The 72,089-nt window shown below is 36.7% G+C and overlaps 2 pseudogenes; one reads left to right on the top strand and one right to left on the bottom strand.

Moving 5' to 3' along the window:
• Positions 1 to 37,498: 37,498 nt before the first annotated feature.
• On the bottom strand, positions 37,499 to 38,305 carry LOC150040218 (nucleophosmin-like; annotated as a pseudogene).
• A 3,268-nt stretch (positions 38,306 to 41,573) lies between these two features.
• LOC150040217 (R-spondin-3 pseudogene) lies at positions 41,574 to 45,177 on the top strand (annotated as a pseudogene).
• Positions 45,178 to 72,089: the final 26,912 nt, after the last annotated feature.

Here is a 72,089-nt window from a genome sequence, read left to right as displayed (position 1 = left end):
AAATTTAGAAATGAAATAAAAACAAAACTCACATAACTTCTACATAAAATTTGATATTTATCTAAGAATATATTTAATTGAACTTTTTCTTCTATACTCATTGTAAGAGGCTCAGGCATTCTTGTGGAAATTAATTCATGTTGGAAAAACTTTTCCAATGCAATTGGTAGAAAATTTCAACCTAACGTTTCTTTTGCTCATGAACCAGAGCAGAGTACAATACCAGTGTGTTTGTTGTGTCCCACATAATCAGGACAGAGAGAGTTATATATTTTCTGTCAATGGGGATGTAAACTGGTACTTTCTGAAGTTTGAAGAATTAATGGATAGTGGTTCTTTGCCCATTGTACATGAGCGATTACTTTCAGAAAACCCTGGGTACTACCTGGTGGGTTCAGGGGAGAAATATCTAATAATATCCATGTGTCAAGCGTAGAAAGGGAAGAAGGCAAAGAAGGGAAGGGGCTGTTAGATGTCTCTGAGAGCTCAATGGACTCACCAAGGAAGTAGTGGCCCCTTCTTCACCGCCTAGGCCGAAGAACCAAAAGGAGGCTTTTCCCTAGTAACCTTTCCGTCTCTGTCCTGCCGCCTGTGCATGGGGTCACCGTGATTGTGACACAGCTCATCATCATCATTTCCGGTGCGCCCAGCCGAGAAGTTCTGACCACTCCTGCATAAGGCGTGGACAGACTTATTTCCGCTTGGAAGGCAGAAGACAAGGTCCTTCTTCATTTGACTCTCCATTATCGGGAAAAATTTAGTAGACCTGTGCCAGAACTCAGTGGAGGAATGCTGTGAACGGTTTTCACACAATGTGAAATTCCATTGCATCCCTAAAACACCCATTATTTCTAATTGCTCAAGTGGTGGAACTGTAGCCTTGAGAAAGCCCAAGGACAGTGCTCAGGACCTGAGCTCAACCCCAGAATTGTCCAAAAAGATAAAGAAGATTATGAGAAATATAACCTCACACAATGATTAAATTCACACCTCAATTCAGACGTCATAGATATTCATATATATTTATATATATAGTCGTAGCCTGTTATTTAAACCATTAATTTCCTTTGTGTTATTCAGAATGGAAAACTGTATGGAGAGGTTTATCTAGTATCTTTTCAATTGTGGAAGATAATTTGAACGATGAAATTGATTACTCAAAATATTCTCCAAATATCAAACAACTGCTAAGAAATATGTATGAGGAGCTGCCTCATATAAGTTGATTTTGTAGTGTTAATTATGCTTTCTAAAATAATATTTTTTTCAAAAATAAGATCAATAATGTGATAAAATACAATAAAGTGATAAATTTCTTTCAAGTCCTTTTAGTTAAAGAAAAGGAAATGGGAATTTTGCAATGCAATTTTAGGTATTGGTTCTAGGTTTTGTCTGCTTTCAAATTTTGACATTTACATGTTTCCTGTATACAAAATAATGTGGAACACTGTGGGAAAAATATATGCTTGGTCCCCCAATAAGCTGAAATAGATTTAGGATTTTAAATCTGTGCTGGCTGACCACTGCATTTGTTGTATTAACTGAAGCATCAAGACATTTCAGTATAAATATTCATAGTTGCAAAGAATATATTTTGCAGCAATTCTACAAAACTCCTATTGGAATGAGGATTAAGGATGCCATGTGGTACCAAGGAATCGAACCCAGGTCTTTGTGCATGCTAGGCAAGCACTTTAACCACTAGGCCAAACTCCTGGCCCCTTACTTCATATTTCAAATGATGTGTTTAACAAACAAGTATTCAAGAAGAGAATCTCTATATACAATCACTGGTACTTCGATACTATTACATAACCAAAATTAGGCTGTGGATTGATGAATGGATGAAGAAAATGTGAGATATGTATATATGTATATATATATATCTGAATTTGACATAGCCAACAGACAAGATAAAATAATGGTAATTGAAGATTATTTTTTTAAAATTTTATTCATTCATTTCCCCTTTCTCTTATTTTAGTTCAAAGATATCTTCACTCTTTTCCTTTCTATCCCTACATAACTCTACTCTTATTTCCCACTCTTCCCTTTCTATCTCTAGTCCTTTGCTTCTTCTTGGCTTGCCTTGGTTCATGATTATTGCTGAAATGTACTTTTTATATATTTGTAGAATTATACTGTACTTCCACAGTGATTTAAATCTCATATGATTAGATTTTCTTTGCCATAAAACTGTGTTTGTGGCCATATTGGATTTCTTTGTAAGTGCACAAAATAAGAGAGAATAAGGGTAAATTCAAGCAGTCTAAGATTGTGAACCTTGGTTGTCTGGGCAAATATATGGCACTAGGCTGTTTCTTATCTTACAATCCAAATCTTGTGCAGTGTTAGTTTTGCTCCCATTTCTAAATAGGTAGAACTAGAAGCTCAAGAATAATGTTAAACCAAGGAATCACATTTCCCATTCAAACTAACACAGCAGAGTAGTCAATGGAAAACTTAGAAAACTGTCTTCTAAAAGCTCTAAACTCTACCGGTAAACATGATCAAGGAAATGTTTGCAAACATGAAGAAGGATATACATAAAGGTGAAGATGCCAGTCAAAGAGTAATAGAGGTATTCATAGTGTCCACAAACAGAAAGCTGAATGAATTCCAACAAAAGTCCAATGAGAGTACAGCCTATGAGCCAAAGAAATTCAAAGTGATCATTCAAATCAAGAAGGTAAAAATGGCCAAACAAGACCTGTAATGAGAGATGCAAGGCTTCAAATGACCAAATAGAAGTAAAAGAGGTGAATAATAAAGTAGAAAGTATTGAAAGCAGGGTAGACAATACAGGAGAGAAAATCTCTGGGGTTGAGGAAGACTAGAATTTACAGAGAAAGGCTAATATACAATTAGGAAGCATAATATAAAAATGAGGAAGCCTGGAGGAGGTAAAAGGATAGAAAATATATCCATGGGAATCTTCTCAGAGATCATTCTAACTATCCAGAAGGACAGGCCCATACCAATACAGTAAGTGTTTTGAAACCTAAACAGACCTGACCAGAAAAGGACATCACACTGGGTCATTATATTCTCTACAGGATCAACAGAGACAAAGCTTCCAGAGACCAAGATTCTTAAAGCAGCCAGGGAGAAGTGGACAATCACCTACAAAGGAAAGTCCACAGCCAGAATACCCACAGCTTTCTTAGGAGAGGTCATGCAAGCATGAAGAATTTGGAATGATTTATGCCATGACCTAAGGACAAATAAATACTAACCAAGAATACTGTACCCAGCTAAACTGTCATTCAAAGCAGAGGAGAAAAGAAAAACTTCCCCAGCCATGAAAAATGGAAACTATATACCAAACCAGCATACAGAAAATTTTAAAACATGTTCCATACATTGAAAATTAACACAGACATGTAATTGACAGAAATGGCATCTAAACAGTTTACTAGGTAATTACAACAACAATTGACATGTCACAGGACCTAATGAAATGGAAATAGTGGCAGGAACTAGTACATATATTTTAATCCCAACCCTCAATATCCATATACTCAACTCCACAATTAAACCACATAGAGTCATTGCTTCAAGAAGCAAAATCCATATTTCTGCAGTCTTCAAGAGAAACACCCTGCATCCAAAACAAACATTCTTAGAATGAGAGGCTGGAATATTCCATCAAGCAAGGAGCCCACATAACAACTCTGGAGTTCACAGACTCATATCAGATAAAACTCAAAATAAAATTAGTGAGAAGGGACAAAGAAACTTTATATATCCTACAAAAGGGATCTCTCCTTCAGGAGCATATACGCATTCTAAAAATGCACACACCAAATGCCAACACCTAACTTCATCAACCAAATTTACTTACATCGAATAACAATGGTTATTGGTGACTTTAACACACCACTCTTTTGTGGACAAATCAACAAGGTAAAAACAGAAACCTCAGAACTCAATAGTTTCATAGACCAATTAGAACTAACTGACATCTGCAGATTATTCCACCAACAATACCTGAATATACGTTTTTATCATCATCACATGGAACCTTATCAAGATAGACCACATTATAGGACATAAACTTGTGCAAAAGCAGAAACACTAAAATTATTACCTGCATTCTGTCAGGCCACAATGATATAAAATTGGAACTCAATATCAATCTCCACCAAGAAAAATCATCTACCACATGTAGCAAACAATGTTAAATCAATAGTGCGTCATTGAAGAGATCAGAACAGGAATTCAATAGGTTATGGTATTTTTACTAACATTAATTTTTTTCTTTTTTAATTGTAATTAGTAAAAGGGTTACACGATATTTCCCAGCTAGAAGGTGCATTAATTCACATACATTGATACCCTTTCACATGTCTTGGTACCCATTTCCCTTCCCCCTCACACCCCCCACCCGTCTTGGTTTTCCCCCCTTCCCTATCAAATTTCAAATATCCAAATACAAATAAATTCAATATATCAGATAACAAAGTGAGATACTATAACAAGATGAGATAACCAAGGGACAGCAAAGGAGAAGAGACAACATAGTACATTAAGGACAACAATCATTAATTATATGGATTTTGTTTCACTATCCTGGAGGTACTTTCAATTAGCTTCACATTGTATGGCCTTATGTATCAAGATTTTGCTCTATTGCACATCTCTGCTACTAGAGCCCAAGGTTTCTACTGATTATGACGAATGAGGGAAACCATTGAGCCTAAGTTCCCTTGAGTCTGGCTTACTTCACTTAATATGATTTTTTCTAAGTCTTTCCATTTCCTAACAAATGGGGCGATGTCATTCTTTCTGACAGCAGCATAGAATTCCATTGTGTACAAATACCACAACTTGTTGATCCACTCATCAACTGAGGGACATCTAGGTTGGTTCCATATCTTTGCTATGGTGAATAGTGCTGCAATGAACATTGTTGTGCTGGTGGATTTAGTATGTCCTTGTTTCTGGATGGTTGGGTAAATGTCAAGTAGTGGAATTGCTGGGTCATAGGGGAGTTCTATGTTTAGCCTTTGGAGGCACTGCCACACTGCTTTCCATAGTGGTTGAACGAGTTTGCACTCCCACCAATAGTGTACTAGTGATCCCTCCTGGCCACATCCCCTCCAGCATCTGTTATTATTCGTTTTCCTGATCCTGGCCATTCTAACTAGAGTGAGGTGGAATCTTAGAGTTGTTTTGATTTGCATTTCTTTTATGACCAGAGATGTTGAGCATTTCTTCATGTGTCTAGAGGCCATTTTGGTTTCTTCTTCAGAGAAGACTCTAAGTCTTTGGCCCATTTTTAATGGGATGGTTGTTACTTTGGAGATTAGTTTTGGAGTGATTCAATTTTTTGAGTTGTTGACATATTTTAGATATGAGGCCTTTGTCCGTTGTTTGGTTGGTGAAGATTTTCTCCCACTCTGTAGGCTTCCTAATTAATTTACTAGCTATGTCCTTTGCCATACAAAAGCTCTGCAGTTTAATGCAGACACACTTATCCAGCCTTTCTCTGATTTGTTGTGATTCTTGGTCCTTATTAAGAAAGTTTCGACCTGTGCCAAGGAGGCCTAGTGTATCTCCTATTCCTTCCTGTAACATTTTCAGTGTGTCAGCTTTTACCTCCCGGTCTTTGATCCATTTGGAGTTAATTCTAGTGCAAGGTGACAAAGAAGGATCCAACTTTAGTTTTCTGCAGGTGCTTAATCAGTTCTGCCAGCACAACTTGTTGAAGAGGCTGTCTTTCTTCCATTCCATTTTTTTGGCTCCCTTGTCAAAGATTAGGTGGCCATAGGTCTATGGTTTAATATCTGGGTCCTCAGTTCTATTCCATTGGTCTTCAGGCCTGTTCCTGTGCCAGTACCAAGCTGTTTTGATAATTATAGCTCTGCAATAGAGTCTAAAGTTTGGAATTGAAATTCCTCCGGCGCTGTTCTTTCTGCTAAGAAGTGTTTTTGCTATATGGGGTCTTTTATTATTCCATATGAAATTTTGGATTGCCCCTTCTATTTCTTTAAAGAATGACATTGAGATATTGATGGGTATTGCGTTGAATTTGTAGATAGCTCTTGGCAAGATTGTCATTTTCACAATGTTGATTCTTCCAATTCAGGAGCATGGGAGGTTTTTCCATTTCCTTAGTTCTGCTTTAATTTCCTTTTTTTTAGGGTTTTAAAGTTTTCGTCAAAAAGGTCCTTTACATTCTTAGTTAAGGTAATAGGTACTTTAATTTCTTTGAGGCTATTGTGAAAGGAGTTTCTTTCCTGATTATTGCCTCGTTCCTCTCACTGTTGGCGTAAAGGAAGGCGGTTGATTTTTGAGGGTTGATTTTATAGCCTGCTACTCTTCCAAAGTTTTGAATCAGATCAAAGAGCATGGGAGTAGACTCTATAGGATTCTTTAAATACAGAATCATGTCATCTGCAAAGAGGGATAGTTTTATTTCCTCTTTCTCTACTTGCATCCCCTTTATGCTTTCTTCTTGCCTTATTGCACTGGCTAGGAATTCTAGTACTATGTTAAAGAGTAGTGGAGAGAGTGGGCATCCTTGTCTCCTTCCTGATTTTAGAGGGAATGGCTTTAGATTTTCACCATCAAGTGTAATACTTGCAGTGGGTTTCTCATACACAGCCTTTATTACATTGAGGAATGTTCCATGGATTCCTAATTTCTCCAGAGCTTTTAAAATAAAGGGGTGTTGGATCTTGTGGAATGCCTTTTCTGCGTCTATTGAGACAATCATGTGATTTTTGTCCTTGCTCCTGTTGATGTGTTGAATTATATTAATTGATTTGCATATGTTGAACCAGCTTTGCCTCCCCATGATGAATCCAGTTTGATCATAGTGTATAATTTTTTTGATGAGTTAATGTAGGCAGTTGGCCAGTATTTTGTTGAGAAGTTTTGCATCGATGTTCATCAAAGATATAGGTCTATAGTTCTCTTTCTTTGATGAATCTCTGTCTGGTTTGGGGATGAGGCCCAGTTTGTGTTATTTTTATTAACATTTATTAACATTGATTTTTACATCTTATTTCAAAGGACATGTTTAACAAACAAGTGTTCAAGAAGGGAATCTATATACAATCACTGGTCCTTAGTTTTTAGAACATAATAAAAATTAGGCTAAGGGTTTGTATATCATAGATACATACTAATTTATTAAATAAAATATTGTATCTATAGAGTCATAGGTTTTTATGTCTATGTATTTGTGTTTATATTTCCAATACCATATCCATAGCATTGGGTTTGCAAATATTGATTCCTTAATTTCATATTGTTTGGATCTCATAACCGTAGGTTATGGTATTTTAAGAACAAAAAAGATCACACAGAAAAGCAGCTTCTTGGAACAGAGTGAAGACATTACTCAGAGGAAAATTTATGTCACTGAGTGCATATATTAACAAAACAGAAAACTCTCAAATCAACAATTGAATGTTACACCTTAACCTCATAGAAAAGGAAAGAAAAACCAAACACAATTCCACTCAAAGGAAGCAAATTATTAAAATTAAAGTAAAATTTAATAAATTACAGTCCCAAATGTCATTCAAAGAATGAAGAAATCAAAGAGTTGGTTCTTTGAAAATACTAACAACATTGACAGACCTTTAGCAAAGCTTACCAATAAAAGAAGATAGCACACCCAAATAAACAAAATCATGGGTAAGAATAGAAATATCAACACATAAATTACCAAGGTTCAGCGCATCATAAGGAAATACTCGTTAAAACTGTATGCCACAATATTTGAGAATTTAGAAGAGTTGGACAAAATTCTCAACATTATTGAAATACACAAACTGGATTAATAATTTCAAAAACTACTAAAGTAATAAAATAGATATAACAAGAACCCCCATTCAAAAAAGACCAGGACTAAGAGCTGACCATGGATTAACAGCTGAATTCCGTAAGGCCTTCAAAGGAGAGTTCACACCAATACTCCTCAAAATCGTGAATGAAATAGAAAGTGAAAAGGCTTAACAAAACTCATTCTATGAAAGCAGCATAAATCTAATGCCAAAACCAGACAGAAAAGAGAGCTATAGACCCATTTCCTTGATGAACATTGATGAAAAACTTCTGAACACAAAATTGGCCAACCATTTTCAATAACTCATTAAAAATTATACACTCTGCTCAAACAAGGTACATCACAGTGATGCAATGCTCATTCAATATATGAAAGTCAATCTAATTTATCACATCAAGAGCAGTAAGGAAAAGAAGCACCTGACTGTCTCAATTCAGAAAATGAATTTGACAAGATCCAATACCAATTTATGCTAAGTGTTCTGGAAAAACTAAAAATCCTCATTTTAATAAAAGCTCTGAATGTTCTAATCAATATTGACATAACCAAACTGAATGAGGATTTAAACACTTAAACAGATCTACTTAAAGAAAAAGAAATGGCAATTAGAGATTTCCCCAACCCTGGAGAGTCCAGGATTTGATGGATTCACAGTTGAATTCTATAAGGTCTTCACAAGATAATTTTTCCTCAATCACTTCAATGAAATTGAAAGTGAAGGCTCTATATTATACTCATTTCATGAAGCCACTATAATTCTTATTCCCAACCAGACAGGAACTCATCAAAAAATAACTATTAACCCATTTTTTTGAGTAATTTTGATGCAAAACTTCTAAACAATATCTTCAACAACCTATCAGAAGAAATATATAATATAATCAAACAGGATGCATTACAGGGATATATCTTATTAAATATATGCATGTTAATTAATATAACTCATCACATCAACAGGAGCAATTATAAGTCTCACATAATCATGTCAATGGATGCAAAAAAAACATTTGAACAGACCCAACATCCCTTGATGTTAAAAGGTCTTAAGAAAGTAGTAATTTTGGAACATTTCTCAATATATTAAATGCTGTGTATGACAAACCTACATCTAAGATAATGCTTAAAGTTAGATCCATTTCCTCTTCAATCAGGAATGAGACAACGATACCCACTCTCTCTATTCCTTTTTAATACAGTATTAGAATTCCTAGCCAGAACAATAAGGAAAAAGCAAATATAAGAGGAGTGCAAAAAGTGGAAGTGAAACTATCCTTCTTTGTAGATGGCATGATTCTGTATTCAAAGAACCCTATACTTGGGGCCAGGAGTTTGGCCTAGTGGTTAAAGTGCTTGCCTAGCATGCACAAAGACCCAGGTTTGATTCCTTGGTACCACATACATAGAAAAAAGCCAGAAGTGGTGCTGAGGCTCAAGTGGTAGAGCTCTAGCCTTGAGAAAGTCCAAGGACAGTGCTCAGGCCCTGAGCTCAAGCCCAGGACTGGCAAAAAAAAAGAACCCTATACACTCCATTGCCAAGTTGTTTAGCTGATTACAAATATCGGCAAAGTAGCAGGTTATAAATATGAATGGCTTTACTGTATGCCAAGAAAGAGAGGATGGAGGCATAAATCATGAAAACAACTCATTTTGCATTAGCCACAGAATATTAATATGTATTAATTAACTAAGAATGTTAAGCCTTTTTTGCTAAAAATGTTAAAAATCAGTAAAAGAAAATTAAAAGGGAACTTAAGTGGAAAAATTCCAATGTCCCTGGACTGGAAGAATTAACAGCCTGAAAATGGCAGTCTTGTCAACAGCCATCTACAAATACCATGCAATACTCATAATTATTCCAATTCCATTCCTTAATGAAATAGAAGAAGCAATCCAAAATTCATATGGAGTATTAAAAGACCCCTTATAGAAAAAGCAAACCTGGGCAGAAAGTACAGCTCTGAAGAATATCAATATCAAACTACCAATTCTAAGTCAGAGCTGTAGTAATCAGAATATGTTAGAACTGGAATAAGAGTAGGCCTGAGGATGAATGGAATAAAACTGAAGACCCAGAAATAAACTCACAGACCTGTGGATATTTAATGTTGGATAAGGAAGCCAAAAAAATAGGATGGAGTAAAGTCAGCGGGTTTTACAAAGATGCTGATTGAAATGGCTAGGCACCTGCCTAAAGTTGGGTCCTTATATGTAAACCTGTAACAGAATTAATTCTAAATGAATCAAACACGTTGAGGTAAATTCAGTTATCCTGAAATTAGGAATTAACTTATCTAAGCATGTAAAGGAATTCTATGATGAAAATTTAAAAACCAGAAGAAGTAAATCAAAGGAAACTGGGGAAATAAGAAAAAATTTCCCCTTCTCTTAGATTGGAAGAGTTCCAATTGTGTATATAAATTTTTTCCCAATTGAAATATTTACATTGTGAAAATGGAGATTCTGAGGATTAGAGGAACATGGTTGCAATTCAGTGTGAATATTGCTAAGCTCTTGGCAAGATACCAGCTTTAGCACTATATCAGAAAGTTAATAGATAAAGAATGATTGTAAAGAGGCTATAATAGCACAGAGATCTCAGTAAGAGGGAAAAGTAAGCCTGCCTGTACATCTTTAATGGTGGCAGAGATTGCCATTCCCCAAAGCAGCTGAGAAGACAAAGACATCAGAGCCTGAGTGATCATTGTATCACTTATAAGCAGCACAAACTTACCAGCTACTGATAGACTCAGAAAACCAGGGAGAATTGTTATTATCTCACTAAAGACTTCTTAATTCCTGCTTGCAGAATGTCATAGGGAAGGTAGCCTCTCCCTGACCAGACTACAGTAGCATCATCTTGGCTTCTGGAAAGACCATCCAGACTAACTAGTAGGCAATTGGAGCCTGAGAAGTGTTGTGGGAAGCACCATCTCTCAAAAGGGCAAATGTTTTTTCCCAGAGTCAGCTTAACCAAGTACCCTGGAAGAAGATAGTCCTCCTTGGGCTGGGCGGCTCTCCACTCACAGTAAACAAAGCTAGAGGTGACTCCACCATGAAGCTCCCAGCTGAACTGGCTAAAACAACTGTGGCCCAAGGCTAGATCAGAGTAAATTCTAAACCTCATCACTGCCTCTAGATAGAATTGTATCTATCTAGAATGGAATTGTATTCCATTCTCATTAAAAATAAGAAAGAGGTAGAGAACAAAATAGAAAGCACTGATAGCAGGTTAGACAATGCAGCAGAGAGAATCTCCAGTGTTGACGAATACCTAGGTATTACAGAAAAAGACCAGAAATCATTCAATACAAGTCTAAGAAATATGAGAAGTCTTTTCAATTAAGAAGCCTAATTTATAACTAATCAGTTTTGAGGAGGACCTAGAAAAGGATTAATGGAATTGGCAATATACTTCAATGAATCATCTCAGAGAACTTTACAAATATCCAGAAAGACAAGCCCATCCAGATACATGAAAGTTAGAGAACCTCAAACAGACCTGACCAGAAAAAGCTATTCCACTGCCACATTATAATCCATGAAGAATCAATAGATAACAAAGAAAGGATCTAAAAGCAGCCAGGGAGATAAAAATGATCACCTACAAAGGAAAATCCATCAGAATAAGTAGAGATTTCTCAGCAGATTCCATGCAAACAAGAAGAGCTTACATAAATAATTACCAACCAAGAAGCTAAGTTCTCATTCATAACTGAGGGAACAGTGAAAATCTTCTATTCCACGGAAAAGTTGCAACATTAGGTAACGACCAAACCAGCATTATGGAAAATTCTCCAAGAGTTTTACACATTGAAAATCAACACAAATATGTTACAGAGAGAGAGTGGCAAGTATAAATCATACCAGCTACTTACAACAAGAATTGACAAGTCACAGGCCCTAGCAGAAAAAAAAAACATGTCAGGAAGCAGTAAATATTTTTCAATTCTACTCCTCAATATAACTGGATTTAATTCTCTAATTAGTTGGATCAAAATGCAAGATCATTTTTCTGCTGTCTTTAAGAGACACACCTTTCCCCCCCAAAACAAACGTATTTTAAGAGTGACAGGCTAGTTTAAAGTCTATTAAGCTAAAATCCCCATAAACAGGCTGGAGTTGCCATCTTCTTATCATATAAAATATATTTTAAACTGAAATAGTGAGAAAAAAAGGTTATTACATACTAATAAAGGGATCTCTCTTCCAGGAAGATGTAACCATCATAAATACGTACACACCTAATGACAGATGACACAATATCATCAGCAAACTTTGCTTTCACTAAAACTACAAATAAGTTTGAACACAGTCACTCGTGGTGACTTTAACACACAGATGTCATCTGTGTATGGAAAAATCAGGCAAAAACTCAATAGAGAAACCTCAAAATTGAATAATTGCATAAACCCAGTAGACATAACTAACAGATATTTGCAGATTAATCCACCAAGGAACACCAGAATATACTATTTTTCAGCAGTACATGGAACATTTTCTAAAGTAGACAACATGTCAGGGCATAAAGCAAACCTGTGCAGATTCAAATACACTGATATTATTCCCTTCATTCCCTCAGACCACAACAGCATCAAATTGAAACTGAACACCAATCTCCACCAAGGACATTGCTGTAACTCTTGGAGATTGAATAACACATTGTTGAATGAAGGGCAGGTCATTGAGGAGGTGAGAACAGAAATTTAAAAATATATGTAATTTCACAAAAGAGTATCACACAAAATACCAGCTCCTTTGGGACACAGGAAAGGCAATACTCAGAGGAAAATTTATTCCTCTGATTGCCTATATTAACAAATTGGAATAATCCAAAAGCAATAAGTTAATGGTACACCGTAAACTCTTGGAAAGAGAGTGACAAACTCCTCCCATTCCAGTAGAGGGAAGCTAATTATTAAAATCAAAAAGAATTAAATTAATTGGAGTCCAAAAATTCATAGCAAGAATCAAGAAAACAAGATATTGATTCTTTGAAAAAATTAACAAAATTGACCAACGCTAAACAAATCTTATTAGAAAAAGAAGGGAACACACGAAAATTTAAAGAAAAACTCATGGATGAAAATGGAAATATCATGACAGAAATTACCAAGACTTAGAGCTTTATATGGGAAATATTTTTCAAACCTTTATGCCAACAAATTTAAGAATTTAGAAGAGATGGATAAATTTCTCTGCAATATTAACATAGCAAAACTGATCGAATAAGATCTAATCCATCTAAATAGGCCTATTTCCAGTATTGAAATAGAAATGGAAATAAGAGACCTCCCATCCACATCCTGTGGATCCACAGCTGAATTCTACACGGCCTTCAAAGCAGAGTTCACAAAAATACTCCTCAAATTCTTCAATGAATTTGAAAGCAATGGATTTTTTTCCAAATTCATACTACGAAGCCAGTATAATCTTCATTTCAAAACCAGACAGAGACTCATTGAAAGAGAAAACAATAGACCTGTTTCTTAATGAATATTGATGTAATACTTCTCAACAAAATACTGGCCAAAATTAGCAACTTGTCAAAAAATATACACTATGATCAAACAGGATTCATTAGAGATCCAAAGTTGTTTAAATATATGCAAGTCAATTTTAATGTAATTCGTCACATTCACAGGAGCAAAGAAAAGAATCACATGATTGTCTCAATAGATGCAGGAAAGACATTTGAGAAGACCCAATACCCTTTTATGCTAAGAGCTCTGGAGAAACTAGGAATCCATGAAACATTCCTCAATATAAAAAAGGCTATATATGACAAACACGGGTAGCATTATACTTAATGGCACAAAGTAAAGCCATTTCCTCTAAAATCAGAGACAAGTATGCACACCCCTATTCAATATAACATTAGAATTTCTAGCTAGAGCAATAAGGAAAGAAGGCAGCATAAAGGATCGGATCCAAATAGGAAAGAGGAAATGAATCTGCACTTAAAGAATCCTATAGACTCCACTCCCAGGTCTTTTTGAGCCAAACTGAAACATTGGCAAGGTTACAGGGTATAAAATTAATCCTCAAAAATCAACTTCATTTCTGTATAGCAATAATTGGAGGCTCTAGGCTCAAATCAGGAAAGCAAATCCTTTTGCAATACCTCAAAAAACTACTTTGGAATTAACTTAACTAAGAATGTAAAGCATCTCTATGATGAAAACATTAAAAACCTGAAAAAGGGAAAGCAGAATTGAGGAAATGGAAAAACCTCCCATGCTCCTGGATTGGAAGAAATAAAATCATGAAAATAACAATCTTGCCAAGAGCTAAGTAAAATTCAATGCAATGACCATCAATATCCCAATGTCATTCTTTAAGGAAATAGAAAAAAATCCAAACTTTCATATAGAATAATAAAAGACCTCATACAGCATAAACAAATCTTTACAGAAATAACAGCACTGCAGCTATATAAATACCAAACTTGAGCATCTATTACAGAGTTTTAGTAACCAAACAGCATTATACTGACACAAGATCAGGCCTGAGGAACAATGGAATAGAATTGAAGTTCCAGAAACCAACCTACAAAATTATGGCCACCTAATCTTTGATAAGAGAGCCACAAAAATAGATTAAAAGAAAGACAGCCTCTTCAACAAGTAGGGCTTGCAGAACTATTTAGACACCTACAGAAAACTAATATTGATTTTTTTCTATGTCATCTTACACCAGGATTAATTCCAAATGGATCAAAACCTCAAGGTAAAAGCAGAAAGAATAGGTAATACATTATTTCTCCTTGGCACAGATAGAAACTTCCTTAATAAAAACGCAGAAAAACTACAAATTAGAGGTTTGGAGACATGGGACTGCATTAACTGAAGTGCTTCTGAATGACAAAGGAAATAGCTATCAAGCTAAATAGAAAGCTCCCAGAGTAGAAGATCTTCACTGACCAAACAACACACAAGGACTTTCATATCTTTTTTATTTAAATTTTTTATTGTAATTAATATAAGGGCTACATTATATTCACCAGATTGAAGGTGCATTACTTCACAAACATTGATACCCTTTCTCATGACATGGTCCCCATTTTTCTCCCCCTCCTCCCCTAGAACCTCATACCTTAAATGTATCTATAGCTAAAAGAAATGAATCTCCAAAACACATCTTCAAAGAAATACACATCCCATTAAAAGATGGGCCAAAGAAACACTTTTCTGAAGAGGAAATAAGAATGGCCTATTGACACATGAAAAAATAATCAGCATGTCTTTCCACAAAAGAAATGTAAACCAAAAGAACTCTGAGATTCTATCTCACTCCAGTAAGAATGGCCATAATCAAGAAATCTAATAACAACAGATGCTGGAGGGGATGCAGAAAGATAGAGTGGCTACTACAGTGTAGGTGAGAGTGTACACTCATTCAGCAACTATGTAAAGCAGTGTAGTTATTTCTCAAAAGGCTAAATTTGGAATTCCCCTAAGACTCAGCAATCCCACTACTTGACATTAACCCTACACAAGGACATATTACATTCATAGGTTTAAATATCTTCATTGATTTATAATGTATCATAGGTAAGATATGGAACCAACTCAGATGCTCCTTAGTAGATGATTGGATCAAGAAGATGAGGTGCATACACAACAGAATTTTCTAAGGAAATGGAAAGTCATATTGACTGAAGTAATCCAGACTTAAAGGAATATAGGTTAAATGGTTTCCCTCATGGGTAATAATTAGTCCTTTCATTTAGCATCATTCTATATGGCCTTGAGTCTACTTTTTCTTCTATTGTAAATCTCTGCTATGAGAGCACAAGGTTTCAGCTGAGACTGAAGTGTGCAAGGCCCCACAGTGGCCATAGGATGGACTTGCACACTTCAGTCTCAGCTAGCCTGGACGATGGCTAGTTTTTCTGCCTGGTTCACGAGGGCAGGTCCCAGCTGAGGGACTGGAGTTTGGGAGTTTTTGAATGCTCTCAGCTAAACCAGCCTGATTGGTTTCAGCCCTGATCCCAGGAGAAGGGCCCAGCCAATGTTGTGGGCTCTGAAGGCAGGGTTGTGCCTTTCTTGTTCTCAGAGGGCAAGATCATACTCTGTTGGTCTTGCTCTTCAGTTGCATGCTGTTCTGACTCAGTGAGGGGCCCCTTTATGCTGTCTTGCTGGAGGCTCCCAGCAGCAGGTCGCCCCACTTAGGTTTGGGTCAGTCAGATGCTGGCTGGCAGACACAAGCACATCACCACCCACTTTTGGAAGGCAAGGACTCAACGCCCCTCAGACTACTGTTTCAGTGGCCTGGAAGAGGAGGCTGTTGGGCAGGTGGTAGCAGGGATACCTCTGGCCCATTTGGTGGGGTGCTGGGTCTTAGTGCCTAACTGCCTGTCAGTCTCATCAATGGCCTGGGGAAGGGGTTATTGGGAAAGGGACAGAATTCTGAATTCCTTGCCCCTCTGCAAGTGCTAGCCTTTTTTTGGGTGGGCTGGAGGGGTCTGGGTTAAGTTCTTTAGCTAGCCACTAGCTCTGCTTTTCCAATGGGTTTTGGGGATCCCGCTGGACTACTTAATCCTCAGATTTGGCTGTGAGCTGCTCCATGGTGTTGGAGGATTGTTCAACTCCCCTCTTGTCTCCACTGCCATCTGTGCTGTCTTTGCCTGATCTATGTGGGTTCCTGTGTCTGGATTCAGACACTTATGTCTTTACTGGAGTTCAGGGCTTCCCGAAAGAACCTTGAATATAAGCTTTATCTGGGTTTTTTCCAGTTTTTGTATTTCTCTCTTCCTTCTTGAATTTGTAGTTGTAGGTTTCTTAAGAGTTGGCTTGTGGGATTCTATGATTCTCACTTTTTGTGGGAAAGAGCTAGGCTGGGTCCCTATTGTCTTGGCACCATCTTCTCTCTGCAACCATGGAACAGAATAGAAGATACAGAAATAGAATCACATACCTATACTCACCTTGTATTTGAGAAAGGAGCCAAAGATATACAGTGGAACAAAGTCTATTCAATTATTGGTTCTGTCAAAACTGGGCAGCCACATGCAGAAAACGAAAAATTGACCCCAGCCTTTCACCATACATGAGCATTAACTCAAAGTGGATCAAAGACCTCAGTAGCAGACCAGAAACCATGAAACTGTCACATAATATATTTAGAGAGTCACTAGAACTCATAGGCACAGGCAAAGGTTTCAGGAACTGAATCCCAGGGTCACAACACATTGGAGAGAGACTCAATAAATGGGATTATGTAAAAATAAAAAGTTTCTGCACAGATAAAAGCATAATCACAAAAGTAGATAGACAGCCAACCAACTGGGAAAATATATTTACTAATAATACATCTGTGAAATGCTTAATATCCAGTATCTACAGGGAACACAAGAAACTAATCCCCCCCAAACCTAACAAACCATTTAATAAATGGGCAAGGGATCTAAAGAGAGCCTTATGAAAAGAAGAGATTAAAATGGCAGAAAAACATATGAGAAAATGTTCATCATCCATGGTCATAAAGAAATGCAAATAAAACCAACCCTAAGATACCACCTTACCCCCAAAAGAATGCCAAGATTTTGAACTCAGATAGTGACAGATGCTGGTGGGGTTGTGGAGACAAAGGAACCCTACTACACTTTTGGTGGGACTTTAAACTAGTTCAGCAAGTCTGGAAAGCAGTGTGGAGATTTCTTAAATAACTGAAAATTGACTTTCCCTACGATCCCGCCATACCGCTTCTGGGCATCTACCCCGACATCATAACCCAAGATATGATAAGGATACCTGCTCAGGTATGTTTATCTCTGCAGTATTCACAATAGCCAGGTTATGGAAACAATCCAGATGCCCTACTGCAGATGAATGGATAAAGAAAATTTGTTTGCTAACACATCATTTGAAATATAATGTAAAAATTAATGTTACTAAATTCTCTAAAAAATATGTCTACAGAATATATATCCTATCTTGGACGTAAAGGTCTATGTAATTATATTTATATCTCCAAATTTATGTCTTTGAACCTGAGTACCTGCATATTAAGTCATGTTTCTTATACTTTTTGGATCTTTTATCCAAGTAAAAAGGAAACCGAGTGCCTTTTGTTTTTTGGATTTTCCGTCTCTCCTCCACATGATTTGCTTCAGTTTCATCTACTTCCCAGCAAATGCCAATATTGTAACTTGTCTAGTGGCTACTTAGAATTCCATTGCAAATATGTACCACGTTTTTTGTATTTATTCTAGTGGAGCATCTGGATTTTTTTCTATCCTTTAGGTTTTGAGCACAGTGTTGCATTGAACAGGGTTTCTCAGATGCCCTTATCACGTTCTGGGTTATAATGCTCAGGGTAGATGCCTAGCTTATAAGACAATGGCTTATAAGAAGGTCCTTTTTTAATTTTTGATTTTTTTCAGGAACCCCCAAACTGCCTTCCAGCATAGCTATACTAGTTTATATTTCCACCAGCAGCAGTGTAGAGTGTCTTCGTTTCACACACATAGGAAAAAGCCAAAACTGGTGCTGAGGCTCAAGTGGTTGAGCTCTAGCCTTGAGAAAGTCTGAGGACAGGGCGCTCAGGCCCTGAGCTCTAGTCCAGTACTAGCAAAAAAAATAAAAAAGAACATAGTTTTGAACCCACACCAGACTATGTGGGGCCACTCCCTTAGAGCAGCTCTGACAAGAGACATTACTGCCTGAGCACTGATTGTTTCACTTATCTGCATCACAGTATAGATGATTGTGAGTGGAAATCTTTACCTGCTGCCAACAGACAGATAAAGATCACAGAAAATTCCAAAACCAAGGGAATTCCTGAATACTTCACAGATGGTAGTCTCCCTGCTTCTCACAGTACAGCATTGGGAGGCTACCCCTCCCCCATCAGTCAAGATAAACCCAAACCTAACTATTGGCAAAGACCCTGCCAAACCAACAAGCAGGTATCTTGAACCTGAGAAATGGTGTCTACAGCATAATTTCTCAAAAGGGCAAAGGAATCTGATTAATGTCAGATTATCCTGGCTATGGATTTTTCTGACATTGATGGAAAAAATCCTTCCTAGGTGGAGCAGCTTTCCTCTTTGGGTAAACAAGACCAGGGTCACCTCCAAAACCTGCCACTCTCAGCTGAGCTGGCAAAAAACCATAGTAACTCCAGGCTTGGTCAGAGTGAAGTGGACAATGGATTTCAGTGAAATTACACTCCAACTATATGCAAGTTACTGAACATAGCCAACTTTCTTCTGCAGGACACACAAGAAGCTGACTGCCCAGCCCTTTAAAGGCAAGTTAAGGTATCCCATCTCCAACTGTATGAATGCAAGCGGTAAACCTGATCAGGAAAAATCTTGAAAGCATAAAGCAGCATATGTGTGACCGTGATAACGCTAAACAAAGATGAGTGGTTGAATTTATCATATCCACAAACAGAAAGCAGAAACCATTCCAAAAAAAACAAACTCCAACAAGAGTATAGCCACCAACCTAAATTCCTTCAATCAGACCACTCAAATATAAATCAGAGTGAAGAAGTCCTTACAAGATCTAAATCAAGAGACTCAAGCCATCAAAAAGGATCAAGTAGAAGCTGGGCAGATGAAAAATAAAGTAGAAAGCATTGGTAGCACATCAGAGAATGCAAAAAAGAGAATCTGGAATTGAATATAGACTTGAATTTATAGACCAAGGATAAAAAAATGATTCAAAACAACTAGAAGTATTTTGAAAGTTTTCTCCAGGAACTCCAGGATAGAATTATGAAGATTAATTTAGGACTAATCAGTATTGAGAATAGCCTGAAAGACGAGGATACTGGAATTGGAAATACTTAAGGGAATAATCTCAGACTAATTCCAAATATTCCAAAGGCCAGGTCCATCCATATACAAGAAGTTTTGAGAACCCCATACATACTTGATCAGAAAATGACACCTCATTGTTACATTGTAATTTGTACAGGATCAATAGACACCAAAGTAAAGGTCCTTAAAATGGCCAAAGATGAAAGAAGAGTCACAGACAATGGAATCAATCAGAATAGCTACAGATTCCTCATCAGAGACCATGCAACAACAAGGGTTGGAATGATGTTTGCCTTGCTATAAAGGAAAATAACTCTGAGCCTAGATTCTATAGGCACCTAAGTTCTCATTGGGTGCCGGGGCCTACTGGCAGCAAATTGGGGTTCCTGAAATAGGGGGCAGGGACTGGAAAAAATAGAAAAGAGACAAACACATCGGGTCCGGGAGGTCTGCAGCCCACGCAAAAACTGCCGCCCCATTTATTCTCAACTCAAAGCTTATATCCCTTCTTGAGACCAGGGCACTGCCAGGTGTTACATCCAGATGGTTAATCAGGGAACTGTTGGGGGTTACATTCATATGGTAAATCTCAGATCAATTGAACAGGAGAAGGCCAAAAAACAATAAGACAATCAAGCAATTATCTGATGCAAATTAAAGTACAGTTTGATTCCAATCTTGCTCCCAACATATCCCCCATCTTTATTTTAGAAGAAACACAAGTGCAATTTCTATTGTTACCACTATCTCTAATTATCTCTAATTATCCTGTCTCACTATCCAAAAATGACTGGGCCCTTCATCTAAAGGGGATTGATGGGCGGAGATTCAGCTTCTGTGACTTCTTCAAGCTGACTCAGGGGCGTTGTCTCTGTGCTTGACCAGGGACCTTAAGAAGCCTAGCCTGTTTTATCAGGGATTGCAAGGATTAGATATCAGGAATAATACTTTGCTCCAAACTGGAGATCATATTCAACATTTAACAACTGCACAAACCTTCTTTAGCTACAATAGGTTAGCTTACTTAGCACCCATTTGCAAAGGCATTTTCCTGATTGTCTGGGGAACTAAATCTCTGCAACCTTAAACAATGCTTTAGTTGTCAGATGTAAACAGATTAATAGAGACACAAGCCTCAGATCCACAAACTTTCCTGAATTTGTAGCTGGTGTCAAATAAAAAATTCGCTCAGTTAGGACTTTAAACTACCCACTATCACAGAAGATTGACAAATTCCTGCCCAGTTATGAAAGGCACGGGCATTAGTAAGGCATGCTTACAAACTATTCTATGACCTCCCGGCTCTGATTAATATTGAATGGCCAAGCACGAGTGACTCTAGGATCTGACACCATCTCTGCCATCCACGCAGAGGCTTTCTGCATCTGGATGCTTCGTTGTCTCAGTAGTGTCTCTCCACACAGGGATAAACATCCCATTGGCATTTCACTTGCTTGGTTGCTGGACTTGAACTCGGGGCCTGGGCACTGTCCCTCAGCTCTCCAGCTCAAGGCTAGCACTCTGCCACTTTGAGCTCCAAAGCAACTCTGCCTCAATTAGCACTCTGCTTCCAGATTAGACACCACAGTCTCACAGGGACTTCGCTATGCCCAGGGTTGGCTCAAAATTGCAGTTTTCAGATCAGTGAGTCCTACAAAAGGCCACGTTACTCCAATTAAAGCAACAAAGTGGTCAACACAGAAATAGTCTCTAAGCATGAGCTTACCTAGAACCTGGTAAAAGCCAAAGTTACATCTGAATAAGGATTGCTGTCCTTCTCCATGGGCTAGCTGGAAGTTGCTATAAGGTAACTTACAAGAGCAAGCTGAAATAGCAATTAAGCAATTACTTTGGTAGTCCTAATTTTTCTTTTTTCTCTTTCTTTAAACATTTAAGACAACTTCACTTTCAAATATTGTTTAGAAACCCATTTCCAATGTTCTTAATAACATTTACTGATACTGGCTTAAACAATTAACACCTTAGCCTTTATTTGCAATTGAAAAACCTTTAAGGGCACAAAGAACTCCTTCTGCCTTCAGGCCCCCTAGGGCCCAAGGCACTCCTCTTGCCTTTTAGAAAAAAGGGCTCTTTTGCAGTTTAGATTACTGTCTAGAACTCCAACAACAGTTTAAACTCAAATAACAGTTTTTCCCTAATTCTAGAACTATAGACATCAGTGCACCAAAAGTCTAAATCTGGACTTAGTTTCCTCTCTTTTTTAAAATACACCCAATAGCATGGAGATAAACCTTTAAACATTCCTTTAAAATACTAATCATATTATCCACATTTTACCATCAGATTTCTAGTGTCAGCTTGCAAGAAAGGACAGGCAAAGTTTCTGACGTTAATGAACAATTTTACATTTAAATCTCTAATACACGTTTCCAAACTTTAACTTAAAGTAATAAATCCCAAATTCCCTAACACCTCTGTGCTGAACAGGATACAATGTTTACAATGTAAACACCTGTATGCCCTGCAATAAAATGCAGATTTCAGGATCTAGAAAAATATTTACCAGTTTTTCTTTAAGACAACACAATAATTCTTTGAGACATTGTAAAACATTCAAACCTAATATTTTTGTTGAAGTTTTAAGCTTAGATTTACCCAATTGTCTTTGTGTTTAAGTATAAATTTATCCATTGGTTTATACAGCATGCTGCCAATTTAACCTTGAACATGTTCACTCACTCATTCACACACATTCATACTCAAAGATCATAAAGCGCTCAAAATTAATATCGGCCGTACAATTTCCAGAAGTTTGTGTCAAGAGAGTTTTGCCAATTTTACTCTTACAGGTGAGAACCAGGTTCAAAACAAAACTTTTTGTGAGGCAACTTAGCTGGAATTTATTTTTCCAGGGCTTGTTACAACTGCAGACATGGGGGAGCGGCCATGCTAGGCACAGAAATGTTCAAATAAATAACAAGGATGTATGCTTGAGTATGCACAGAAAAACCATAAGAATCCATACTTAGAAATGGTACCAATTTTAAAGACAAAACTGGACAAGGAAAAATATGTAACATGAACAAGACAGAGAAACGGAGACTTTTAAATAATCAGACATTGACATATAACAAGAAAATTGGACTCAATCAGATACACTTAACACAAAAAACATGAGCTCAAATGAATGTTTTCACCAAACAGTTATTTTTAGATTTAGACATGTCTTGCTGGTGGGACTCTCAGGTATGCCTTGTTATCGACAAGAAACTCAGAAGGGGAGAGGGGGTCAAGTAGTCCCTTGACCACCCAGGCCTCTGTTTTAGGCCCACAGTGCACCTTTTCAAACAAACAAACAAAAATAAAATAAAATAAAATAAAATAAAATAAAATGCAGACATACAGGGGGGGCCGGCCGACTTCTATTTACCTCTGGAGGCCTTTGCTTTTCACCTGGGCATCTTTTACAAAAAAGGTTATTAAGAAGAGGGATGGTAAAGACAAAATAATGTCACATATTAAATTGTGTAGAGTCAATGAATATGTTAAAAGGTCCCTACATAATAGTAAAAGGAGGAGAAACACAGCTCATATGAATGTGTGGAACAAGTGGATCAGTAGCAGTCCCAATTGACATGCACAAATAACTCAGTTCCTTCCCACGTCGCAGGATGCACCAATGGACGGTTGGGGGTGTAGGCCCAGTGAGTCACTGCTTGGAGGGCCACTGTCACTCTCCACGATCCGAACGCAGCGTTCAGGCAGCCAGCGGGCGTCATTTTCTCCTTGTGAAAAAACACATACATGCCCTCGATCCCATTAGAACAGGACCGGGTCCATGCCAAGCACCAGTTAGGGGATCCTTCTACTTTACTAAGGCAAAAGCATGCTGCTCTCTTTTTTCCCAGAATCGCTGAGCAGCAGATAAATTATTTGAATCCAAATTCAAAAAATTTAAAACAAATAAAGCATGATTAAGTATATTCACAGGGGTAGCGGGATACGACTCTACTTTCTGTATTTTAGCAATTTGATGTTTTAATAATCCATTACCTCTCTCCACGATGCCTTGACTTTGAGGATTGTAAGGAATACCTGTAATATGAGAGATATTATAGGAACGGCAGAAGGATTGAAATGCTCGGCCTGCATAGCCAGGGCCATTATCTGTTTTTATTTGCGAGGGAATCCCCATCACAGCAAAGCATCGAATGCAGTGAGAAATACAATGTTTAGTGGCTTCCCCAGCAAGGGGGATGGCCAAGATAAAATTAGAATAAGTATCTACAGTAACATGAACATATTTTAATCGGCCAAATGATGGAACATGTATGACATCCATCTGCCAAATGTGATTAGAAAGCAGTCCTTGTGGATTTATACCTAAATGGGGGGGCTGGTGAAAAAAGGACACAGTTGGAGCAAGTCTTAACTATCTGTCGTGCTGCTTCTTTATATAATTTAAACTGTCGGCACAAGGCTCGACTGTTTTGATGGTGTATGGCATGTGAATGCTTAGCAAGTTCAACCTGAGTTAAGTAAACTCTGGTGGCAGAGTCAGTGACCGCATTGCCCTCACTTAAAGGGCCAGGAAGATTAGTGTGAGCTCGAACAAAGCCAAAAAAACAAGGGTGGTTGCGAGAACAAAGCAAAGTTTGTACTTGGCGAAATTGGGTCTGAATATTGGAGTTAGTAGTTCCAACAAAGGGAACAGTTTCTATGACTTGAAGAGCACGAATTACATATTGATTGTCTGAGTATAAGTTAAAGGGCTTGTCTTGTAACAGGACAAGTGCTTGTAAAACAGCCTCTAATTCCACCTCTTGGGTGTAGGAAAAACCCTAACCCAAGATTGAGTTTTCCCATTAATGGTCAAAGCAGCCGTTCCATTAGAGGATCCATCTGTAAATACCAAAGCGGCAGAAGATAAAGGCGTGGCCCGTATTATGGAAGGAAATAGAAACGTATGACACGCAGCAAATTGGAAAAGTTTGTTAGATGGGTAGTGATGCAAAATTTTTCCCGTATAATTGGCCCAAGCAATGGCCCAAGGATCGCTATGGGCGATTAGCCAATCTTGTAGTTGTAGATTATATGGGACACAGATAAAATGAGGTTCCTGACCTAAATATTTATGGGAATCCACTCGGCACATATGTATCAGATTAGCCGGGTGTTGATAGTAGATAAAGCCATAAAAGTGGGTCGTCCTGCCACAATACAGCAGTTGGGGAGTGAGAAGTAGCTAAAATGTAAACTCCCCATAGTTTAGAATAGTCACAATAGGTTACTTGTTGCTGGGAAATTGCCTTTTCTACAATTTGGATGGCCCTCCTGGTGTCAGGGTTTAATTCACGTAAGGATATAGGGTTGGTATCTCCTTTTAAGAGATCAAAGAGGGGTTTTAACTCTCCTGTGGACAGCTTTAGATAAGGCCGAAGCCAATTTATATCTCCTAAGAATTGCTGAAAATCATGAAGAGTTCTTAAGTGTGAAGTTTTTAATTGTATTTTTTGGCTTTTAAAATAGTGTGGGCCTAATATATGGCCTAGATATGTAAAAGGGGGGTGTTCCTGAACCTTTTCAGCTGCTATTATAAGGCCAAAGAGGCTCAGATCTTGTTTTAGTTGTCCAAAGGCTTGTCGTACGATGATAGGGTCAGAACAAGCCAACAAGATGCCATCCATATAATGAACAATATAAACAGAAGAAAATTTTTCACGTGTGGAAGAAATGACTCTAGCTACAAAACTCTGACATAAAGTTGGGCTATTTGCGATGCTCCCCCTGTGCTGCTTGGCCTAGTCCCCTAAAGGGGAGGAGGCCTTGATCAAGTAACTTCTTAGTGACCGCAGCACTAGGACTAAACATATACACTCCCATTTTTTCCATGATATCATAACGCCATAAATTAATTGGCAGATGATCCAGGACAAATGGCTGAAAATGACCAGAGTGCCCTTCCTCATCTCTCCAAACAAGGATCGCACTGATCTGTTGTGGGTCAGTTGCTTGTCCAACCCCCTGTAGGGAAGTCATAGAGGTTGTAAGGGACCATTGGGCTGGCCAATGTTTTTTAGATATCACAGACACATCTGATCCAGTGTCTAATATTCCTTTAAAGGGCTTTTCTTGTATAAATATAGTCATCTCAGGCCTCTCTTGTTTTATGCTTTGTACCGAATAGATATCAGAAGATCTAAATCCTCTCTGTCCACATGGGAATTAGCAGTCTCCTCGGGAGGTAAAGGCACAAGTATTAGTTGTGCTAATTTTCGACCGGCTGGGATCGATACCATGTGTTTCGGGGCAGAGGCCATAACTTTGATTTCTCCAGTAAAATCCTGGTCAATTTTGCCAGGTGTGATCTGTATCCCTTTAAGGGCTGAGCTACTTCGCCCTAACAGCAATCCAGCCACTCCTGGGGGAAGGGGGCCGAAGACCCCTGTGGGGAGAGCTTGTGTCCCCATCTCTGGGGTCAATACTGAGCAAGTGGAGGAACAGAGGTCCAATCCTGCACTGCCTGGGATGGCATGGAGGAGGCTGGAAACTGATCTTGGGTGGTTGTTAGAAGATGCAGTTGTGGCCGAGAAGAGGGAGGGACTGCCCCATGGTTTTGCGGGGCCAGGGGCGGGCCCCTTCTCCAGTTTCCCGAAAACAGGCCGCCATTACGATTTGTTGCTGACTTGCAATCTTTAGCCCAGTGCTTCCCTTTACCACAGCGTGGACATGTGCCAGGTGATTTTTCTCTCTTTAACCTGGCCTAGTGTGGGCATTGCATCATCCAATGTCCTATTTGTCCACAAGAAAAGCAACGCCCTGGGGGTCTAGCATCCCGAGAATGCTGCTGACCTCTATATTTTAGAAATTCAGTAACAGTCTTTCCTTGAGGAGCCGCGGCTAAAGTAAGGCCTTGTACATGGGAGGGTCCAATATCAGCACACAGTGAAATAAAGTCCGTGATTCCTCCCTTATTCCTATGGGGTCTGATAGCCGCCTGAGAGGCGGCGTTGGCATTTTCATAGGCTATGTGTCTAATTATAATCTTCCTTGCGTTCTCATCTTGTACTAGGCGGTCTGCAGTTTCCATTAATTGAGACAAAGATTCTAGATAAGGTTCATTCGGTCCCTGTTTAACTTCTACTAGATTTTTTGTAGGATTGGAATTGTGTAACCTTTTCCAAGCCTCTTTAGCCGCAGCATTTATTTGTAAATAGGCCTCCTTTGCATAACCCAATTGATCTTCGGTGTTTTTATAGATTCCCTCTCCTAACAACTGATCAAAAGTGTAAGGCAGGTTCTTAGACCTATTTGTTTCAATTTTAGCCCGACACTGTGCAGTGAACTCTGTCTCCCATAATAAGTACTCTCCTGCACTAAGGCATGCTCTGGCAAGCTGCTTCCAGTCATTTGGGCATGAAATACCAGCACACGCGGCCTCCAATATTACTTGAGTAAAAGGGGCAGTTGGCCCATATTGGGAGCAGGCACTTTTTAAATCCTGTAATAGTTTAACAGGAACAGGTTGATGGTATACTTGTTCATCATGATCAACTAAACGAGGGAAGCACTGAGGCCCTGAAATATTTTCCCTCTCTCTAGCAGCCTGAGTCAGGTTTAATTGCGATGCACTGTGTCTGGTTGTAGTGCCTGTCAAAAGGGACTTGTTGCTAGGGCCTTTAGGCTTGCCTAAAGGTTGAAAAAGGGATTAGAGCCATAAGGCTGCAGCCGGAGGCGGTGGGTGTGAGGGGTAAGGTTTAGAATCAGACACCATAGTGGCCTGAACGTCATTTTTCTTTCCTACTTCTGGGGGGGCTCTCTGCTCTATCCCTATTTTCGATAGAATATGTAGGATTTCTTCTAACTTCTTTTCTATCGTAGATATCCGGTCCTCCATTGGCTCATCATAACTTTCCTCCTTGATATTCACATCTGAATTCTGATACTCAATATCTACTGGTTGTTGTTCCCTTTTCAAGATCTCACTTAGACTCTCTTGGGCTGCGGCATATGGCTCAGCCTCAGGTTTTTCAGAAGGGTCCTCTAATTCATAAATTTCCCTTAATTCAAGATTAAGTTCAGCATTCTCATGTTGAGGATTTATGCATTCACTTAATAAATTCCATACATTAATAGCCTCTACTGGGGTCTTTTTGGGGCCATATACATTATAATATTCTTGAATTCTTTTTCCTATCTGCTGCCAGGTTTTTTGGAATTCCTCCTCTATAAACCTCAGGCATGCCTCCTCGACAAACTGTAGGAAGCTCTGAAGCACCCCTTTTTCCACCCACGTTCTTTGGGCTTCAAGTAGGCCTGTTAAGATCGGTACATATGACGTATGGCTATTAACTTGACCCATAATTTTTACTCTGGACAATGCAGCCTCCCGCTCTCTCACTCTCTTAAAATCCTCTCCTAATAGTCCTATGATGCATCACTCACCACAGCGGGGTCCTCCACTTTCATCCCAGATTTTCAGGGTCCCTTTTTGGGTGCCAGTTGCCGGGGCCTACTGGCAGCAAATTGGGGTTCCTGAAATAGCGGGCAAGGACTGGAAAAAATAGAAGAGAGACAAACACATTGGGTCCGGGAGGTCTGCAGCCCAGGCAAAAACTGCAGCCCCGTTTATTCTCAACTCAAAGCTTATATCCCTTCTTGAGACCAGGGCACTGCCAGGTGTTACATCCCCCATCAGAGAACTGTTGGGGGTTACATTCATATGGTAAATCTCAGATCAATTGAACAGGAGAAGGCCAAAAAACAATAAGACAATCAAGCAATTATCTGATGCAAATCAAAGTACAGTTTGATTCCACTCTTGCTCCCAACAATTGGGGAAAATTAAAAATCTTAAATAGTAAGGAAAAATTAAAACTCCATATTGATCAAACTAGCATTACAGAAAATTCTCAAATACATTCTACATATTGAAAATGATATTGACAGAGAGTATGCTACACAAACATGATATTGACAGAGCAAGCATACCTAAAAAGAATGCCAGGTAATTATATCAAGAATTGAAAAGTCACAGTCCCTTATGAAATACAAAAATTCGCAGGAACTAGAAAACATTTTCCGCATTAGACCCTCAATATCAAGTACTTAACTCAGCAATTAAATGATGTAGATTGTCCAGTTCAATTCAAAGTATGATCCATTTTTCCACTGCCTTCAAAAGGCACACCTTGCTGCCAAAAAAACATAAAATATTCTGAAAGTAAGAGCTTGGAATAAAATCTACCAAGAAAATTTTCCCCATAAACAGGCTAGAGTTAATGACCTTACATCAAGTAAAGTAGACTTCAAACTAAAATTACTGAGAAGGCATGAAGAAAGTTTTAACATACTACTAAAGGGATATCTTCCTCAGGATGATATAACTATTCTAAGTATATACAGACGAAATGCTCGAGTTCCCAACTTCACCAAACAAACTTTACATACACTAAAAATCTATGTGAATCCAAACACTGTGATTGTTAGTGACTTTTACATACCACTGTCACTTCTGGATAGAACAGCAAGGAAAAAACTTAACAGAGAAACCTCAGAATTGAACAACTGTATACACCAAGTAGACCTAGCAGACATTATCTGCTGACTTTTCCATCCAGCAACCCAGTTTTTTCAGCAGTATATGTAAGATTTTCTGAAATAGATCACACTTTACAGCACAAAGCAGATCTCTGCAAATTTAGAGACTCTGAAATAGTTCCTTACATTCTCTAAAACAAAGAGTTTCTTTATTGATTTCTTTTTTACTTGTCCCATTTTGACCCATTCTTTTCTCCATCTTCCCCCCTTCCCTTTTCTTTTCCTTGTCGATCTTCTCATACCTAAAAACAAAGTGAAAGCAGTTCATAGATATCCTCCTTCAGTGTGTGCATTCATGATTCATATTATATTCTTATTGACTCATTCAAATGATTTTCAATCTTACTGTTTTTTCCTCATACTATTTTGTCTTTAAGTAATGGTAATTATGACCTTTTTCATTATTGATCTATTTTATGTTTCCTCTTTTATGCTTTTGTATTACTTTTTATTTACAATTTAAATTTAAATTTAAAATTTTCATTGATTTGTATTTCCTTTCTCTATTTCATTCCCTGTTATCTTCACCCTATTCCTTCCCTACATTACACTTTTTTTACTCCCTCTCTTGATTTTCAATAGTTTTTTTAAATCTCGTCTTTGCTCTTTCTTGGTTATAAAAAGTTAATGCCTATATAATTGACTGCTGTTGAACCACAGTGTAAATGCATATGTTGAAATATATTGTAGGCCCAGAGTGATTAATATCTCATAGTGTTGGATTGTTTCCCATTTTTGCCATTAAAATGTGTTCAGTGGTTTTATTGGATTTGTTTGTAAGTTCCAAAATGGAGGAAGAAAGATTGTGAACCTCTGTAATCTGGGCAGCTATTGAGTATTAGCCTACTTCTTCCTAAAATCATAATCTTGTGTTTCATTATTCTTGCTTACATTTCCAAGTGGGCAGAATAAGAGAAATGGCAAGCCATCTCATCTCCAACTCAAAATAGCCAAATAAAAGAACAGTTAATGGAAAACCCAGAGGAGAGGCCTCTAAATAAGCTACAAATGCTACTGACAAACATGATCAATGAAATCTTTGAAAGCATGAAGAAGGATGTAGATGATTGTCAATGTAAATATGATGAGGCCAATCAAAGGAATAATGGAGGTATTCATAGTTTGCACAAACAGAAAGCTGAATGTATCCCAAGAAAGTCCTATGAGATTAAAGTTTCTGAACTAAAGGACTTCGAAGAGAGGAAATTCAACTCAAGGAAATGTAAAAGTCCATAAAAGATCTAAAACAAGAGATGCAAACCCTCAAAAATGACAGATTGAAAGGAAGAAAGATGAAGAATGACGTAGAAATTACTACCAGCAGGTTATAAAATACAGAAGAGAGAATCTCCAGAGTTTAAGATAGCCTATAAATTACAGAGGAAGACCATAAAATGATTCAAGCCAAGTGCAAGAAATAAGACAGATGCCTTAAACACTTCTAAGTTGCAATTAGGAAGTCTAATTATGGGAAGGGAACGGAGAAAGAGGCTAAGGGATTTGGAAATATGCTTTAGGGAATTATCTCAGACTAATTCTCAAATATCCAGGACAGGTCCAGCCAGATACAAGAAGCTTTGAAAACCCCAAACAAACCTGACCAGAAAAAGATATTGATTGCCATATTATAATCTACATTGGATAAATAGAGACCTAGAAAAGAATCCATAAAGAAGCCAAAGAGAAGAGAACAATTAAGTACAAGGGAAAAACCAATGGGAACCACCACATCTTTCTCTGCAAAGACCATGCAAACAAGATTTTGGATGATGCATGCCATGGACTGAAGGCAAATATCTACCAACAATGAATATTGTACACAGCTAAAATCTTATTTTTAGCTGAAAGAAAAATAAAAACCTTCCACACCAAGGAAATATTGAAAATGTATATTGATCACACCAGCTTACAGAAAATTTTCAGGATGTACTACACTTCAAAATTCAATACAAACATAATATTGACAGAAAAAAATGACTCCGTAAATGAAACCAGGTAATTATAGAAAGAATTGATAAGTCACAGAGTCTAATGACATAGGAAAATTAGCAAAATCTACTAAATGTTTTTCAAATCAGACCCTCAGTATCAATGTACTTAACTTTCTGATTAAATGAAATAGACTGTCCAATTGGATCAAAAACAGATCTATCTTTCTGCTGTCTTTGAGAGACACCTCTTTCCTCAAAAAACAAACCTTCTGAGCTACAGGCTGAAATAAAATCTATCAAGAAATTAGTCCCCATGATTTGGCTGGACTTAGCATCCATATATCAGATAAAATAGACTTCAAACTAAAATTAGTGAGAAGAAACAAACAAGATTAGTACATGCTCCTTCAAGAGGAGATAACCATACTGAACATCTCCACACCAAATGACCCACGCAACTTCTTCAAACTTTATTTATACAAAAACCACACGTAAATCAAAACAGTGATTTTTGGTGATTTTAACTCATTGGGATAGATCATCAGAGCAAAAGCTCCTAAACTTCATAAAACCACAAATTATTCTACCTAGCAACAAAAATATACATTTTTTTCCAGCAGCACATGAAACCTTTTCTACTATAGATCATATTGAGGGCATACAGCAAACCATTGCAATGATTTCCTGGATTCTCTCAGATTACAATGGCATAAAATTAGAATTCAACACCAATCTCCACCAAGGAAAACCCTGTATTTCATGGAGATTGAAAAACATATTGTTGAATCACCAGTTACTAATTGAAGAGATTAGAAGAGAAAGTCAACAGTTTATACTTTTTAACAAATAGCAGGCAAAATACTAGATCCTTTGAGACAAAGAAAAGATAGTACTCAGAGTAAAACTTATATCCCCATTTTTACATTAACAAATTGAGAAAATCTCCACCCACCAATTGAATGGTTCCTCTTAGGTATTGGAGACAGCAAAATTCAGCAGTTCCAAATCCATTAAGCAACAAATTACCTAACATAAACCTATAAGTAGAAACATTGTCAGTCTCAAAAATTGACTGTTTCACAAAGAAATGACAAAAAATGGGGTAGACTTAAAGAGAGAATTCTCTGAAGAGGAAATAAGAATGTCCTATAGATATATGAAGATATGATCTACAACTGGCCATGAATGAAATGCAAATCAAAACAGTTTTGAGATACCACTTTACCTCCAAGTTGAATGGCCATTGTCAGGATGTGAAATAACAATGCTGGCAGGATTTGGCCACAAAGGAACTGTACAACACTGTTGATAGAAGTGTAAACACATTCAATTACTCTGGAAAGCAGTATGGAGATTTCTCAAAATACTAAACCTAGACCTTCACTATGACCCAGCAATCCCATTCCTGAGCATATATCCAAAAGTCCAGAAACAATGATGTACTAATGTTACTAGCACAATGGTGGTCATTGCAGTATTTTTTCCCATAACTAAGATATGGGACCAACTCAGATGCCCCTCAATAAATGAATGGAACGAGAGGATACACAATGGAATTCTATGCTGCTGTCAGGGAGAATTACATTGTCCCATTCTTAAAGATATTGAAAGACTTGGAAAATATATTAACTAAGCCAGACCCAAAGGAACATGGACCCTTCATTTTAATAATTAGTATACATCTAGGAATCGCCTAGCAATGGTTCACAATAGCACAATAGCTATGTACATATGGTCATATAGGATGAGACTAAACAAAATGAACTCAAGGATATGGAAACAAGAGGTTTATCTTTGTGAGTGTTGTTCTTAATTTACTATGATTTTTCTTTCCCTTTTCTTTCCTTATAAATACTCTCATGTGTTTACTGTTTGACTTTGTTATTTTGTATATTGTATAGGTTTATTTGTTTGTTTTAAATAGGGAAAAGAAAGGGAGAACAAGACAATTGACAGTAGGGTGGGGAAGGGAATAGGGCCAAAAAATATGAGAAGAGGTATTAATGTCTGAGAAGTAATGCACCTACTACCGGAGGAATATAACTTTAAACCCTCTGTACATTACCCAGACAATAAAATTAAAAGCAAATCATACTAACAGATGATAGACCCGATAGGTCAATAACTGAGTGTATGGCCATGTAAGATTGCATAAGTGAAATGAACTTCAGGGAAGAGAACAGAATTTTATATATGCGTTGTTTTCAATGTATTATGTAAAACTATTTCTTCCCTCATTTTTATTTTTTTCCTTTTCTTTAATCCTTTCAGTGATTTCCCCTACTATTTTTGAATTTATATTCATACTGGGGGTACTCGTACATATTTCCTGTTTCTTTGAATCAGTGAAGGGAAGGGGAAAAACACAGTGATGTAATAGAGAACAAAATGTAAATCAGGACAATATTTTATGTGACAAAATTTTGGAAATGAACTTTTCAACTGGAAGGAGGAAAAATGGGAGATACACATATATAATGATCTTCAAGAAGAAACTTACTCACTATTCCATTAATGCAACTGTAACCATTCTATAAGTTAAAGTGAAAATAAAGTTTTTAAGGAAGGAAATATGAAATAATGAACAATATTCTTAAAGAAGAATTTAAACCAAGTAAAATTATTGAATTTTATTACACTCTCTTCTGTTAGATGGAACACACTTTTATTTATCTTCAAAATCTTTATTGTTTTTCTTGAAAGAAAACTTCCTCTGCAAACTTTATAGCTATTACTCCAGTTAAATATCCTAACCACTCTGGTATTGATAGAAAAGGTCCATGACCTCACTTCTCTTAACGTTATTCATTTATACCTGATTCACTTGAGTGTTGTCATTATAAATTCCACCTATTTCAATATCAATTGATTGCTTTGACTAATTGTTTTCTTTTCTCTACAATTACTGTTTTAAAGAACTTACATCTACTGCAATGCCCACAAACATTCCTGAATTATTTATACTCTTTTTGAAAAGATCTTCTGTGCTCTCATTGTCCCCTATCAGTCAATAGGATTGCAAGATTCAGAACTTCTGGTGATCTTACATTGTGTACAAAGTTAGGTAGCAGGAAAGCTTTAGGTATGATTAATGGGCTCCAATGGTATTATGTACAAATAATACAGCATTGGTTGTTGTGCAGTATATTGCACAGAATACTGTGCAGAATACTGATAAACTTACCCTTATAATTATGGACTTGACATATCTAAAAAGTTTCTTCCACTGTTGATCCAACTGGATCTCCTGTTGGAGAATTTGAACTTTGAACTTCAGATTCTCCTTTGAAGGTCAAAGCCTAGTAGCTGTGTATAAATACTTTTAGTTCAGTGGGAGGCTATCCATTGTTTCTGCATTATTAGAAGCTTGTAGAAATTCGAGTAATGTTTGTGGTCCTTAACAAAACAGGTAGTCCTATATTTCTTATGTATTCACTGGAACCATGGAAGGCATCTATTTCAGTGACTATACAGTGGAAATGATATAATGTAATCCAGCTAATCCCTCAGCTAAAATTTCATCTTCACTTTCTGTTGGCCATTGAAAGGAAGAATTTGAGTATAGATGGTAATCGTAAAGTGAATGGTTAAGCCAAAAAAGATGCTTTCAAGGACTTTCATTTTTCTATCATTTATGTATCTGTGTAATTAATCTCTCCTGTGTGTTATGTATCTTTAATATATATTTTCCTTTAAATTTAAAATAAAGATATATATGTATATTAACAACTGTGTACATTGTACATATCCATTAGTTTACAATTTGAGTCATTGAATTGGACTTTCTTTTTTAGGTCTTTCCTGAAAGAAACCAGGCTTTTTCAGTCCTAGAAAAAAAGAGATACTCATGTGGGCATGATCTATTCATCTTTTTTTTGGCAGTCCTGGGGCTTGGACTCAGGGCCTAAGCACTGTCCTTGGGATTTCTCAAGGCTGAAGCTCTCCCACTTGAGCCATAGCCCACCATTTCCAGCTTTTTGTCTATGTATGTGGCACCAAGGAATCGAATCCAGGTCTTTTTGCATACAAGGCAATCATTCTACCACTAAGACAAATTCCCTGTGCTCATCCTTTCTTTTTGTCAGTCCTTGGGCTTGAACTCTAGGCCTGGATACTGTCCCTTAGCTCAAGGTTCTTGTTCTGTTTGGGCATGGTTGCCATCTCTGGGGCCTGTTCACCATTCCAGCCATTAAAGGGCTTTGGCTAAGCATTCCTCTCATACCTCTCTTGAGGTATTTCCATATACATGACTCAACTGAACTTCCCTTAGCACACATCCTCAGACTGCACTGCTTTCCTGCACTGGTCCTGCCCAGTATTTGCTGTACCTTGGTTATCTCATATTGTTACAGTATCTCACTTGGTTAGCTGATATATCGGATATATTTGTATTTGGTTATTTGAAATTGGATAGGGAAGGGGGGAAAACAAGATGAGGGGTGGGGCGGGGGGAGGGAAATGGGGATCAAGATATGTGAAAGGGTATCAATGTATGTGAATTAATGCACCTCCTATCTGGCAAATATCATGTGAGGTGCAAATACCATGTAACCCTTCTATTAATTACAATAAAAATATATGAGAAGAAAAAATAAAAAACAAACAACAACAACAAAAAAAACCCTGAAAGTTTACCCTGACCCTTGGTGATAGCACCATGGCCTTTTTCTATTGGTTCCTTTTCCCTTCCTTACTTCCTTTTTCTCCCACAGTATATAACTAACTGCCTGACATAATAAACTTGAGATCTGCTGTGATTTCATAGCTGACACAACTCCCCACTCAAGTTGTTTTTTCCCTGGTAATTGGGGGAGGGCTGGGTTAGCAATACTTGCCTTTTAGCTTGGCTCCTTGGGACTACAGGCTGCACCTGAGTGTCCCTCTTGTACTGATGTTGGTAGAGAGCAACATTGCTCTACTACTTGAGCCATAGCACCATCCCCGGTTTCTCCCAGTTACTTGAAAATAATATTCCCAGGGTCTTTTGTGCACAGCGTGCCTTTGAACCATGATCCTCAGATCCAAACTTCGCATTTAACAAGGATTACAGGAAGGAGCCGCCAGTGTCCAGCAGTATTTTCACTCTAATTTAGTTTTTATTTTTCTTCTGTACATCCTAATGTTGATCTCAGATCCTGGGCTCTGTCCTTGAGAGTTCTCATTCTTTGAATTCTAGTATTTGAACCACAGCATGAATTAAGGATCTTAATGTATGTGGTACTAAGGAATGGAAGCCTTGGTTTCACAAACATTAGGTAAACACTATACCCATGGAACACACTTTCATTTTCCATGTGAATATGTAGGCACATTTAATATATGAGTGTGCACTCTGCAAACAAAAGCTTATCTCTTCGTATATTTTAGAGACTTGACTAAGCATACATTTCATTAACAATAAAGGCAAAAGAACAGAACAGATTATATATACATATATATATTTTTATATATTTCTGCAGATCTTAAGAATATCTATAGTCAATGTCATAAGGTAACATTAGAAAATATTTGGCAATTCAAACTGAGTTGACCAGGCAATATATTGGGGAAAATATGAGAAATTACCAGATTAACAACACTGGTGAAGTTAAAATTATGTCTAAGAAGCAAAAACTAGTGATTCTGAGACACAATTTCCTCAACAAAAGTTGAAACTGCATAAATCTCATGAAATAATTTACTTCAGAGAATATGATGGGAGTTTGGTTTTTTAGTTAATATTTCATACGTATTCTGTCTCTTGTCATTTCATGCTGCTCTGTACCCAGTGAGAGGCATTATGGTCAACAAACTTATACTCATTAAGACCACTTGTAGTTCAAAGCAAAAAAGTTTTTTTTTAATTATAATATACTGCAACAGCAAACATTTCCTATCAAATAGACATATATGTTAATGTAATATTTCCTTTCAAATGTTCTACATTTATTTCAGGTATTTTTGATTAAAATATTGAGTTTATTTCACATGTGCATTTTGTATCCCAACCATTTCCACATCTGACTATCACTTCTACTATGGCCCATCATAACATTCCGTACATACTTAAATCCAAGCCTAGGGTGGAGTTCCCTCTTTAAAAACTACAGTATTTCTCCTGGTTATTTGATATATTGTATATATGCATATCTGGTTATTTGAAGTCAGATAGCGAAGGGAGGGGTTCAGGAGAAAAATGGAAATCAAGACACAAGAAAGGGTATCAATGTATTTGAAGTAATGTACAATCAATCTGGAGAATATAATGTAACCCTTCTATTAATTACAATAAAAATATATGAGAAAAAAACTAAACAGGTATTTTGGACCACACATTCTTGCAGCAGAGCCTGAACAACACAGTGCAGGGAAAGTTCTCACCTTGCATTATAAAATGGAGAGCCAGGTATCAACAGTTAGAGAAAGAAGATTGAAAATTTCAACTAACTGTTCAAACTACTTTCTTAAAAGAGCCTTCCTCAATCGCCTGAGTCTGTAGTTGATGAACTTGGCTTCCACTTTGGTGAGAGAACCACTTTTTCTTATACTTACTTGCATTTTTGCTTTAATGTCTTCTACTGAACTAGGTCCTTTTGGTGTTTTAGGAGATTTTTCCTGTTTTTTGAAGGATATTGGACCTTCTGATCTTGGTGTTGCTTGTTTTGAATATTTTTCCATTCTGGTTTAATTTTTGGCTGGAGTATCTCATGTAGATTTCTTTACTGGAACTTTTTCTTCTTCCTCATTATCAAAATCATCATCTTCATCCTCCTCCTCATCTTCCTCAGAACGTTTTACCTTTTTCTGTGGAAACTTGCTGCTACCTCCAGATTGTCTCAAGGGGCAGACTGCTTTCCAGACATACTCAGGAGTTTCACATCCTCTTCCTCTTCCTCTTCTGACTCTGCTTCCTCCTCCACAGCAACGAAGTGCTGTCCACTAATGTGCACAGGTCCTGAGCCACACTTCAGCCTCAGCACCAAAGGTGGTGTTATTTCAAAGCCCCAGGGAAACCGTTGGCTTTACACACATTTTCAACATTTTCTGTTTAACTTTAATTGTACTTTCCTCATAATTCATCACTTCTGTTTGCACAATATGTAACTTATCTTTTGCACCAGCCATTAAACTAAACATTCTTAGTGATAATTGGTGCTCATTTTTATCATTATCCACCTCAAAGTGATCATCCTTGTTAGCCTTCAGTTCACAACCAAAAAGGTAGGTCTAGGACCACAATGGGCTCATGTCCATGTCCATCAAGTCCTCCTTGGGCAGCGCACAATGAGGGTGGATGGAGTAATATAGCTCTGCGAACAAGCAGAGAAGCAGACAGCATCACACAATATACTTCAGGTAGTTTGGGGGTGGATTTGTGTGAGGAGGAGTGAGGTCATGGTTCTTGAACTTGGACTGGGTGCTGTCTTTGAGCTCTTCAGCATTTTAGCTCAAGGCTACAGCCCTACTCTTGAGTCAAGCCCCACTTCCCATGTCCTAGAGGTGAATTTGAGACAAATATCCCAAGTCCTTTTGTGCTTGGGCTCGCTTTGAAACTTCATCCTCAGATACCCTGAATAGCTAGGATTACAAGCATGAGCCACCATGCCTTGCTCTTAATGTAGACTTTTTACCAATTTGATACACTCTAAGTCTGCTATATCTGCACAAGCTATTGGGTGCTGGCAAATATAACATTTGAATTATCCCACATTTCTTTAATTGCCAGTGTTTTCTACTTTTATTGAAATAAATAGAAGGTCCTTGTTTCTGGATGATTGGGTAAATGCCAAGTAGTGGAATTGCTAGGTCATAGGGGAGCTCTATATTTAGTCTTTTGAGGAACTGCCATCCTGCTTTCCATAGTGGTTGAAAGAGTTTGCACTCACACCAACACTGAAGTAATGATCCCTCCTGGCCACATCCTTGCCAGCCTCAGTTGTTATTAGATTTCTTGATCCTGGCCATTCTAACTGGAGTGAGGTGGAATATTAGAGTTGTTTTGATTTGCATTTCTTTTATGGCCTGATATGTCAAGCATTTCTTCATGTGTCCAAATGTCATTCTAATTCCTTCTTCAGCGAAGACCCAAAGTCTTTGCCCCATCTTGTAATGAGATGGTTATTTCTTTGGAGAATAGTTTTGGAGTGATTCAATTTTTTTATTATTTGATATATTTTAGATATGAGGACTGTGTCTATTGTATGGTTAATGAAGATCTTCTCCCACTTTGTGGGCTATGTAGCTTGCTAGCCATGTCCTATGCCATTCAGAAGCTCTGCAGTTTAATTCACTTCCACTTATCCAAACTGTCTTTGATATGCTGTGTTTCTGATTCTTTATTAAGAAAATTTTGACCTGTTCCAAGGAGACTTAGTGTGTCTCCTATTCCTTCTTGTCAAATTTTCAGTGTATCTGCTTTACCTAAGGTCTTTGATCCATTTGTATTTAATTCTGGAGCAGAGTGACAAAGGAAGTTCTAACTTTATTTTTCTGCAGGTGCTTAACCAGTTCTGCAAGTACCACTTGTTGAAGAGACTGTCTTTCTTCCATTCTATTTTTTTGCTCGCTTGTTAAAGATTAGGGGACCATAGGTCTGTGAGTTGATTTCTCAGTCTTAAGTAATATTCTATTTGTCTCAGGCCTGTTCTTCTGCCACAACCAAACTGTTTTGTTTACTATAGCTCTGTAATGAAGTCTAAAGTTTGGCATTGAAATTCCTCCTGCATTGTTCTTTCTGCTAAGAATTTTTTGGGTGTACAGGACCTTTCACTATTCTATATGAAATTTGAATTGTTTCTTCTGTTTCCTTAAGGAATGACATTGGGATATTGATGGGTATTGCATTTAATTTGTGGATAGCCCTTGGCAAGATTGACATTTTCACAATGTTAATTCTTGCACTACAGTACCATGGGAGGTTTTTTCATTTCCCCAAGTCTGCTTTAATTTTCTTTTTCAGGATTTTAAAGTTTTCATCATAAAGATCTTTATATTCTTCATTAATTCCTAGGTTCTTTATTTTCTTTGAGCTCTTGCTAAAGGGGTTGCTTTCCTGATTGCTGCCACAAGCCTCTCATTTCTAGCATATAAGAAGGTGGTTGACTTTTTAGAGCTACTTTTATACCCTGCTACCTTCCTGAAGTTTCAAATCAGCTCAAGTAACTTCAGAGTGCTTCCATCTTCTGCTGATCCTGCAAGTTTTCATACTATAATTTATCTTAAGTGTACTCTGTTGTTTACAATAAGATTTATGGGAAATGCCTATACAGGTGCTTTTGGCTCAATAAAATAGCAAACATCTATTTCTTTTAATTATTGTATTATGCAGGTAGTTTAGATAAAGCAGTCTTACATGTGGAAAATAATTTACAACTTGGTCCTTTGACTTTTCCTGAAATTTTACATTAGCAATTATTTTTCAAATGAAAAAAGTAATAAACCATTCTTTTCCATTTCTCATGTTATACACTGTTTATATTCATTACATTCTGGGGGTTAGTAAACTGTTTTCTACATATATACATTGCTGACAAAATTCCTCTTGTAGTACTCAAAAATAAAAGGTTATTGCAAAAAAATGCCATGGTAAAATAATGAGAGGCTTTTAGGCGCAATAAATCCTAGTGTTCTAATTCTCTTAATTTCCTTTATGATTTAATGATATGATGCCTTAGGTTTATGACTGGTATTCATGTATATAGCAGGGTAAATAATCGGAAGGCCATACAGTCCTGTATTGTGATAGTTGCAATAACCTGGATGTAATGAGTTTAATGAGCATAGGATTCCCATTATTGTAGAATTTCATTAAAACATATTCAAATTTCATCTGTTTATAAAATGGTGTGCCATTCATTTTACAAAGAACTCCATTACAATTCAGAAGTAAATGCATAACCTGAAACACTAGTCACAATTTCTTGTATAGATGATTCCATCCTAGTCATTAGTATTGAATGCTCTGCTTTTAAAAGAAAATCAAAAAAATAATTTGCGTAGTAATTAGTGAGAAATAGGTGATAAAAATGATTGTACTCGATGAGAAAAGGAGAAATATCAAGAATAGCAGTCTGAGAAGCAGATCAGGGTCTCTCTATGATCCCTTGACCATGGCCGAGGTGCCCACGGCCTCACCTGCTCTCCAGCATTCTACGGTGTCCACCAGGGCCACAGCCCTTGCAGCCTCTGAGCTCCAAGGGAGTGGAGGTATGAGAGGGGGGCCTCTGTCATGGCCATTCAACTGGAACCTCCACCCTCCCGAAGATGCTGCCGCTCTCCCAAGCCATGATTACCGGTATGACAGCCACTCCCGCCTACCAATCCAGACCCAGCCGACTTGAATGTTGCTATTGTTGGTTCCCCTCTGCACCGCCCCCAGTCACTGGCTAGTGCTGGTCGCCTCACAGAACTGAGTGGAGCCACATTGCTGCTGGCCACAGGCCGATCCCATACATGCACTTTACACTAGGTCCATTGCATTCACCAAGGGGGCCGGTGGAGAGATAAAGAAGGGAAAGCTAACTGAGTTACTATGCACTGGTAACTGATTCCTTGTATTTTTTTTAATCCTTTTGAACTTTATGGACTAAATGGGCAGCCAAAATGCCTCACTAGGAAAGCACCAGTGAAGAATGCATCCCAGTGTCAGCCAAGGCTGCCAAGGTGGCTGCACAACTTGTTCAGATTAAACAGATATTTGTCCTGTAAGCTTAGACTACGTTTTTCTGTAAAGAATTGGCATCAATTAGATAGGAGAGTGTCTTTCTTCATGTCCACGTAGTTAGTATTGAATTCAATATCCAGATATAAATAAATAAGTGTACAAAATACAAAAGTGACTATAATAGCTGTTGCAACAAAAATTTTTGCACACTGTGTAAAAGTGGATTTTATTTACACCTTGGAAAGTATCTTGTCAATTTCCCGGAAAGACTGGAAGCTAACAACCATACTATGGAATGGATGGTGCACTGTGAGACCAGTGAATGGATTCCTTTGAGCCAATGCACAGAAAAAGGGAAAACATGTGCCATCAAAAGAGAGACTGAGTGCCAGTGGTAGAGTGATTGTCTGGAGCACTGAGTCCCAGGTTTGATTCCTTTGTACTACAAACATACAAAAAAAAGCCAGAAGTAAAATCTCAAATGCTAGATTTCTAGCCCTGAGGAAGTCAAAGGAGAGTGTTGAGACCCTGAGCTTCAAAAAAGAGGAACTGAAACCTGAGTTTGAGAAATACTACAGTATTCTTCAGCAAAGGTTAACATGTGTCCTCCTACAAGTGAGACATCGAAGTTTACAATGCAAAGAAAGAAGAGTCAAGGGAGAATGAGGTATGATACTACCAATATGTGCTTGCTTTATGCTCATAATCAGATCTATATTTTACTTTGTTTCCTAGGGAACATTTGGCATTATCACTATATTATCCCTAAATTACAGTTTTATAGATGTGATAACATTTTAAATGAATTTTCTGTCTGTACTCAATACTATGGTGATAGAAATATGACATTTGAATGATGCTGCATAAAACTGTGCTATATGCCTTCAGTTGTTATCTTAGCTAAGATCCATCCACATTTCTAGTGCCAAGAAAACATGGGAGAGCTCTCATAAACATAATGACTAATATTATCTGATATGAAAATATGAAACAAAGCATTACCATCAATTTCCACCTTCCACAATGCCTACAAATCAGCATCATAAAATTAGGTTTAAAACTTTTAGAGCTAAACATTTACTTTTAGTTGGATCATATTTGAATTAATTACCAAGGACATATTTTATGAATATGATACAGCAAATAATCTATATCCAGATTTATACTACCTTTTCATACTAGATTGTAAAACCTGTTGGATCCATCTCTGTTCTTTTCTTTTTAAATTGTTTTGATATATTTTTCATTGTACTAAACAGAAGGATTACATTATATTCACCAGACAGGTGTATTACTTCACATGCATTGATACCCTTTCTCATGTCTTGGTCCTCATTTCCCTACCCCTAACCTGCATTTCTGGGGAGAGACTTGATCCCCGACATGAGTATTGAATTCTCTGCTTCTCAAGGAAAACAAAGCAAGGGAACTGAATGTTAATTAGTAAGAAATAGATATTCTGTGTAAATTATAGTATTCAATAAGAAAGGGAGTAATGCCAAGAATTGTAATCTATGATTCTCTTGGTAGGAATAACATAAAGGAACAATTTTGGACATAATTTCATCTGTAATGTTGAAGAACCTGAGTTAGGCCAAAAGCACCAAGATACCATTTTTAGCAGAGTGTTTTAGATTCATTTCTTCTTATTAGATTTAATACTAACTAGAGTTTCCAATTATATAAATATTATAAACTGCAATTTCTCTATGAAGTCTAGGTTTCATCAATATTGATGTGTCATATGAATAGTAAATATCATATGAATATGGAATTGTAAGACTGATTTGAGCAATTTTCCAAAGCATACAATCATTAGATCCTTTTATATTTCTGTAGAAGCTTTCAATATTTATATAAAAAGTGGCATGGATATCTTTCTGGAATAAAACATGTTTTACTGTTACTGTTATTGGCATTACATACAGATTTTTCCAAAAACGAGTATTTTAATAGCACATAGGAACACTCATAAAGATGCATTACTTATTCTTGTACCAGAATTTTATATAATTGCATATTTGTGTATTTCTCCTTTCCTTACCCATTGTTGAATTCTTCTATATGACTTGTCTAATGTCAATAATTCTTATCTCTTTGTAGCTATTAGTCTGATTTTTACAACTATTCATTGTTGCCATAAAAACTGTGGCTGTGTTGTGTGCTTCTCAGGCAACAAAATAGTATCCACAATGTAATAACCAAGAGAGCCAGAGTAGTATCAAATTTTGGCCAGAGTGCAAAAGTTAAATAGTTTCTTTAAGAGAACAGTTTTCAGCAGAGCATGAAGGAAAGGTGCCTGTAGTTCCAGCTGTGGGGATGGCAGCAATCCCCAGAGCAGGGTCAGTGGGATAAATCCACATGTTTTCCTATGCAAGGCTCTCACCTTTACCTACATGTGAGACAGGGTGACTACAATCAGAAATACACATCTTGCTGCCTAAGATCATACACACATTGTAGGCAGTTCTGAATATCAAAGGAAAGTGAGTTTTCCACAAATGTCACTTCTTCTTCAAGAATTGTTCTGAATATCAAAGGAAAGTGAGTTTTCCACAAATGTCACTTCTTCTTCAAGAATTGTGAAACCATACAAAGTTGTTAGTGCTTGGTGTGTGGCTGAGGGTAATGACACATACTAGTAAAGTGCTTACTGAGATGGAAAAGTTACATTGTGTGCAGGTGAATAAAATAAACAGGTAAAATATGTTCTTGAAACCAGCTGGGAATTAGTCCACAAGCCACAAAGGTAAATTCCTGGATGCAGGGGGAGGAGTGTGAATCTGTGTAAGAGGAGATGGAGGTTCTATGTATAAAGACTATGAAAATGGTGGAGGTGGGTGAGTGTGGGAAAAATGAGGAATGGAAATAGAGCAGCAACAGGAGGAACTGAAAGGGTGAAGCTGTGAAAAGTTCTACATAGTGGTATGAGGACTTCAGAAAATATATCAGAGAGTGGACATGCACCAAGAAAAAGAGAACAGTACAACATGAACAGACTATTGTTCTTTCATCTGGTGCTCTATCTGTGTGATCACATGACATGTGGTCTAGATCAATGGGAAAAAACACTTATGTGTTAGTGCCTTAGCACTCAGGGGGAAGGCTGCTTAGTTACGTTTTATAGCTCTGAGATTACCTGAGCATTGTATGTTTCCTGAGGACCAAGGAGGAACAAGTCATTTGGAAAGCCTCTGACCATGATTTGTGCAGGCCTGAAGGCCTGCAGGCCTGCATCTCGGGATCCTCAGTAGAAAGTTGGACATAACACTACTACCTTCAGAAGTCATCTGGATCGTGTGTAATATATGGGTTAAGTATAATTGGCTAACTGGGTGTTCATTTCTAGATCAATCTGTATTCTCCTATACTCAACTTGCTACACTTTACCAGAGTGGGGAAGCGGTGTTCTAAAGATGTAAAGAAAACTATAAGTGCAAAATCTTCTTCCCTGGTGTTTCAGGATCACTAGGAAGAAATTCTCCTGATGCACACACTGTATTTCTATGTCATCAGTGCCTTCAATACTAAGATCCTCCTATACCAGAAGTGGTTCATTCTACAAATCCAAGAGAGTACACCTAATGCAGGTGCCAACACTTGGGATAGTGTGTGGCTAGATCTTAAGTTTATCCTTTGCACTTAGTGAACTGTATGTATAGGGGTTGTAATTTCCAAGGGGGAAAGACTGCTCGTTAGAGCTCAGGGCTTGAGCACTATCCTTAGACTTTCTCAAGCCTAGAGCTCTACCCCTTGAGCCTCAGCACCACTTCCGGCTTTTTTATATGTATGTGGTACCAAGGAATTGAACCCAGGTGTTCATTCATGCTAGGCAAGCACTTTAACCACTGGGCCAAACTCCCGGGCCCCAGGCCCACTTTTCATTAATTGGTGTGCCCTGTAGAAAGAAGAATGCCTCCAATAGACAGAGAGGAACCAACATGCTCAATGTGTAATCCCCATTACCTTGGGGATGCTTGCAGGGACCTCTGATCAGTACTAGATGGGGGTCCAGCAGGCAGACATTGCCCCTCCCTATCAGGATCAGATTACAGCTTTGGGCCTAGCTGCCTGGAGGAAACTGAAGGAAGGTATCTCTGAGTCTCTGATAGTAGGAATTAACCAAAGACCAGGAGAGGACCTATCCACTTTTATTGATAGAGTTGAGGGGAGCATAAAAAGAAAATCTCTGAGCCCTTGGAACTCCCCAGTATTTGTGATTAAAAAGCCTAATGGCAAGTGGAGACTACTCCAAGACTGAGAAAAATAAATGAGAGGATGGAACATTTTGGGACCCCCACAAAGGGGGATGCCCTGCGTACCTACCATTCCTAATGACCAATATCTCGTAGTCGTAGACATCTCCACCCAGGAAATACTGAGAAGTTTTCCTTCTCCCTTCCTTCATTAAATTATAAAGACCCTGATTTGCATTTTGAATGGAGAGTTCTACCTCATGGTATGGCCAATAGTCCTCCTATATGTCAGGACTATATGTCTAGAGTCTTATCCCCTCTTAACGAGGAGACAGGCTCACTTTTCTATGTATATATGGATGATATCATTATAGGAAGCTCAGACACTCAGCATTTAGATTGTCTTTTTAATAAATGTCTCCAACTGTTAAAAGATAATGGCTTCCAACTTCAAAAACTTTTTGGTGAAATTAATTGGACAAGACCATGGATCCCCATAACCACTGTGACCCTCACACCTCTTTTTGATCTCTTAAAGGGTCCTGATCTGACCTCCATAGTAGCGTCATCAGCTAATCATAAAGAGGTTCCAAATAAAATTCAATTAGCAGCCTTAAAGAGGTATGATCCTCCTATGCCCCTAACGCACTATGTCCTATCAGGGCAGACCCTCCTTACTGCCCTTTTAGGCCAGGAAGGGGAACCTCTTCACTGAATTCACCTGTCAGTCAGAGGAACACCTAGAGTTTACTCCATGATTGACCAAATGGCAGATTGTATTGTCAAAGGACGAGATTTATCCGCTTGTCTTTTTGGGAGTGAACCCCACTCGCTTATTCTCTACTTTAGGATTAACAATTTCTCTTGGCTACAAAGAAATAATGCTAGACTAGCAATACCCATGGAAGGCTTTCCAGGTAAAGTGGATTGTCATTATGGTCCCCATAAATGGATGAGCTCCTTTAGTAAACTGGGGCGTCGACCTCCAAAACTTTTTCTAAGTAAAGCCAATCTCTCCTTCCCCACCATATTCACAGATGGAGGCAAGAAGGGAGCTTCCGATATTTTCTCCCCAGGTAAAGGCAATTCTTCTCCTGCAGTGACCCTGTCTCATGAAATACAGGGCTCAGTGCAATTTAAAGAACTTTATGCTGTGGTGTTAGCTCTATCTGAGGTTACTGGTCCTCTTAACCTATTCTCAGATAGCCTTTATGTGGTCAATTTGTTAACCTCATAGAAGCTCATATTAAACTTGATAGTAACCCCATCACTCCTTTGATGATTCAATCTAGAAATTTGCTAAAAGGATTGCACCTAAGTTTATCCAACATCTGAGGGGACATCAAAGTCTTCAAAGTATTTTGACCAAAGGCAAAGCCCTTGCTGACCAGTTAGCCTCTAATCCTGAATGTTACACTTTACAGCAGGCTATCTCTTTCCATCAGCTCATGCATGTCAACTGGAGGCGACTACACTACCGATTTCCCCAAGTTGCTATTATAGACCTAAAAAAGATTATTAGGATCTGTATGTCATTCCATCCTTTCTTACAGGTTCCACTACTCCAAATGGGTGTTGTTAACCCTCGAGGCCTTAGGCTTAATAATCTGTGGCAAACAGATTTTACACATTTTGCCTTTTTTGGAAAGATTAAATACATTTTTTTAACAATAGACACCTTTTACCATGCCTGTTGGGCTCCAGCCCATTCTGGGGGAGAGATCTAAACATGCTATCAGTCATTTTCTTCAATGTTTTGCTACTCTCAGATTGCCAGACCAAATAAAAACTGATAACCATCCATGTTTTGTAAGCAAGTTTCTTGATGACTTCTTTAAATAATGGCAAATTACCCATACTACTGGCATCCCTCATAATCCCAGAGGACAAGCAATAGTAGAGATATAACCATGTCCTTAAATCTCAATAAAACATAAAGGGGGAACACTGTCCCCCCATGATCAGCTAAAGATGGCTTTGTTTATTCTCAATATTTTAAATTTTGCCAAAGGAGAATATCTCTCACCCTTCCAGAAACACTGGAAAACCTCTATTCCCTATCCAACTGTCTATGTCCAGTGGAAGGACCCCCTTAATGTGGAGTGGAGGGGCCCAGATGCCGTCATTACAGCTGGAAGAGGATTTGGTTGTGTTTTCCCCACTGATGAAATAAAGCTAATTTGGGTCCCTGCAAGGGATCTTAAATATTATCCCCAAATATGGAGGGACCCCAATAATATTGGTGAGGACCCAGAAGGCTCTCTGTCTCCTGAGGGTATCTCTCTCTCTCCTCTTTTTCAGAATAAATAAATAACAGTACTGATCATGTTTCTTCTTGGAGTCAAGATACCCATCATCAGTGTGGGGTTTGGTGACCCCAGGCAGGACAGAACTTTATTACACAGGACAGAGCTACAAGCCAACTTCCTCTGGACCGGACTGCACAGATGGCTACCCTATGTCCTCCCATTTCTTGGTTCTATTCTCCTCTTGTTCTTATGTTTAACTTTTGGGCCTTGTGTTATCAATAAGGTCATACAATTTCAATAAGGTCATACAATTCATTCAAAGCAGGATAGAATCAATTCAGTTGATGAATGTAGAGGTGCATTACCAGAGGCTTGCTACTGATGCCAATGACCTCTATAACCAAGGAGAGCCCTATAATGAGGAGGGACTTCTTGATTCCCCGTAGATGTCTCCCCGAGAGCCAATGACAGGTAAGATCTCTGGAGTGGAGACAACCTAAGACAGGCCTGGGGGTGATCTGTACTGTGGGACAGAAGGTCACAGAGCACAGGGTAAGATCTCCTGAAGGTGATGACCTAAGACAGGGGCTTTGCGGGTGCTTGTACCACTGACCTCAGCAGCAAGTACAGGGCTTTGGCCAGGCATTCACCCCTTGCATACTTTTAAGGCATCTCTGTGTACTTGACTCAATTGAGCCCCCCCCCCCAGCTTCTCTGGTCTCAAAGCAGTACAGGTCTCATGTGCTTTCTGCACCTGTCCTGCCCAGTACCTGAAAGCCCCACCGAGATCCTTAGTGGTAGCATGGTGGCCCTCTTCCTATTGGCTAGCTTCCCAGTTCCCACCTTCTCCTACCCAACAGTATGTAACTAATTGTCTGATGCAATAAAGAGAGAGATCAGCAAAGATCAGCAGAGAGATCGGATGCGCTTTCATGGTTAACACTGTTTCTGACTCAGCATGGTTTTTTCTTCCCCGGTAATTGAGGGAGGGCTGGGTTATCGATACTTACCATCTCACTCGGCTCCTGGGGGACTACAGGCTGGCCCTGTGTGTCCCTCCCCATTCTTGAGTTGCTGCCCCAGAGAGAAGCAAAAGGCTGGCACCTGCATTCTTAGAATTAAGGAAGCTGAGATCTGAGGACTAACATTCAAAGCCAGCACATATAAATTAGCAGAACAAGTCAGAAGTAGAGCTGGGGTTCAAGTGGTAGAGCAACAACCTTGAGAAAAAAACAAAAACAAACAAAACCCCTGACAGGATAGTAATTAGGCTCTGAGTTCAAGCCCTATTACTGGCATGCACAGATCACATATGCATGTATACGAGCTTGCACATGTGTACATGTGCCCACATGTGTGTGCACATACACAAACAGGTACTAAATATTGAACAAGTAAGTACATACAGGCTTTTGTTCGGGGATCTATTGTAGGCAATATTGTTCATAGTTTCATTTTTCTTCTAGAAATTCAGGAGATCTTTCAAGGTTGAAAATATTACAAAATGATGCAGTGTAAGCTTCTGTCTAATGATATTCCTTTTCCAGCTATTAATTTGGGGACAATTATTATGTCTAATATTCCTAGTATTGTAGTATTAGAATGCTCTTAATCCACATAAGAATTGTTGCTTTTAAACTAGAATGAAAAATTGAATCCCCCTTTTATAATTATTGAAAAAGATAATAAAACTAAAATCCAGGAAAATAAAAATAAATAAATAAATGAAAACAGATCTCCCCCAAATTAACACAATCAGATAAAACCAATGGAACTATCAGGACACAAACCAGGAAGATCTATAAAATAATAAGTACTTTTCAAAATATAGCTAACCTAAGCCTCCTTGGCCCCAATTGTAACTCTTTTTTTTAAAAAGAGACAGAAACAGAACAACTCAAAGCTTGGACAAATGTTACTGCTTCAAACTGCAAGGCTTCTTCATGGCAGGAAACTAGCTAGCCTGATAAAGAGAAAGACCAGAGTAACAGAACTGTTCCAGAATCATACAACATACAGAGGCCTCCAATTGAAAATTTACATGCAGCTCAAGAAATTAAGTTCTTCAAAACAAATTGATAAAGAGCCAAACATCACATGAAAAGCGGGGCTGTTGACATAGAGGGGCCAGGAGTTTGACCTACTGGTACAGTGCTTCACCTAGCATGCTCTAAGCCAAGGACTCAATTCCACTGTACTACATACATAGAAAAAAATCCAGAAGTGGCTCTGAGTGGTACTGGGCTCAAGTGATTAAACTTTAACTCTTTAGAAAGCCCAAGTATGTTGCTACAATCTTGAGTTCAGAGACTAAGGCAAAAAAAAAGACTTAGAGACAGACTTCAATGATTATTAACTCAGCATGGCCATAGGCACATGAAGAAATGCTCATCATCTCTGTACATGAAACATGAAAATTAAAACAACATTGAGATTCCACCTCACTCCCATAAAAACGGCGCTTATCAGGGTCACATGCCAGATGGATGCCAAGAGGAATTCCTTCTGTAGAATAAATATACTGAATTCTATCACAGTTGCTATGAATTTCATTATAAAAGGTTCTTCACATAGGAATATTTGACTTCATCGTCCAATTTGATTCCAGTAGAATGCATTTTTTTTACCATTCTGGTCTACTCCATTTTTTCCATATATTTTCATTGTAATTAATAGAAAGGTTACATTATATTCACCAGATAGAAGTTGCATTACTTCACAAATATTGATACCCTTTCTCATGCATTTTAATGACAAAAAATGAGCTTCATTTGCCATCTCACAATAAGATAATCACAGACAGAGGGATACAAAGAATTCATGATCCTTCTTTCTTAGTAGACAATTTTATTCATGCTGCTTTCTATTTAAGAGAGGGATACTTCTCTGTTGGGTGGGTCTGCTTTTCTTCTTCAGATACCAAACATTCCCTTACCCTCTTTTCTATTGTTATATATCCATGTCCACTTTGTCTAAGGGATATGTTGATGTTTTCTCTTTGCTATATGCATGAGGCATTCTTTTTTTCATATATTTTTTATTGTAATTAATAGAAGGATTACATGATATTTGCCAGATAGATGGTGCATTAATTCCCATACATTGATACCCTTTCACATGCCTTGATCCCCATTTCCCTTCCCCCCACCCCCAATCCTCATCTTGTTTTGCCACGTTACCTATCCAATTTCAAATAACCAAATACAAATATATACAGATATAGAAGGTAACAAAGTGAGATAGTGTAACAATATGAGAAAACTAAGGGACAGCAAAAGACATGAGAGATAACATAGTACCTTAACAACAGCAATCATTCATTATATGGCATATGTTTCTATATCCTAGAGATCCTTTCATTTAGCGTCCGACTATATGACCTTTTGTATCAAGGTTTTGCTCTATTGCAAATCTCTACTAGGAGAGCCCAAGGTTTCTACTGATTATGACAAGTGAGGAAAACCATTGAGCCTAAGTTCCTTTGAGTCTGGCTTACTTCAATTAATATGATCTTTTCTAAGACTTTCCATTTCCTAACAAACTGGGAAATGACATTCTTTCCAACAGCAGCATAAAATTCCATTGTGTACAAATACCACAATTTGTTGATCCACTCATCTACTGAGGGACATCTAGGTTGGGTCCATATCTTTGCTATGGTAAATAGTGCTGCAATGAACATTGTTGTGCTGGAGGATTTCTTTGTTTCTGGATGATTGGGTAAATGCCAAGTAGTGGAATTGCTGGGTCACAGGGTAACTCTATGTTTAGTCTTTTGAGGAACTGCCATAATGCTTTCCATAGTGGTTGAACGAGTTTGCACTCCCATCAACAATGTAGTAGTGATCCCTCCTAGCCACATCCCCTCCAGTACCTGTTGTTATTAGTTTTCTTGATCCTGGCCATTCTAACTGGAGTGAGGTGGAATCTTAGAGTTGTTTTGATTTGAATTTCTTTTATGACCAGGGATGTTGAGCATTTCTTCATGTGTCTATAGGCCATTTTTGTTTCTTCTTCAGAGAAGACTTTCTTTAAGTCTTTGGCCCATGTTTTAATCGGATGATTGTTTCTTTGGAGATTAGTTTGGGATTGATTCAATTTTTTTGAGCTGTTGATATATTTTAGATATGAGGCCTTTATCTGTTGTATGGTTGGTGAAGATTTTCTCTCACTCTGTAGGCTTCATTCTTATTCCTCACTCCTATATGGATTTGTTAGAAGTGTTTCAAACTATATTCATCACAAGTGCATATATTGTTGATGAACTGTCTCAATCTTTTATTAAAGAAAATAAGGCAAAATTCAGCTGGCCATGTGGTTGAACTCTCTTATTATTCTCCTTCTTGGGATACCATGCACATATTTTCCCATATCTTTCCAGGTTTTAGGTGTACAGGGACAATTTAAAGGTAGACATTTGAAAGCAGGCAAGCCTTAGTACCAATAACCACAGGTACATTGCAACATTCCTCACATTTCCTTTTATTTAAAAATCATTTGAAGCTAACAGAACATTTTATTGATTTGATAATTTTCACTATGGAAATTGTAATAACTATTAGAAAAATACCTTGTAAAGGCAACTTCTGGCACATATTTCCAAGCAATTGTTTAATATTTGGAGAAAGTTTGGAATAATCACTATGTGTCTTTCAATTATTTCAATTAGTTCTTCCACAATTCAAGAATGAATGTATAAACTTTTCCATATCCTTTCACATTGATAACACAATGGTAATTTAAGATATGAATATACATGTATATATCAATCTTTCTGTATTTAAACTTTGTATGAGCTTTTATTGTTCATACACATTTTTTACTAACATCCTGGAAAAATCCCTTTCGAACCTAAACTCTTTTCATATAATGTTGATTGCAAGATTGATTTTAATAAGATATGTACACATATCAGGAGATGATGCAGCAATGGAAATGCAACATCTCATTATGGTTTGAAGTGTGATACTGCTCTTCATGTGAAGTACAATATTATCCTGACTATATCTTTTTTGGTAAGTTTTGTTTTGGTATTGCATTATATTGTTATTCCGTTGGCATTTTTCATGACCAAGAGAAATTTCCTAATGCAAAATTGATTCACACACAAACTTTCTCAAATAGCCAGATTTACACTTTTCAGAAATGTCTTGCTTTGAAAATTGAGGTGAACACATAATGACTATGCACTGAATCCCTGACATTACATAGGGAGATATAGCCTACAGCATTTAGAAATCATGGGAAGTTTAAGATTCATCTAATGTGAAAACTCTTCCTACCATTCCTATACTGAAGTGCTTCACATATTCACTAAACTTATCACAAAAATGGATATTAAGGACCTAACCTTACATTTCAGTGTCAGAAATGAGCCTGTTCATGGACATAGGTTGAAGTAAAGATGAATTTCCTGGTTGGTCACACTGGAAGTGAGAATTATGAGGTAGATCCTTGAAACTGTGACCCCATCTGCGGGTCCACTCCACGGAGAAGGAAAGTTTGCTTGGGAAAATCCTCCTATTGGGTCTTCTTTCTTCGCTCTGAAGAAATTACTTAATACTTAAGTTTCAGAGACCAGCACTTGGCTTTCCCCTTCTATTCCTTCATCCTCCATCTCCATTTGTGTATTAACAGCTTAGCATTGGATATCAACGTGGGCATTTCTAAATAAAAGTTTTTTCAGTTCTGACTCTAAATTCTGAACAGGTAACTCAGATTTTCTCAACTAGACACTACTCAATGAACAAAATAACCAGAATTTATTACTTCTCAAAATATTTCAGAAAATAGAGATTTCCATCTTCTCTGATTTGACATCTATAGCTCTGTCTGACATGCTGTTGATCACAGTATCTATAAATCTGTCTGACATGATGTTGAGATATATATGAAAATTGATGTCGAAATTATGTGGGTGTTGTTCATTTCTATTTTACTTCTAAATATATTTTATATGGAATATTCTGAATGTAATTCTACTTGACTTGAATATGGGAAATGTTATTTAAACTGCAAAATCTGTGTTGAAATTAAATTTGCTATATTTCTAATACTCACTTTGAAAAGCAATACTATATATTTGATTTAGAGAAATGAAAGTGTTTTAAGGATTTGTAGCTTGGGCCAAGAGTATGACCTTATAATCAAGTTATAGCAATGTATGCAGAAGTCCTTGATTCTACTTTTTGGAACTGCTTTTGGAATAGTTTCTCAGAGGAAGCCAGGAGTGGCCCTTTGGTTCAAATCTGAAAACTCTGACTCTGAGAAGGGTCCAAGACAATGTAGGGGAGTTGAAATCATTCCTTAGGGCTGGCAAAATAATGCCTGAAACTCTTGTTGTCAAGAGTTTACAAAGGGAATTTCATTGCATGGTGATAGTGTGTGCAAATTTAAAATTTTGGTAATGGATTTGAATTTAATATGTGATTTTAAAAGCTTAAGACAGCAAAAATCTTTGAGCATTTAAAGCCTTATTAGATTTATTAGAGTAAATAAATATCCTAAAACTTTGGAGTATGAATTTCCTAATAGCAAGTGATATCTGAAATGAACATATCTAATACCATTCTTTGTCCTTGTTTGATTCACCTAATTATAGGGATTCAAAAGAAATGCAGAAATTTAAAATGGAATAATAGTTAAAGTTTTGTATTTTCCCAAATTCATGTACTATTTGATTTAAAGCTTTTATTTTTCAGATGAATATGTGGATCTAGAAATGTGCCTCTATTGTAAAACTCTCTAGATCAGGTCTTGTAGATTCCCATATATTCAGGTGAAATGCAAACAGGTAACAGGTCACATGATTATGTTGCTATTTCACAATTATTATGGATATGAAGGATAGGTCGTAGCAAACGTGAGTGAAATAATGATGAAAATGTCTAGGTAGAAATAAAAAAGGCAGTGTTTCTTAATTCCTTCTTTGTCATTCCTCTGTGTACTAGAGCCTCAGTCAAATACAATCCCCCTTGTGTATAAATAGAGCATTGCCTTGCACAGCATGAGTAAGTTGTTTTATGTTGGATAATTACACAATCACTGAGTCCTATATTTCAAAACACTTATTTGAGATTTACTTCTTTAAACTTCCCGCATGTACAAATGAAAGTTAAAATAATTCTTAAAATTTTAAGTAAGACTTATATATACGTCTTTTTCCCAATTGTCACAGTATGCATACGTGTATGGTCTATAATGAAGTGATATTTGAGTAAGTATTCTGTCAAACAATGCTCAAAATCTAAAACCAATATTGTTGTAAATGTGTATTTGCAACACTGTTAGATAAAAATCACTGCATTCATACAAGCTACTTTCCTTTCAGTGCTTGCCACCTATTTTCATGGGATCATCTCAGTAATTATATCACAAGTTGTATGGACAATACATATTTTGAAGGCCATCTACGTACCCTGAAACTAAATCACATTTCAGATCCTGTGGGCCACTTACGCCCATAAGCTGTGATAGCTTTTGTTTTCTTTATTGAATATTACTTGGGCAAATAAACAAGTCAAGTTGTCTGAAGATAGAGGACAATTTTTCTCCTCTGAGGAATGCTGGGATAAATGTAAGTAATTGTTTTTTTATTCATTTTTGTCCCATCATTTTTTTACTTTAACAAGAAGTAAAGCATTATGTTCTCATGGAAATAAACATAAAGTATAATTTTTTGTTGTTTTTTATTTTATTTTTTTTGTCTGGAGAATGTACAGATGGTTTAGAGTAACATTCTGCAAGTAGTAGGTGAATTACTTCCCATACATATATACCCATTCTCATGTCTCTGTTTTTGTTTCCCATCTCCCAAACCTCCCAATAATCATGCTTTCTTATTTTAAATACATGTATATACTCTATATCAGTTACTACATACAATAACAGCATAAGATTAATCATAAAGGTATATAAGGGAAGAGATATATCCTAGAACATTATGAACAACAATCATACTAGATAAACCTCCTGTTTCCATATCCTAGAGTTCATTTCTTTTAGACCTATATTTTAAGACATTATGTACATGGCTTTTGTGCTATTGTTTGAGGGATGTGATTTTTCTAATGTGGTAATATGGCTAAAATCATACTATTTTCTAGATGTGAAGGAATGAGTCTTTTATAAACTAAAATACATGTCAAGGATCCAAAATTTTCCTCTCTAAACTTGAGAGCCTTTATTTTCTTAAGTCCAGTTTCCCATCATTGTTTCATTTAATGTTGGTGCCTTAAAGTAGATAATATTACATGTCTGTGTTTCTCTTAAATAGATAATGTTAAAGTCAATCTTTTCTAGAACCTAAATACATATTATTATTTTCTTTGGTAGAATGCTTGAAATATCTTGACTCAAATTTCATTTTACCACAACAAAATACTCAAAGAACAACAGGTAATGTATTATGGACTTGTGAACACTATGACTCCATCAAAAACGAACATCAAACTTTCTTTCCTAAACAAGGTTTAAATTGGCACTTGAAAATGCTGGGAATTTCTTCCTCTCCCATTCTGTGGTTAATAATACCATTCACATATGGATTTAAAATTTGTACTAAGCAACAATATCATCAAAAGTAGTGAAAAGAAGACTATGCAGGGCTAAAATTCCTTTATTTTCTAATGCCATAATCTATTTTAACAGATTGTTGGATAATGTCCATTCTTTCAGTTATACTAATTCTTCAGTTGTAATCCTTTCATAGCCCACATTGCAAAGAAATCTATTTTGTTTGTTGTAGTTTGTAGTCTTTGGCTGAAAAGTCTTGGGATGGATGATGTTACCGCAGCTCCTCAGCAGAGGATCACAAGAGCACCTTCCAGTTTTCAGTAGGGTAAGTAGAGATAAGATAATCATGGGCTGGATTTGATCCATGAGCTTCATATTTCAGTGTACACCATAGCTATTTTATCAGTAGTGAGACTCTATGGCCCAGCTCACTGAATGAAGTTTTAAAGTGAAAATATGTCTTATTTTTCTTTTTGTTAGTCATGGGCTTGAGCTCAGGGCATGAGCACTGTCTTAAGACTTTCACAAGGCTGGAAACCTACTACAGGAGCCTCATCACCACTTCCGACATTTTAAAAATTATTGTAATTAATAGAAGGGTTACATTAATTTGACAGATAGAAGGTGCATTAATTCACATACATTGATACCCTTTCTCATGTTTGGTCCCCATTTCCCTCAACTCCACTGCCACACCTCATCTTTTCCATTCTTCCCTATCCAATTCCAAATAACCAAATAAAAGTATATCCAATATATCAGATAACAAAGTGAGATACTGTAACAATATGAGAAAACCAGGCAAAAGAGATGAGAGATAGCATAGTACATTAAGGACAACAATCACTTATTATATGGCTTTTGTTTCTATATCCTAGAGGTATTTCATTTAGCATCATACAATATGGCCTTATGCATCTAGGTTTTGCTGTATTGCAAATCTCTTCTAGGAGATTATGAAAAATGAGGGAAACCATTGAGCCTATATTCCTTTGAGTCTGGCTTACTTCAATTAATATGGTCTTTTCTAAGTCTTTCCATTTCCTAACAATGGGGCAATGTCATTCTTTCAACAGCAGCATAGAATTCCATTGAGTACAAATACCACATCTTGTTGATCCACTTATCAACTGAGGGACATCTAGGTTGGGTCCATATCTTTCTTTGGTAAATAGCGATGCAATGAAAATCATTGTGCTAGTGGATTTAGTATGCCCTTGTTTCTGGACTTTTGGGTAAATGCCTAGTAGTGGAATTGCTGGGTCACAGGGGAGCTCTATGTTTAGTCTTTTCAGGAACTGCCATAATGTTTTCCCTAGTGGTTGAATGAGTTTGCACTCCCACCAACAGTGTAGTATTGATCCCTCCTGGCCACATCCCCTCCAGCATCAGTTGTTATTAGTTTTCTTGATCCTGGCCATACTAACTGGAGTGAGGTGGACTCTTAAAGTTGTTTTGATTTGCATTTCTCTTATGATCAGAGATGTTGAGCATTTCTTCATGTGTCTATAGGCCATTCTTATTTCTTCTTCAGAGAAGACTCTCTTTAAGTCTTTGGCCCATGTTTTAATGGGATGATTGTTTCTTTGGAGATTAGTTTGGGATGGATTCAATTTTTTGAGCTGTTGATATATTTTAGATATGAGGCCTTTGTCCATTGTATGGTTAGTGAAGATCTTCTCCCATTCTGTAGGCTTCCTTATTAGTTTACTAGCTATGTCCTTTGACCTACAGAAGCTCTGCAGTTTAATGTAGTGCCATTTATCGAGCCTTTCTCTGATTTGTTGTGACCCTTGTTTCTTATTAAGAAAGTTTTGACCTGGGCCTGATGTATCTCTGATTCCCTTCTTGTAAAGTTTTCAGTGTGTCAGCTTTTACATCGTGGTCTTTGATCCATTTGGAATAAATTCTATTGCCGGGTGACAAAGAAGGACCCAATTTTAGTTTTCTGCAGGTGCTTAACCAGTTCTACCAGTACCACTTGTTAAAGAGGCTGCTTTTCCTCAATACTATTTTTTGGCTTGTCAAAAATTAGGTGGCCATAGGTCTGTGCGTTATATCTGTTTCCCTCAATTCTTTTCCATTGGTCTTCCAGACTATTCTTGTGCCATACCAAACTGTTTGAGAATTATAGCTCTGTAATAGGGTCTAAAGTTTGGTATTGAAATTCCTACTGCACTGGAGGCCAGGATTTTGTTGACAAATTTTGCCACAATATCAATCAAACACATGAGTATATATTTCTCTTTATTTGATGAATCTGTCTGGTTTGGAGATGAGGGTTATACTGGCTTCATAGAATGAGTTTGGTAAAGAGCCTTCATTTTCAATTTCGTTGAAGAGCTTGAGGAGTTGTTGTGAGCTCTGCTTTGAAGACCTCATGAAATTCAGCTGTGAATCCATCTGGCCCTGGGCTTTTCTTAGGCGGAAGTTCTCTAATTGCCATTTTTATTTTATTGTTTGAAATAGGCCTGTTTAGTTGGCTTAGTTCTTCTTGGTTCAGTGTTGGTATGTTAATATTGGCTAGGAATTCCTCCATTTCTTCTAAATTCTCAAATTTGTTGTAAAGTTTTGAGTATTCCCTCACAATGCTTTGGATCTTGATGATTTCTGTTGTGATATTACCATTCAAATCTGTGATTTTGTTTATTTCGGTATTGTACCTTCCTTTTTTGGTAAGATTTTCCAAGGGTCTGTCATTTTTGTTAATTTTTAAAAGTACCAACTCCTTGTTTTGTTGATTTTTTCTACAGATTTTGGACTCCAAATCACTTAATTCTGCTTTGATTTTAATAATTTGCTTCCTTCTACTGTGATTAGGGTTCATTTGTTGCTCTTTTTTCTGGAGGTTAAGGTGACACATTAAATTGTTGGTTTGTGATATTTTCAATTTGTTATTGTAGGCACTCAGAGGTATAAATTTTCCTCTGAGTACTGCCTTTGCAGTGTCCCAAAGAAGCTGGTATTTTATGTGCTCCTTTTTGTTTAATTTCATAAATTGTTGGATTTTTGTTCTGAGCTCATCAATTACCTATTGGCTATGAGTTACAGAGTTTTTGTTTGTGGAGACGGGTGTTCAGTACCAATTTGAGGTCCTTGTTGTCTGAGAGAGTGCAGGGAATGATTTCAGTGTTTCTGAATCTGGACAAGTTTGTTTTAAGTCTTAAAATATGGTCTATTTTGGAAAATGTTCCATTTGCTGATGAAAAAAATGCATATTTTGTTGTTGCTGGGTGGAATATTATGCTGATGTCAGTTAGATCTAGTTGGTCTATACATATGCTCAATCTATGATTTTCTGTTGAGTTTTCACCTGGTTGATCTATCCAGAGTGAGAGTGGTGTGTTAATGTCTCCAACAATCATTGTATTTTGATCTATGTATGTTTTCACTGAAAGTAAACCTTGATACATAAGGCCATATTGTATGATGCTAATTGAAAGGATGTCTAGGATATAGAAACGAAAGCCATATAAAGAAAGGTTGTTGTCCTTATAGTACTATGTTATCTCTCAGCTCTTTTGCTGTCCCTTGGTTATCTCATATTGTTACAGTATCTCACTTTGTTATCTGATATATTGGATATATTTGTATTTGGTTATTGAAATTGGATAGGGAAGGGGGAAATCAAAATGGGGGGTGGAGGGAATGGTAATGGGGACCAAGACATGTGAAACGGTATCAATGTATGTGAATTTATGCACCTTCTATCTGGCAAATATCATGTAACCCTTTTATTAATTACAATAAAATATATTTAAAAAAAGTAAATGGGTAGAAGAACAAATACAAAACAAAACAAACAACAACAACAAAAAGGTATTCTTCAGTTTTTTGGGGTTGTGGGGACAGGATAGGCAACTTGTGTCTCCACTAAATTTGGGATCCAAACACTTCACAAAGTCTTTCTATTTTGTGATTTGGCTTAGGGGTTTTTTGGATCAGATTGCTTGATTGGTAAAACCAAGCTGAAAGATCCACGGTGGCTTTGTTTACCAGGGCTGGGGCCAGATTTCTGGCTAAGGGATCTCTGGGAAGTCCTTTGCCAGTTAGATTGATGGCTTTGCAAGAATCACCTCTCAGGTCCCAATTGCTTTGGCCCGGTCTTTGCCAGCAGTCAAGATGGCACTGCTCTTAGCTTGAGGGGGAGGAGTACCCTCCCAATGCCATTCTAGGGCAGAAGTGGAAACTTACCCTTGGAGGTATTCACAAATTGTTGGATTCTCAAGTCCTGTGAAGCTGGCAGGTCCGTGCACAGCTCTGGTCTCATGCAGGCTCTGTGTGTCTCTGTCTGCAGTCAGCAGGTCGCTGCCATGAAGCGCTGTCTCACTACTGGCAGTTTTCTATGTACATAGTACTGAGGAATTGAACTGCTAGGCAAGCAGTCTATCACTTTGACAAACTCTAGGCCACTCTCCAAGTGTTATTAAACAACATAGCCCATTGTAACCCATGGAACTATTCAATTTACAAAATGACTTCTGAAATATGACAATTGGAATTGAATTGTAAGTTATTCACTAGTGTCTGCATTTTTATGTAAATTCCTTATGAGAATCTTTGAGATGACATCATATTTCCACTAGACGAAGAGTCATATAAATCAAATACACACCAAAAAATATCTTAAAAATATTTTTACATGCATTACGTATTTAGTGATATTGAATTAAATATGAAAATATTTATGGAAAGTAGAAAACACAAAATAGTCAGCAGTATTGTGAATGTACATGGAGGGTAGACAACACTAAAGGAATGGGGATTGTGTAGTAAGTTGAATTGGTAAGTACTAGAACTTGAGTGTGCATTAGTCAACATATGCACAGACTCAAAAAGAAGGAAGGAAGATAAAAGAAATACAATAGTAACTTTATTGACCCAATCATCGTAATTGTTTGAAAATACCTTAATCATTCACAACCTCCACAGGGCTTTGAAATTCTCAATGTCTATTTCAAATTTAAATATGTTTTGTGCATAAATCCACACAATTAACAAATTGTTCTTAATATGATGGCATGTCAAATTAAACAGGTAACAGATCTGTCAATGAAAAACATAAAGGAAAGTCCTCAAGAAACTTGACCAGAGCAAGTGATAAACATGATCAGTGAAAAATAAGCTCGAACATGAAGAAGGCTATTTGTGACCATTATGTCACTAAACAAAGAAGAATGTTGGAATTCATCATATTCACAAGCAAAGCAGAAGGAACTCCAACAAGAATAAAACCCCCTAGCTAAATGTCATCAAACAGACCCTCAAATCTAAAAACATGAAGAAGTCCTTACAACATCTAAAACAAGAGATGCAAGCCATCAAAAAGGATAAGTATGAGGGTGGGAAAGGAAAAACAAAGTAGAGAGCATTGATAGCAGGTTACAAGATGCAAAAGAGAGAAATGACTTGAAGATAGATTGGTTTTTATAGATGAAGAACAAAAAAATGAGTCAAAACAAGTAAAAGAAATATGAAAGTTTTTATCAGATGAACTAAGATAAATTATGAAGCCTGATTTAAGATTAATTGCTATTGAGGAGGGGCTGGAGGAAGAGATTAATGGAATTGGAAATATACTGAAAGGAATCATTTCAAATTTCAAAAATATCCCAAAGGTTAGGTCCATCCTGACAGAAGAAGCTCTCATAACCCCAAACAGACCTGATCAGAAAAGGACATCCTACGTCTACATTGTAATCTGTAAAGGATCAATCGACACCAAGGAAAGATAAAGTATCCAAGGGCTAAAATAAAATCACAAACAATGGAATCAATCAGAATAGCCACAAATTTATCAGCAGAGATCATGTAACAAGAAGTGTTGGAATGATATATGCCTTGCTCTAAAGAAAAAATAACTTTGAAACTAGATTCTGTACACAGCTAGGGTCTCATTGAGGAAAACAAAATCTTCAAGATCAAAGAAAAATTAAAACACTATATTGACCACACCAGCATTACACAAAATTCTCAGTTGTTCTTCACATTGGAAGCATTCTATTGACAGAGAACATGCTGCTCAAGGTATTGACAGAGAAATCACACTTCAAAGGAATGCCAGGTAATTATAGCAAGAATTGACTATCACAGTCCTGCAAGAAGTACAAAAAATGGCAGGAACTGGACAATATTTTCCAGTGGAAAAACCTAGATGAGAGTCCTCAAGTCTACAAATACCACTGGTAAACATGATCAAGGAATTCTTTGAAACTGTGAAAATGAATATAGGTAAACCTGAATATGTACATGGTTAGGCCAATCAAAGAATAATTGAAGAATTCATAGTTTCACACAAACATAGAGCTAAATGAATTCCAACAAAAGTCCTATGAGATTAAAGCTTATACTAAGCTAAAGGAGTTCAAAGACAGCACTCAAATTTAAATCAAGCAGGTAAAAAATTTAATACAAGATCTAAAACAAGAGTGCCAACCCTCAGAAATGACGGACTTGAAGAAAGGAAGAACAATGTAGAAAGTATTTACAATCAATTAGATGATACAATAGAGAGAATCTCCAGAGTTGAAGAGTCAAAAAGATATAAAGAAAACCAGAAAACAATTCAGGCCAAATGCAAGAAATATGAGAGATTTGTTTTAGGACTTCCAAAGTAAAATTTCTAATTTCATAATTAATGCTAATTTGTATTGACAAGGCCCTGGATTCAGGCCCTAATGGAATTAGAAATAGACTTTAGAGAACCGTATCAGAAAAATTCTCAAATATCCAGAAGGACAGATCCATCCAGAAACAAGTAACAGCCTTAAAAGAAAAAGACATCTCACTGCTACATTATATTCTGTACAAGATCAATAGAGACCAAAAAGACATCTCACTGCTACATTATATTCTGTACAAGATCAATAGAGACCAAAAGAAAAGATCCTTAATGTGGTCAGGGAGAAGAGAACAACCACTTACAAGGAAAACCAATCAGAATAATGACAGATTTCTCAGTAGAGACCATTCAAACAAGAAGCCCTTTGAAAGATGTATCTCATGCCCTAAAATCAAATGACTACTAATCAAGAATACTGTACCCAAGTAAGCTCTCACTCAAAGCAGGAAGGAACAATAAAAACCTTCTTCCATACCATGAGAAAGTTGACACTTTAATGACCAAACCAGCATTATGAAAAATTCTCAAAGACGATCTACACATTGAAAATCAACACAAACAAGTTACTTACAGAGAAATGGCACCTTAAAATCATATCAGCTAATTACAGTAAGAATTGACAGTTACAGGCTCTAACCAAATACAAAAAAACGGTGTGGAATAGTAAATATTATAATCTGGACTGGAACAATAGAGACCAAGGAAAGAATCCTTAAAGTGGCAATGGAGAAGAGAACAACAACTTGCAAAGGAAAACTAACTAGTTTCAACACAGATTTCTCCACAGAGACATTGCATGCAAGAAGAGCATGGAATGATGTATGCCATGTAACAACCAACCATGAATAATGTACAGAGCTAAGGTCTAATTTATAGTCAGAGAAAAATTACCTTCCACAGCAAAGAAAAATTGAAAGTGTATGTTGACCAAATCAACTTACATAAAACTCTTAAAGAGGTACTACACTTGGAAAATCAATGCAAACATGATATTGACAGAAAAATGACACTTTCAATGCACACCAGGTAATTACAACAAGAATTGACAAGCCACAGGTCTAATGACATAGGAAAAATGGCAGGTGCTAGTAAATATTTTCCAAATCAGACCCTCGATATCAATGCACTTAACTCTGCAATAAAATGACATAGATCCATCTTTCTGCTGTCTTCAAGAGATATCTCTTGCCTCCTAAAACATTCTGTGTGAGAGGCTGTAATAAAAGCTATCAAGCAAGAGGTCCCATAAATAGGGAGGACTATTCATATACCAGATAAATTAGATTTTAAACTAAAATTGGAAGAAACAAAGAGTTTTATTCTCATTCAAGAGGAGTTTACCATCCTAAATAACTACATACTGGAGGGTACACCCAATATCTTCAAACTTTATTCACCCTAAAAATGCACAGATTGAAACAGTGATTTTAACACACCTTTGTCACCTCTGGATAGATCAATGACAGAGAAAACTCACAATTTAAGAGCTGCATAGACTAACTAGACTTAACAGACTTCTGCAAAGTATTCTATCAGCAAAAACAAAATATACATTTTTTTCAGCAGCTCATGAAACATTTTCTAAAATAGACTGGATTTTAGGCCAGAAAAGAAACCTGTGTAATTTAGAAACACTGAAAATATTCCTTGGATTTTCTCAGACCACTTTGCCATAAAATTAGAATTCATTATCAATCTCCACCAAAAACCCTGTAACTCATGGAGATTAAAAAACACATTGTTGAATCACCAGCTGTTTATTGAAGAGATAAAAAGTGAAATTTCTGGTATTTAACAAAAAAGAGCATACAAAATATCAGCTGCTGTGAGACACAGAAAGAACAATACTCAATGGAAACATATATCACTGAGTATTTACATTAAAAATTACAAAAAATTTCACTTAAATGATGCCATTTTTAAGCTGTCTGAGAAAGAGCAACAAACTAGTTCTAAATCCCTTAGGAAACAAATTATTAAAATCAATGCAGAATTAAATGAATCAGAGATAAGAAATAAACTACAAAATATGGAGTTGGACCTAAAAAAATTTTAACAGATCCTAACCTACCTGAGCAAAAACAAGAAAGAGAGAAAAAGAAAGAGAAAAATGGTAGCACAACCAAATAAAATCATGTATGAGAACAGAAATATCATGACAGAATTTCCAACAACCAGAGTATCATAAAGGAATACTTTTCAAATCTAGAATAGATGAACAAATTTCAAGCCAATATTGAAAAACCCAAATGGCACCAAGAAGATCAGACCTATAGCAATTAAAAGACAGAAAGAGCCCAGGATCTGATGGATTCAGAGATGAATTCCAAAAGGCCTTCAAAGCAGAACTCATACCAGTACTCCACAAACTCTTCAAAGTAATTTAAAGAGGAGGCTGTTTATCATAGTCATTTTATAAAGCTGGTATAATCTGCATAACAAAACCAGACAGATGACTCATAAAAGAAAGATAACAAAGACCCATATTTTTTAAATAATACATCTGGTTTCTGCTCTATTTACTATGTTATGAATTCAGGTCTAACCAATCTATAAGTTATCATGAAAGCAAAATTTTAAAGAAAGGAAATATGAAATAATGAAAAATACTTTTTAAAAAAGAATTTAGAGCAAATATAATTATTGGGATTTTGTTACTCTCATTTCTGTCAAATAGATCACTCTAATTTACCTTCAAACACTTCACTGACTTTTTGTGACAGAAAAGTTTTTTTTGTTTTTTGTTTTTTTTTTTTTTGCCAGTCCTGGGCTTGAGCACAGGGCCTGAGCACTGTCCTTGGACTTTCTCAAGGCTAGAGCTAGAATCTACCACTTGAGCCTCAGCACCACTTCCGGCTTTTTTCTATGTATGTGGTACCGAGGAATCGAACCCGGATCTTCATGCATGCTAGGCAAGCACTTTAACCACTAGGCCAAACTCCTGGCCCCGACAGAAAAGTTTTGTATGCAAACTTTCCTTCATGGATAGTACTTGAGTTAATTATTATAACCACTCTGGAATTGATAGAAAGAAAATGTCCATAAGCTCACTTTTCCAAACATAATTCCAGTATGCCTATTTGTATTGAGTGTTGTCACTATAAGTTCCACCTGATTCAGTATCAGTGAAGTGCGCTGGTTGATTTTCATCTTTTCTCCACAATTACTGTATCATATCAGTTATATTTACTGCAGTGCCCCAAAACTTCATGTATTATTTCTACTATGATTTGTAAAGAACTTGTGTGCTATCATAGTACCCTGTCATTAAGTAGGAATGCAAGATTGAAAATGATATTCTAGAGATCTAACATTGTGTACATAGTTAGATATCAGGCATTTGTTGAGTATTATTAATGTGCCCAAATGATACCTGTTTAAATAATACTGCATTGCTTGAGGGGCAGAATATTGCACAGAATACTGACAAACTTACACTTACTATTATGGACTAGACATATACAAACTTTTTTGCCACTGTTAGTTGAAGTGGACCTCCTATTAGAGAAAAAAACTTGGACTTGTGATTCTCCTTTGAAGGTCATACCTTTGTAACTATGTATAAATATTTTTAGTTCACTGGGAGCCTATCCATTCTTTCCTGAATTATTGGAAATTGGATTTTCTAGTAGAAATGCCAATAATGTTTGTGAGAGCAGGTAGTACTACTTTTCCTATGCATTCACTGGAACCACCAAAGAAACCTGTTTCAATGAATAGACAGTGGAAATGATATAATGTAACCCAAATAATCCCTCATCTAAAATTTCACTTTGACTTTCTGTTGCAAAATCAGAGGGAGAAATGGAGTATATATGTTATTGTAAAGTGAATTGTTAAGCAACTCTTCTTTCCAGAACTTCATAATTTTTCTTTTTCTATTCATTTATGTATCTGTATATTTAATAACTGTGCATTATGTATTATTAATATATATTCATTTACAGTAAATGGAAGGATCTCTAGGATATAGAAACATAAGCCATATAATGAATGATTGTTGTTCTTAAGGTATTATGTTATCTCTCATCTCTTTTGCTGTCCCTTGGTTATCTCGTATTGTTACACTATCTCACTTTGTTACCTGATATATGGGATATATTTGTATTTGGTTATTTGAAATTAGATAGGGAAGGGGGGAAAATAAGATGAGGGATGGGGGTGGGGGGCATATGGGGACCAGACATGTGAAAGGGTATCAATGTATGGGAATTAATTCACCATCTATCTGGCAAATATCATGTAAACCTTCTATTAATTACAATAAAAAATATATGAAAATATATATATTCATTTAAATTTAAAGATACTTATGTAGAATAACATTGTAAACATTGTGCGTATACATTAATGTACCATTTAAGTCATTAAATTGGAATTGCTTTTTAGGCCATTCCTGAAAGAAATCAGGCTTTTGCATTCCTACAAACAATGTGATACTCATGTTTACATGATATTTTCACTTTTTCTTTTTTTCAGTTACCGGAGTTGAACTCTGCGCCTGGATACTGTCCCTGAGTTCTTCTCCTCAAGGCAAGCACTCTACCATTTCAGCCACAGCACTACCTCGGTTTTCTGGCAAAATTGGAAATAAGTCTCACATTATTTTGGGTTTAAACCACGATCCTCAGATATTAGCTTCCTGATTGGCTAGGATTAGAGTCATATGCCACCAGTGTCCAGTTGTATTTTCATTTGTATTTGGTTTTTCTTTTGATCTCAGAGCCTGGGTTATCTCTTTGAGGGTTCTCATGGTTTGAACTCTACAACATGAACCACATAACCAATTAAGGCTCTTAATGTATATGGTACTAAGGAATGGGAGCTTTGCTTTCACAAACAGTAGGTAAAGATTGTACCAGGATTTTATATTACATGGACATGTTTATTTACCATCTGAATTTGTAAAAAGTCACATTTAATATATAAATGTATAGCGTGCAAACCAAATCTTATCTTTTGGCATAAGGTTTAAGTACTTGAAGCTAGGCATTCATTTCTGTATAATGAAATAAAATGAATAGAATATGGGATACATATTTTGGCACATCTTAAATATAACCCTAGTACATGTGATAAGGTATTAATATGGATCATAACTAACAAAAGGAAACATATTTTATTAAAGAATTTACTAGCATTTTTACATCATATTCGAAATGATGTATTTAACAAACAAATATTTAAGAGGGGAATCTGTATTTACAATCACTGGCACTTAGATTTTAGAACTTAATTTAAATTGGCTGAGGGTGTGTATGTCATAAATACATATTAATGTATGTAATCAAACATTGTGTATAGAGTCATTTTTATGTTTATGTAGTTGTGTTTATTTTTCAATAACATGTCCATAGCATTGGGTTCGAAATATTAAGTTGAGTATTCTATCGTATTGTTCAATAATAAACATTTCCTAAAATTCAAACTGAGTTGATCAGGTGAAAACATATAGGTGAAAACATTTCTAAATAGAAAGAGATATTAAAATTACTAGAGTTATGTCTTTCAATGTAGTTAAAATAATGTCTAAGAAGCCACTACTGAGTGAATATCAGAAACAATTTCCTGAAAAAATTAGAAACTGCATAAATCATATCAGGGAATTTAATTCATACAATATAGTGGGAGTTTTGTTCTCTCTGAATATTTCCTTTTTTGGTATTTCATATTATGGAAATTTAAATCAAAGAAATTATGAAATAAAATACATAATATATTATTATACAACATATATTACATAATATATAGTTTAATAATGGGATTGAGTACAAATTATATGCTATTAAGATCACTACAAATATATATTTCATATATATATCATACAATAGAATATTACATATATGAATACTAGATTTTAGAAAAATATTTTGTAATACTATTAGTAACTTACCAGTATTACATATACTAATACTATACAATATACCAACTATAAATGTCTGAATATATAAATGCACCTACTAAATATACATGATTTGTATTATAGAAGATATATTATGCTACATATAAAAATTAAGATTCTAATTGTGAATTGAACTTTTTTCTCATTTGAGGTCTGAAATAAGCTATAGTCTTGTTTCCCCTACATTCTTTTTTTACCATTGATAATTCTTTTTTTATATCTATATTGTTTATTGTAATTAATAGAAGGGTTACATTATATTCACCAAATAGAAGATTCATTAATTTACATATATTAATACCTTTTCTCATGTCTTATTCCCCTTTTCCCTCCCCCCACTCCCACCCTTCATCTTGTTTTTCCCCCTTCCCTTTCAATTTTAAATAACCAAATACAAATATATCCAATATATCAGATAACACAGTGAGATACTGTAACAATATGAGATAACTAAGGGATAGCAAAAGAGATGAGAGATAACATAGTACATTAAGGACAACAATCACTCATTATATGGCTTTGTTTTTATATCCTAGAGATCCTTTCATTTAGCATCATACTATATGGCCTTATGTATCTAGGTTTTTCTCTATTGCAAATCTCTGCTATGAGAGCCCAAGGTTTCTACTGATTATCACAAATGAGGGAAACCATGACAAATGAGGGAAACCTCCTACATTCTTTTGTCACATCTTTTTTATTGTACTTAATAGAAGGGTTATATTATATTCACCAGATAGAAAGTGAATTACTTCACAAAGATGGATACCTTTTCTCATGCCTTGGTCTCCATTTCCCTCCCCCAACTTCTACCCCTCATCTTGTTCTCAGAATGTTTTCAAGCATTTATCACACTGTGACTCTTGACAGTTCATGCTGATTTGGACCTATTGAAATGAATCGTGGAGAACATATTTACTCTGATTCAAACCACTGTAGTTGAGAGCACAAACTTTGTTGTTTTCATTTATAGACATCTTCAGTGAAAGAATATTATGGCAAACATTTCATATCCAAGAGACTATGTGTCCTATAACTTTTCCTCCCTAATGTTGTGCACTGATTTCATATATGTTTGATTTGGACTTTTTACTAGTTTGATATACTCTAGTCAGTGCTATGTGGATAAGCTGACATATATAACTTTTTAAAAGAATTTATTAACGTAGATCTTTACATCATATTTCAAATGACATGTTTAACAAATGAGTATTCAAGAAAGGAATCTCTATATACAATCGCTGGCACTTATTTTTTAGAACATAATCAAAATTAGGCTAAGGGTTTGTATATCATAAATACTTAATGATCTATGTAATAAAACATTATGTCTATAGAGACATGGGTTTTTATGACTATAGCTTTGGGTATGGACATATTGATTCCTTGCTCTTATACTGTTAGGATCTAATAGCCACATATTAAGGATAACATGCACCTTTTGAATTATCCTTCATTTTCTCCATTGCCAAAGGTTGTTCACAAATGTCATTAGTATATAGCACCTGTGGGGAACACCATGAAAGAAGAGAAAATAATGCTTCCTAAGTAATAGTATTAAGAACTATTGGTAAGGTCAGGTTGCAGGTTGCTAGAAAATAGGAATTGCTTCCAGGGATAATCTCCTGAATTGTAGCTCAGTTGTTATGAATTCCAGTATAGAAGATTTCATTGTATAAGTAAGTTTAACTTTACTTCAAATTTGAGTCCAGAATTGCACATTTCAATGAACAAAAGCAAAAGTTGGCCTAAAATCCTCATATCCTGAATACAAAATGAACTTAATTTGTCATCTCAAAAAAAAATAGAAACACAGGCAGAAGAGGCAAAACAAGTCATTTTTTTGAGAGGCAATTATTTGACTCTTTGGTTTCTCCTTAAAGAAGGCATACAGCTCTGCTTTACTGTATTTGATTAACTGACTCAAATACCAAGAATATACTTAACTACTTTTCCATTTTAAACACACGTATCTGTGATTTGTTTGTCTAAGGGATATGACCAGATGATCTCTTTGCAAGTTACATGTTCATCTCCTAATTACTCATCTTCATTCTGACTTTGTTAGTAACGTTTACAACCATAGTGATATATTGATATTTATATGCTTCTATGGACTATCTGAGGGCTGCAGAAAGCAAAAACTAAAGTGGAGATGCTGAAAGTCACATTTTCTCTATATCAATATTTCTTTATTTTTATATTTACTTAGTTTTACTGTCCTGAGCTCAGGTCCTGAGCATTGTCCTTGAATTTTTTCTCAAGGCTAGAACCCTACCATTGAACAGCTAATAGAACAGTTGATTTTTCTTTTCTATGTATGGACACAGGAAATCATAGCCAATTACATGTAATTCAACCTGGAGGTCTTCGCATTCAATCCTTACTAATTTCATTGTCCTTTTGTTTCATTACAATTTAAAACAATTTGTAGGATACCTCAAGCTGAATCAGCTATCTTTCTGCATCCTTTATGTTTTCCATGCCTTCAAATAGGAGTCCAAAATTGATCATACACATTTGAAAGTGAAGGAAATACATTCTACATTCAGATGATAATATCATTATATTTTTTTATAAAGTGTCTGATTCATTTCTTTACTTGTTCTACTTTTCTCGGTGGAGAATGAAAAATTGCTTTATTTTCCTTTCAGAATGTTTTGTTTTTGAACATATAATGGCACTTTACTTTTTCATCCTGTAATCAATTGCAAAATATAATGATACTGAAACCTTTACATAAATTTCCTATAAATTCCTTGTTTGGAAAGTTTATAAATACCTAAAAACCATATAGAACTTGCAAAACAGTCTCACTCTACAAGATTCTAATTTGCATGAGTAGTCAATTCTCCCCCCCCCCCCAAATCGGTTACTGTTTCTGAATAGTACTTACAGGAA

Source organism: Megascapheus bottae, chromosome Y, assembly GCF_031878675.1.
Source record: "Megascapheus bottae isolate mThoBot1 chromosome Y, mThoBot2.hap1, whole genome shotgun sequence".
Taxonomy (NCBI): Eukaryota; Metazoa; Chordata; class Mammalia; order Rodentia; family Geomyidae; genus Megascapheus; species Megascapheus bottae.
This window is presented reverse-complemented; position numbering and strand designations above follow the sequence as displayed.